Below are 72,089 nucleotides of genomic sequence, written 5' to 3' on the forward strand. Positions count from 1 at the left end.
ACATGGTACTATGGCCGAAACTCAAAGAATATGAAAAGTGTGTTATGGAATATTAGGAATATGGACAACAGCTCAGACTTTATCAGACAGAAACAAGATGAGAGCAATAGTAGTAGCAGTAACAATAGTATCTAACTTTTTATGTTTAAAAATTTGTGATGCTGATTACATGTGAGCAACAAGGGATCATTTATTCAATGGGGAGAAATAAGATTGCTCTTGCAAGTCAAGGCAAAGAGACTGAGTGAGGAAAGAGGTATTCTCTTTTATTTTGATGAGTCATCTAATTTAAGAATTACACCAATCAGGTGTTGCCTTTTCAGTTAAAGGGATGATTGCTTCAAAGTCTTTCAAAAGGGACAGTCATCTAATTATTATGACCTTGAATCTCTAGCATTATCCTACCATCATCAGTGCATAGGCACCCATTACCAGGTAGATAGATGGAGGAGTTGGGAAAAGGCTAGGGAATGGCAATCCCCTGAATAGTTTCCCTGTCACCAGAATCAGATAAGTCACGTGTTAGGTAGCAATTACAGCTAGGTAGTGGAGTGGTAAAGTGCCAGAGCTGAAATCAGAAAAACTGACACTCCTGACTTCAAATCTGGTCTTAAACACTTACTAGTAGCTGTGTGATCCTGGGTCACTTTACCCCATTTGCCTCAGTTCCCTCTTCTGTAAAAACTGTGAAAGGAAATGGCAATCAATTCACTACAATATATTTGTCAAAAAAAATGGGTCACAAAGAGTTGTATATAACTTTAACTACTCAACAACAACAGTACTCATAGTAGAAATGGAACTTATTTCAAAAAAACAAATATTAAAGAAACATGAAGACTGGTAGAGAGAGGGACTCTAGTTCCCTAAGGTATATACCAGTAATCAATTAGTAATCAATAATGTCATGCCATTCCTGAACAAAAGCAAATAAAAGACTTAAACTGACTGCAACAAAATCTGTCAGCAAGTTCTAAGGAAGTGAACTTAATTGCTTCTACGGATGAGCAGACACACCATTCTCCAGTGAATAATCCCAATCATTGTTACCAAAAGGTCATCACAGATCTGCACACAAATCAATCCCATGGTCAAGTGAGAAATTCTTGGAGAACCACACCCACACTCTGGTTGTACCACCTCATCCTGATTGCTGGGTCACCATGACAAATGAGTAGGTGGCTCTTTCCATCTTTTCAGGCACTCTCAGCTGTGTAGGTGTAACAAATCAGAATCATTAGTGAACTAATCCAACAAACATTATTTTAATCTTCTTGCAGCAACAGAAGTTCAGGGGCCAAGTTCACAGACCAAACATATGAAGTAAATTATAGAAGTTCCTGAGATGGCATCTAATAAGTTGCTAATTCTCCCAACAATCATCACTCTCTCTTCTTTCTTGGTCCCTTACTTTCCAAGTCAGAAGCCTTTCTTCAGGTCCCATCCTTTTTGGTCTCTCTGAACCATGTGATATGGTTGACTGTTTTGAGATGGTCTTTATCTCCTGGGTTTTTGGAGTCTTGCTTTAATCCTGGCTCTCTTTTTATCTGTCTAGTTGATCTTTGTCATCATCCATGTCCTGCTCACTAACTATGAATTTCCTTTAAAGCTCCCTTATGGAATTATCTTTTTTTCTCTAGCTATACCCTTTCTTGGTGATCTCATCAATTCCCAAAAGTTCAATTACCCCCATTTTTATCTCCCATTCCTGGAATGCTCTGTCCCAATCCTTCTTAATTATATTATCTTCCCTCCATTGATTATTTCCTCTTTGTCTTGCATATTACTTGTTAGTATAGTTTTGTTTGTGAGTTCCTTGACAGCAGAGATTATCTTTTGCCTCTTTTTTATTTCCCCTGTTCTTAGCACAGTGCCTGGAACATATTAGGTACATATTTATTGATTTATTGATTTACTGACAACCTACAGATGACTCCTAGATCTATTTCTTCATCTCTAATCCTCCTCCCAAACTTTAGCACTACCTATTGGACATCTCCAATTGAATATCTTATTAGCATCTTACATGCAATGTTGCCTCTCCCCAAACTCATCCTTTTTTTATTTCTATTGAGGATACCATCATCCTTCCAGTCACATGTGATAATCATCTTTCAGTCTTCCTCATTCTCCATTTCCAATCAGTTGCCAAGTCTTGTCGATTCTGCCTGAGGTCATGACACATGAAAATTAATTGAAAGAAATGGGTGTATCTAGTCAGAAGAAGAGAAAACTCAAGGGAGGACGTCATAGATGGCTTCAAGTATTGGAAGGCTATTTGTGGAGGAGGGATTAGACTTTTCCTGACTGCCAAACCCACCCAGCAATGAGTGGAAGTAGAAAAGAACAACTGTCTAGTGTAGTGATAGAACACTGGCTTTGAAGTCAGAAGGATCTTAGTTTAAATCCAGCCTTAGACATCTAATATTATTAGCTGTGTGATCTTGGGAAAGATACTTAATTCCGATTGTCTTAAGAAAAAAAAGAAGCAGCAAATTGAGGTTTAACGTCAGGAAAAACTTCTTGACTTCAGAAGAACTTCAGAGCTGTCCAAAGGTGAACAGTGCTTTAACACATTTCAGTTGCTTGCCTAAAGGAGTAGTGAGTCCATTTACTTGGAGGTCGTTAAGCAGAGACTTGTTCAGTTTGTTATCCTGGGACTTCACATAGGTAGATAATCACTAAAGTCCTTTCCAACTCTTGAGTTTTGTGATTCTAACCCCGCCCCCTCTTGTTAGAGTCGTCTCCCTTCAAAAATACTCAATATTGAGTTTTCATAGATTTTTGTATTGACTCATCTATAAAATGAGCTGGGGAAAGAACTGCAAACCATTGCAGTAGCTTTGCCAAGAAAACCCCAAGGAGGGTCATGGAGAGTCAGACATGACAAACCACTAAAAAACAACAGAATTTGTGTTTGTGTTATTTCTAAAGATATCTAAATGCAAGGGTGGTCCCATTTTTGTCTTTGTGTCGGCAGTACCTAGTAGTATAGGTAGTCGATTCTTGATTATTCACCATGATGAATCTGGATGTAAGCTCTAAATGTTTAGAATAGAGAGAGAAACAGTGTTGAATAGTGGCAAGACAGCTGGATCTGAAGCCAGGGAAGTCTTGGTCCACATCTTTCCATATCTTGGTTCACATTTGACCTTGGGCAAGTATGTTACTTAGCTTTTTTGCAATTTACTTATCTGTTTACTCATCTGCAAAATGGTAATTTTACCTACCTCACAGGACTGCTGTGGGAATCAAATAAGATAAAAAAGAACTTTGTAAGACAAATATTAGCTTTATTAAAGGCTTTGCTCCAATGTGTCTCACACTATCCTTATTTTTCCATAAATAAATTCACCTAAATCAATAGTTTAAAGTTGGGTTTTTTTCAATAATAGCTTTTTATTTTTGAAAATACATGCAAAAAGGATGATTGCAAAAAGGCCTGGAGAGACTTACTTGAACTGATGCTGAGTGAAATGAGCAGGACCAGGAGATCATTATATACTTCAACTACAATACTATATGATGATCAATTCTGATGGACCTGGCCATCTTCAGCAATGAGATGAACCAAATTAGTTCCAATAGAGCAGTAATGAACCAGCTACACCCAGCGAAAGAACTCTGGGAGATGACTATGAACCACTACATAGAATTCCAAATCCCTCTATTTTTTCCCATCTGTATTTTTGATTTCCTTCACAGGTTAATTGTACACTACTTCAAAGTCCAATTCTTTTTGTACAACAAAATAACTGTATGGACATACATACATATATTGTATTTAACTTATACTTTAACATATTTAACATGTATTGGTCTACCTGCCACCTGGGGGAGGGGATGGGGGAAGGAGGAGAAAAATTGGAACAAAAGGTTTTGCAATTGTCAATGCTGAAAAATTACCCATGCATATATCTTGTAAATTAAAAGCTATAATAATTTAAAATTTTTTAAAATACATGCAAAACTAGTTTTTAGTATTCACCCATGCAAAACCTTTTGTTCCAAATTTTTCTCCCTTCATCCCCAGTTCCCCTTCCCCTAGGCAGCAAGTAATCCAATATAAATTAAACATGTACAATTCTTCTAAACATAGTTGCACATTTATGATGCTGTACAAGAAAAATCAGATCAAAAGAGGGGAAGAATGAGAAAGAAAAAAATATGCAAGCAAACAACAGCAACAACAAAAAAGATAAAAATACTATATTGTGATCCACATTCAGTTCCCATAGTCCTCTTTCTGAATACCGATGACTCCCTTTATCACAAGTCTATTAGAATTGCCCTGAATCATCACCTCATTGTTGAAAAGACACAGGTCTATCAAAATGGATCATCACATAATCTTGTTGCTGCTTACAGTGTTCTCTCACTTCACTCAGCATCAGTTCATGTAAGTCTCTCCAAGCCTCTCTGAAATCATCCTGTTGATCGTTTCTTACAGAACAATAATATTCCATAACATTCATATATCATAACTTCTTCAGCCATTCTCCAACTGATGGGCATCCACTCAGTTTCCAGTTTTTTGTCCTACAGAAAGGGCTGCCACAAACATTTTTGTATGTGTGGGTTCTTTTCTCCTTTTCAATGGTTTAATTTCTGGACTATAAAAGACAGTCCATTTTGGTTCCCACTATGGGGATTTGTCCTAGTCTCAAACACAATATGCATAATTATCAGCAACTCTTCTTGTAAGAATAAATACTTTGTTCAGGTCCCATATCAGACTATCCTCCAATATGATATAGGATAGTCCAAGCAGGCAATCAGTCTCACCTCTTACAAGACCATAGTTATACCACCTGCACAAAGATAGCCAGGGATTCCTGTGCATTGGCTCCTAGGAAAAATTTCAATTTGTCCAAGAAGCTTTCAAATCAATGAATTCTCTGAGTACCATCCTACGCTGCTGTCATTCTACATTCGAGGAGAATAGATTCCTTATTAAATTAAAAAAATATTTCCAGGGCTAACAATTTCTTTTGGGTGGGCCAATTCTATCAGTCAGTAAATATTTATTAAGTACCTACTAGAGAGCAAACACTATGCTAAGTATTGAGGACACAATGAAAGAGAAAAATAATCTCTATTTATAAAATAATGGGAGTGGGGGGGAGACAACATGCAAATAGCTATGTACAAACAAGCATATTACAGGATAAATTGAAAAGAATCAAGAGAAGCAGAAGGCACTAAAACTAAAAGAGACTGGTAAAGGCTTCCTGTAGAAGATGAGATTTTAGCTGAGACTTGAAGGGAGTCAGGGAAGTCAAAAGGCAGGAATGAGGAAGGAAAACATTCCAGACATGGAGGAAAGTCAAAAATGCCCCAGAGTCAAGAGATGATGTGTATAATTTGTAGTACAGCAAGAAACCCAATGTCACTAGGTTGCAAAGTATGTGAGGAGGAGGAGGAGAAAGTATAAGAAAACTTGGAAGAGAAGGGCAGGAGGAGATCATAAAGAGTTTTGAACACCAAACAGAGGATTTTATATTTTATTCTGGAGATGATAGGGAGTCTCTGGAATTTACCAAATAGGGTGGTGACATAGACAACTAGGTGGCACAACATATAGAGTGCCCAGCCTGGAGTTAGTAAGATTTATCTTCCTGAGTTCAAATCTGGTCTCAGATGTTTACTGTGTGAATCTGAGCAAGTCACTTTATTCTGTTTGCCTCAGTTTACTCATCTAAAAATGAGCTGGAGAAGAAAATAGCAAACCACTCCAATATCTTTGCCAAGAAAACCTCAAATGGAGTCATGAAGAATCAGACACAGCTGAAAAACGACTGAACAATACCACCACAACATAAATCTTTGTTTTAGGAAAATCACTTTGACACTTAAGTGGAAGATGGAGAGAAGAATATTCTTCATGAAGTCCAAGCCAGCTGTTTTGTTTTGGGTGCATAGTTCAGAAGCCAGGGAAAGTCTACTTGATTTCAAGAGAGGTAGATTACCTTAAGCAAGAGTGAGCGTATTTATGATGAGATGAATTTTGCTAATAGTACCAATAGAGTGAAGGAACAAGACTTACCTGCGTTACCGCAACTGGACCCTTGAATATGTTTACAATCTTACTACTCTGTTTTTATTATAATATTCCTTATCTTGTTCCCCACAGTCACTATTCCAAACCTTTTTTCTCAAGTCCCTAAAGATATGACTTCAGTGAGATGGTTGTAGCCATCTCTCAGGAACAACTCTTTCATCCCTCAAAACTTCTCTGAATCATCATCTCACTTTTCTCTGTTGACAAATTCATTGTGCTGAACCCAATTAAGATGAAATTAAATTGAACTAAATGTAAAGTCTTATACTTGGATATGAAAATCACCTTGATGAATACAATATGGGGGAGGCATAAAATAGGGAGAAGTTGCTCCCAGAGGATCCAAGGATTTTCATGGTCTGCAAACTCAATGAGTACAAAATATTACGAGGCATTCAAAAAAAAATACATTCTTGAGCTGCATTGAGAAACTTAATTTTCAGGAATAGTGAAACTACCAATTTTGAGAAGCTAAGTGGCAAAGTGGAGAGAATGTCAGCTTTGGAATTAGGAAGACTTATCTTTCTGAGTTTAAATCTAGCTTCAGACTAGGCAAATCACTTTATCCTTTTTGCCTCAGTTTCCTCATCTGTAAAATGAGCTAGTGAAGAAAATGGCAAACCACTCCAGTATCTTTGCCAAGAAAACCCTAAATAGGATGTTGAAGAATCAGACACAATTAAAAAAAAAGACTAAAAGTTCCTTTATCATATCTCACTGGGTTTTATTCTGAGAATCATGGTTTAAGAAGCTTAGTATATTTCTTGACACATAATAGATACTTAATAAATGTTTATTGATTGATGGAAGGACATTAGTAATCTGCAATGTCTAAAGGATGACAACAAGGATAATGGAAGATTTTCATTCCATGTTATATGAGATGCAACTGAAGGAAAGAACTGGAGAAGAGAAGACTCAACGGGGACAAGGGTAACTGTCTTCAAGTATTGAAAAGGCTATCATTTAGAGGAATGAGACTTGTTCTGTTAGGCAGTAGAATGTAAATATAATGCATGGAAGTTGCAAAAGAACTAATTTGGGTCAAGAAAGAATTCCTAACAATTAAAGCTGTCTAAAAGCTGAACAGAATGCCTCAAGATGTGGTGGGATTCCCATATTTAGAGGTCTTCAACAGAAGCTAGATAATCATTTGACTGATACAGCTTAGGGGCCATTCCTTTCATTCATGGGTTGAATGACAACTAGGCATCTTTCTATCTCTCAAATTCTATGATTCTCCAATTAGATGTCTCATCTATCACCTTACACCGAGAAATTTGTCCTAATTTGGATTTATTATATCTCCTGCTCTTTTTTTCTGATTCTACTTTCTGTCTATGGAATCATGTGTCTCTTGTGTTTGAAACTTCTTTGAATTTTCTTTCTCTATTACTTCTCACTAGTTACCAAGTCCTTCTCAAATTCAGACTTGCCTATCTGGTCCAACTGCACATAACTTAGCATGAGCCTTCATTGCCACCCACTTGGGTAACTGCAATCGTCTAACATGCTACCTCCATTCTCTCCCTACTCCAGTGAATTTTCATGGCCATGTTATAATAGTCTTCCTTAGGTACAGACCTCATCCTTTCACTTCTCTGTTCTAAAGTTTATTGAGTAAATTTCACATTGCATTTTCAGGCATTCAAAGTTCTCCAGAATCTGGTACCATCCTACCTTTCAAAGATTTTTTCCAAATAACTTGCTACAATATCCACTAAGCTTTAGCCAAATCAGAGAAGGGAAAAGGATTTCCCTTCCCTTCTATAGAGCCTTTCATGTGCCAGGCTTTTTAGAAATATATGCTACTATATACTAAATGCTGCTTTACATTTATTATCCCATTTGATCCTCACAACAACCCTGAGAAGTAGATGGTATTATCTCCATTTTACATATGAGAAAACTGAGACAGAAGTTAAGTGACTTGCCCAGGGTCATCCAGCTAGTAAGCATCTGAGGTTGGATTTGAACTCTTCTTTCTGATTTCAGACCCAGTGCTCTCCATTTTTTCTACTAGCTGCTTCCAACTAGACTTCTAATTGTATGAATTCCCCTCCTTATGACTCAGTTTACATTGTCATTTTTCCTCTTCTTGATCACTTGCTGAATTCCTATCCAATCATTAAGGTCAAGTTCAAATGCCACTTTCCACATGTAGTCTTTCCTATCACTTCCCAGTATTAATAAAGATCTTCTCTCTTAGACCAATCAAAGGTTTTTTAACCTATCTGGTGTACTTATTATATATTATGGTATCTAAATTTATGTCTTAATTTATTAGGCAATAAATTACACTTTATATCATTTCCAGCCCTCTGCATACAACAATCACTTAATAAATGTTGTTGCTGTTGTATTTAATCTGAATACAGATTATTAATTGAAAATGTTTGAGATCAACCAATGTTTATAGAAGTCAAAGTTCATTTGGTCAACAGAACATGCATTTCTAAGACACTTTTGTTGAAGAGGAGCTTAAATTAATCTGAGTCTAGAAGCAAAGTTAGATGCTGATTGGTAGATATTCAGAGTAGGATCAAAAGAAAGGATTTACTGAGTTACTCAACATTCATTTAACTTCTCACTGGCTGATCCATTCTTGAACTGCCAGAAGTAGCACTGGACACACCTCATCACTTGATGGATGAACAGGTAACAGTAGATTGCATTACAACAGAGGGAACAGCCTTATTAACTTGGTGACTAAAAGTATGGTGGCAAGAAAGTGTATGTATGACCAGTGAGCCATCCAGTTTGGCTGGGGCATAAAGTGGATGAAAAGAAATAGTAGGAAAGGGCCAGACCATGAGATGAGGGAGCCTTTAACGTTGGCCTAAGAAATATGACTTAATTCTGCAGGAATCAGAAGTCGCAGAATATCTTTGATCAGAGGAAAAACATAATCAAGGGTCACCAAAACTCAGACTGGAAAAGCGCCTTAGTCTAACCTGTTAGCTGAATGGTAATGCCTTTGACAACAACGCTAATAAGTGGACATTTCCAATAATAAAGAAAGTTTATCTGTGAAATCTATGTATTCCAATTCGTATATTTCTAATTGTTTGAAAATTTTCCCTTGCATTAAATCATACTTTAGGAATATAGAATCTAGAGTTGGGAGAGAGCTTAAAAGTCATCTGATCCCCAGCTTCTTAAGCTGTGGGTCTGGACCCCAGATGGAATCTTATAATTGAAAGTGAGGATTGCAAAATTATTATTTGTTATCAGTAAATGTTTAGTTTGTATACTTATTTTAAATACCTGTATACTTAGGGTTACATAAAAACTTGTCTGGCAAAAAGGGGTAGCAAGTGGAAAAATGTTAAGAAACCATGATCTAAACCTATCTTATCATTTCATAGATGAGGAAACAAAAGCTAAGAGGTTAGTGACTTGCCCAAAATCATGGCAGAAACTAGGAGTCAAACCCAAATTATTTTATTCTAAATTCGGAATTCTTTCCAGAAGGAAACAATTGCTGCTGCTTAATCAATACCTGAACTGCGCTTCTTGTTACCTTTTCTCATTTGCTTGACAATTTCCACCAGAGCCAAGCAAGGTAACAACAATGCAATAGCAGTCAGGATTTCACCTTGCAGTAATCTACTCTAAGATGTCATCTCCAGGAATGCCTTGCTTCTAAAAATTAGAATTGCTTGAAGCTAAGAGCAAGACCTACCTGTCCTATGGATGTCACAATTGATTTCTGAACCTATTTCAATAGTGACACATTGAACATTAAATAGCAAATACAGGTGATTCATAATGAAATCATCAAGCACAGTTTGTTATTCTCATCACAATCCAGTTTACCCTAAATTGACAACAGGATTGCCAAACAATACCAGTTGAGTTGAAGTGGGATAATTACAAATACTGTAACCAAAAGGAATCTCACATTAAGAAGAATAGACTACATTAACTTCTAGGACAATTTGTATCTAGTTCTTTTCCAGGAAAAGATAATATTCAAAGTCAATCTTCAACCTTACGGAACCCTCACAAAATCCTACTGTGTCTAACAAATATTCTATATCTCTCAACCCATTCTCAACTAAACTCCTTGAAAAAGCAGTCTACAGTTGGTGGCCCTACTTCCTCATCCTTCCTTCTAAATTGTCTGCAATATGGTTTCTAGTCTCATCATCCATCTGAAACTGATCTCTCCAAAGGTACTAATGCTCTCTTTTTCCTCTTCCTTCTTGACCTAACTGCAGTATTTAATGCTTTGGATGGCCATCTTCCTCTTGTGGGTGCTCTCCCACCTCTGAGTTTAGTGATGCCATTTTTTACTTCTTCAAGAAAAAAGGACAACTACTATGACCCCAAGTATAACACTCAAGTTTCCTGAACTTCAATTTGTTCTTTAAGATAAGAAGATTGACTTAGCTGAACTTCAAAATTCAGTTCTAAGTCTATGAAATCTCATTTGATTTTATTTTATTTTCATGTTCTAAGTAGTAAGTAGACATTTGATTTGATGGCATTTGATGACATTTAATTTGAGGCACTTAGAAGTTTAAATATACATCAAGGTGAGGAGATAAGTGATTAGTTGGCTAAAAAATCAGTCTTCCTCATGACCTGTAAAAGAAAATTGATCCAACTTGGGACTCTCAACTATCTTGAGGACCTGATCTTGCCCTTTTTTCTTGTGATTTCTTAGAATGTCATTTCTCTTTCCTCTTACCTCCCACCATCAGCAAAAGCAGCAATGGCAACCTAGAGCAGAAGCATATGTTAACAGACAACATACAACCTGGAGAGAGAGCCCCAAAAACCTGCTCCTATTTTCTAACCCTGTTCCTAATCCTAATTCCTATTCTCTTGTGTTTAAAATTCTATAGTTCTCAAAATCTAGCCCTCTAGTAGAAGAGAAATTTCACAGATAATATTAGTTTAGAGAATTGCCTTGTGAGTAACTTCAAATTTAAGTGTATCTGAGTTCAGGTGTTTAGGTACTGGACCTTCTAGAGAGATAAGATTTCCTGATACATCCTGCCTCTTGAAGGAAAAAAAGACAGACTGTGTGGTTCTTGTCCAGCCTTTTACTTCTAGTGTAAAGTCAATGAATCATTTGGATAGTGTGGACCCATTGAGGAGGTTTACTTATCCATCAATTTCTAAGTATGTTTATCTTGTAAGGATAATATAAAGTACTAGTTTGGGGGAGACTGTGTAGAACTCTGGGGAAAAGGAACTTACCTGAGTAGACAGAAGATTGCCCTGGTAGTAGCCCCCAATTTTTTTTAAATTACTGAATCCAGTTTGATTAATTAGGAAAACACATGGTATCCATTTAGGATAAGAGAATACTAGACACTTAGGAATGATCCCCTTTAAGATGAAGTGTTGAAGACAGAATCTTAAATTTGTGGTTATTGACTCTCTCCATCTTCATTAAGGAGATGATCTTCATGTTCTACCAAATAAACTATATTATTCTGGACAGCCTGTACTCTAGGTATTCTGTGAACCCAATGATTGTATCCTTGGGGGCCACACAGAGAACAATGTGGTAATCATCACAGAAAAACTTGAAGGACTTCTGATTAGGCATTAGCTCTGTATTTTCATACTCTGACAAGAATTGCATCTGTATTGTTTGCCAATGTCAGCCATCTTTTCAAGGTTCACATAGATTACAGAGGAGTTTTTTATCTGCCTGCATTTAAGGCAAGAGAAAGACATGAGTTCACCCTCTCATGTCTTTTGACACCCTCAGCAAGAAATAGATTCAAATCCTGCTTTTAATCCTTTCTACTTGTATGACCATGAGCAAGTCACTTAACTCATTTTCTTTATTTTTAATATGAGGATGACAATACTTCCTTCCCAGAGTTGTAAGGATCAAATAATTCTTATAATGTTTTATATGTCTGCAAGAATACTCTGAAAAACTGTGCAAAAATGTTTGTAGCAGCCCTTTTTGTAGTGGCAAGGAACTGAATGTCCATCAGTTGGAGGATGGCTGACTAAGTTATGATATATGAATGTTATGGAATATTATTTTTCTATAAGAAATGATCTTCAGGATGATTTCAGAAAGGGACTTAAATGAACTGATGCTAAATTAAGATAATATTGTATGGTGGCAACAAAATCTTGTAATGATCAACTGATGGATTTGGCTCTTTTCAGCAATGAGGTCAATTCCATTAGACTTGTGATGGAGAGAGCCATCTGCATTCAGAGAAAGGACTATGAGGTTTGAATGTGGATCACAGCATAGTATTTGCATCTTTTTGTTGTAGTTTGCTTGGTTTTTTTCTTTCTCATGTTTTTTCCCTTTTTGATCTTATTTTTCTTGTGCAGAATGATAAATATAGAGATATATATAGAGGAAACTGCATATGTTTAACCTACATGGGATTGCTTGCTGTTTAGGGAAATAGAGAGAAGGAGGAAAAAGGAGAAAAATTTAGAAACACAAGGTTTTGCAAAGGTGAATGCTGAAAATTATCTTTGCATGTATTTTGAAAATTAAAAGCTACTATTAAAAAAACTAAAAATATGTCAACTATCATTATTACTATAATTATTATGTTTTCCTTGTCTTATAATTATGTGGTTGATTTTTTCAAACCCAAGTACAAGATGTTATATTCATCTTTATAAAGTTTTATATTTATTAGATTTAGTCCATTATTCTAACCTCTTCATAAATAAAGAGCTAGGTTGTTTGGGGTGTTCAGGAAGGATTAGCACCTTTGGTGTTAGGTTTACCAAGCCCTTTTCAGGACTGCTTATCCACCTTTGGTGTCCACCTCCACCCAATTCTCACCTGTGACTCTAAAATATATGCAGTAGTCACACCCTAGTAACTCTTCTCCACAGATAGGCTAAACCAGGTAAGGGTAACTCAGATCTGTTAGCAATTTAGAGAAATATCTACATTAAGTATGTGAAGACTTTTCCCCAGTGGAATAGGCTGATGCGAACAATTTGTTCCAACAACTACAAAGATAAAAAGTTAAAAAGTTAAAAAGAGGAGCCTATGGAAAGCTTAGAGTTTGGTTAAGCATCAAAGATACCAAAGTTAATCCCTTTATCGTGGACCATCACTAGTTATCTGGACATTTGTCCTGCCACTGGACTTCAATGACTCAGGAAGAAAGAATGAGGTTGATGACTTAGTACAATTCTGCTTCACTTCTAATTCACAAGTCAAGACATCATTCATGAAGTCATTGGTCCTCTTCAAAAATAAAAGACATATAGCAGAGATAGAACTAGAAGAAACCTTAAAATCCATCTAGTTCAACCCAATTGATGTTACAGATGAAGAAACTGAGGGCCCAAGAGGGCCTTGTCCATGGTTGAGTCTTTGTGGATCTTGATTCTAAAAGTGTGAACCATCCAAAGCATTAGTTATACAAAGCATTAACTCTCCTTCCTATCTTTACATCATTTTGCCAATTTGATAAAAAAAAAATCCCTCAATTTCTTCATTTAAATAAGTCATTATTTTAAATACTGAACAAAAGAAGAGTCAGTAACAGAGTCCCAGGCTACTCTAATGAAAACATACTTTAAGTTGACACTGATTTATCAATTGATATTTGGTTCAAGTTAGTTAACCAATTTTGAAGCACTAAATTGTTTTAATAGTTCATATCTCTCCATCTTGTTTGCAAGACTATTGTGAGAGATTTTTCCAATAATGTACTAAAATCCAAGTACTCTCTACCTATGGCAGTCTCCAAATCTACCAGCCTAAAAATCTTGGAGAGAGAAAGAGGGACAGACAGACAGAGAGACACAGAGACACACAGAGAGACAGACAGACACTGAGACACAGAGAGAAACGTCTACAGAGAGAGACAGAGACAGAAAGAGAAAGAGACACAAAGGCAAAGACAGAAAGAAAAAAAGAGAGGTGGGGGAAAGATTTGTTTTTAATGAACATATCTTTAGTCTTAGTGATAGCTATTTCTCTTTCTAAATGTTTTCAAACACTCTTCTAATAATCATTCTAATGTTTCTAATAATCAATGTCAGGCCCACCAACCTTCATCTTCATATCTTCCCAATTTTTAATTTCCATCAAAGATTTCATGCCCATACTTTAAATCTTCTTGGGATGATGAGACACATAATCATTTGGAGAGAATGTCTTATACAGAACAACTTAATATTTATACAATGATTTTTTTAAAGTTTAAAAGGTATTTTAATATATTATCTCATATGATTCTCAACACAGTCACGTTAAGTAGATAGTATGAATATTATTATCCCCAGTTTACAGAGAAGAAACAGAGGGCCAGAGAGATTAATTGTTTTGTTCCTAGCCACATAAATAGTAAGTGTCAGGAATGGGGATTTGAATTTAGAGTTTTATTAATTTCATGCCTACCAGATTCTCCCTTCTGCCTCACTAAGGAGCCAAATTGAGAGCCAAAAAAATAGAACTTCGAATCCCATCTCAATACCTTATCACTTTTGTAAGCGTTGGTAAATCATATAGACTTTTCTGTACTTCAGTTTCCTTATCTATAAAATGAAAGAGGTTCATAATTAAGATCACTTCCAATTCTGAAAGTTTATAATTCTAAGTAATTCCATTGAACTGCCTTTATTATTTTATTTGTTTATTTAATATTTTCCCCAGTAACATTCAAAACATTTTTTACATTTGTTTTTTTTTTAACATTTTTGAGTTCTAGGTTCTCCCTTATTCCCATCCTACAATTTAAAATATATATGTGAAGTTATGCAAAACATTTTTATTAAAGTCAACTTATGAAAGAAAACATAGATTTCCCCAAATGAAAACAAAACCCCTCAAGAAAAATTGAGAGAGAGAGAGAGAGAGAGAGTATGTGTGTGTTCCTTCTCTGGGTACACTTAGGATTTTTCATCATAAGTCCTTCATAATAGTTGTGAATGATTGTACTACTGAGAATAGCAAAGTCATTTACAGCCAGCTGTAAATATTGTTATTACTTTGTATAGAGTACATTTCACTTTGCTTGAGTTCATGGAGGGCTTTCCAGGTTTTATTTTTTTCCTGAGAGCATCCTGCTCATCATTTCCCATAGAACAATAGTATACTACATTTATTGAGCCATTCCCCAATTGATGGGCATCCCCCAATTTCCAATTTTTTTGCCCTAAGAACTGCTATAAATATTTTTTGTACATGCCATTTTCTTTCTTTTTTTTTTTTAATCTCTTTTGGTATTCATGCCTAGTAGTTGTGTTGTTAGGTCAAAGGATTTGCATGAATTTATACTTCTTTGGACACAGATCATATCTTTTAATCATTTATTGATTGGGGCATGGCTCATTTTTTAATAAATTTTACTCAGTTTTCCCTATGTTTGAAAAATGAGGCCTTATCAGAGAAACTTGCTTCAAAATTCTTTTTACAATTACTATTGCTAATTTTACTTCCCCCCATTTATTCTTCTTTCCTTTCACCCTATCCTTCATCAAAAGTGTTTTGGTACTAGCCACTCCCTCCCCCAATATAACTTCTGTTTTATCACTCTCTCCCTTCCTCCCATATCATATTCCCCTCCTATTTTCCTGCTGGGTAAGATAGATTTCTGTATCCTTATTGAGTATGTTTATTATTTCTTCTTTGAGGGAACTGCTTTTTAAAGCCACTATCATAAATGAAATTTAAATTATATCATCAGAAAAAGTGAAAGCCTTGCCTTGATTCTACTATTACCTGTGGAAGAAGCAGAATAAATATATTATTCTTATACAAATTTTCTTTAAGACATCTTCCTAATTATATAGACAATGGAGAAACAGAGTCCACCTCTAACTCTACTCATTCATCACAAAAACATTCAGGAATTGCTTCATGCATACTAATTTCATGGTAGGGCCTAGACATGTTATTATAGTAAAGGAAGGGCAATTTTTAATTACGTATAAAACACCTGCAGATTTGTCACTTTCATATATTCAAGTCATAATTATTCAACAAAAATTGCCTACTAAAAAGAAAAGCCTTCTTCAAATTTGGGGTTAGGTCTTGGAATTCTCAGAAAGAAAGACTATTTTGTTAAATAGATCCAATTTAATCAAGGCCAACAGTAAAATATTATAAACTGGCCTCAGAGACATAGGGTCGAGATTCAAATTTCCTTTCTGATGCTTGCTTATTACTTGAGTGACCTTAGTCAAGTTAACTTAATCTCTCTGCATCTTATTTTCCTCATCTGTAAAATGAAAGGGTTAAACCAAATAGCCGCTTAGGCCCCTTCAAACTCTAGGTCTATGATTCTATAATTCTATAATATCAAGTATTCTTAGGGAGAATCTCAATCACTTCCATTTTTTCTTTTCTTCCATTCTTTTTCCTTCATTCATTCTTTTCTATCTATCCTTCTCACTATCATTTAATATAGTTAGCTTTGCAAAGAAAAACAAAACTTTACTAGCATTTGTGATATATATATATGTAAACTAGTTTATTCTTACCCTTTAGCTCCCCTTTTCTCTGTCCCAGGGAAATTCAAAACAAAAGGAAAATAAATATCCTTTACTTGCATCATAAACTTTTACCTGCCTTGGGCAACAAGGCAAAGAATTGCTTACAAAATCGGTAGTGACTTGTCAAATAGGATTATTCAATATTGCCCTCTTAAATCTTGGTGAATAGTGAACACCTACAATTAGGAAGAGATTAGTTTTAGAGTAATTAATAATAATAAGGTTCTCTTTTTTATTATGGCTAACCAACAAATCCAACTGCTTTTTGAGACCACTCCTGCTCAAAAACCTTAAACCATGTCATCATAAAGAAGGACACTTGTTCTATTCAATAAAGCAGGAGGACAAATATCCAATTATGTTAATAATTGCACAAAAGTTGTTTAAATAAAGATTTAAAAGGTAGGATAATAGGGACACAGCCCTGTGTGACATAATTTATTTTTAGAGTTAGAATTGTGTCATCTAATTAGAATTTCAGTGGTGGTGTTTTACAGAAGCATGAATGGCTAAAGTTGTGTGGTATAGTAGACAAAACACTGGCCTAATTCACGATATCTAGATTTAAGTCTTGATTCAGCCATTAACTCACTTTGTAACTTTCCACAGGTTATCTAATCTCTCAATTTTCTCTCCCCCAAAAAAGTGGTAAAACTAAATAATCTCCAAAATCTCATCCAGATTTATAATTATGGAATATCAGTTAGAAGGGACTTTTAATTCCTCACCAATAGCATGAATTTCCTCCACTACATTCCTAGTAAGTTAATATCCAATCTCTGAAGATTTTCAGTATGGCTGATCAATTCTCTTCCTGAGTCAGTTCTATTTTTGGAATAGTTCTAATCATCAAGAAGCTTTCCATTCTATTGGGGGGGTGGGGGTGGGAAGTCTGCCTTCCTATTACTTTCATTCATTGGTCTAAATCAGGATTTTCATAACCTGAGGTCCATAATCACCCAAGGAGAGTATAGATAAATTTAAGAAGATGTGAACTTGAGTGGGAAAAATTTTTTTAATTATCTTTTTTTTTGTGATGCAATTGAGGTTAAGTGACTTGTCCAGGATCACATAATAAATTATCTTTTAAATTAAATTGATGATCTTTATTTCAATATAGTTGGTTACCTTTGTAATATTTTAGACTATATAGATTTCTTGACAGCAGGGACTGGTTTGGTTTTTTAATTATTATTTGATCCTTACAACAGCTTTGCAAGATAAATGCTACTATTATTCTCATTTTACAGATAAGGAAATTGAGACAGAAGTTAAGTGAGTTATCCAGGCTCACACAGTTATTAGACGTCTGAGACAAAATTTTAACTCTAACCATGGTGCAACCTTAGTACTCCTACAAAAGACAAAAAGGGAATTGCCTGTAAATGAAGGGATAGCTCAGAGGTTCTCCTTGTAAAGGAAACATAGAGTGAAGTGGATCCAATTATATCATCTCCCTACTCAATAAATTCCAGTGACTTCCTCCTACTGCCTTCCCTAACTTCACTTAGGTCCCAAGTACAATTGCATTCCCACAAGAAACCTTTCCCATTCCCTTTAATGCTAAAGTTTTCCTGCTCCTGATTATCTCCAATTTATCCAGTGTATATTACCATAGTTGTACATAGGGATTTGTCTTTTGCCTTCCTCTGTAACCCTAGCACTTTCTTTGTTTCAATTGCTACCTAGTCTTAATCACTGAATAGGCGTGACTTCAGGAAAACTGAGACCTGCTGAAGACCTTAGCTTAAGAAGGCCTTGGTCTCCCATTTCATCTGGAGCCACCTTCAGTTATCCTGATCTATACCTGGCTACTGGACAAAGAGGGCTCTGGAGGGGAAAGTGAGGCAGATGACCTTGCACAGCTCTTCTTCACTGAAATCCAAATAACTTTTGTATGTCATGGCATCTCCTCCCTGATGTCTATTTAAATTTTAAAAGTTTGAAATTTAAAGATAATATATATGTGTGTAATTCTTATATTTTTAAATTTTCTTTTTTAATTTTTACTTTTAATTAATAACTTCATTAATTAATTTTTAAAAAACTATTTATTACCCAAAACTATCAACTCATACACATACTTTCTTATCTTTATAAAAATATTTTGAAATCATGCATAAAATTAAGTAGAAACATTAGCAAAAATTCTGAAATTCTAGGTGCTTAGAATAGAAAACTGGATCTGGAGTTAGGAAGATCTATATTCAAATATGATTTCAGACTGCTGTGTTTGTCTGGACAAGTCATTTAAACTCTATCCATTTCAATTTTCTTAAGTGTAAAGTGGGGATAACAATAGTACCAGCCTCCTTATTATGAGGACCAAATGAGATAACATTTGTAAAGTACTTAGCACAGTATATAGTACACAGTAGGTGCTTAATAAACACTTATTTCCCCCCTTTTGGAAAATGAAGAGTAATATATTAAATAATGATTAAAGATTAAAGATGAAAAGAGAAAAATGACCAAGTAATATTTAAAATCAATGACAACAACACATATTAAAACCTATAGGCTACAGCCAGAACTATTATAAGTAGGATAACTTTATATCATTCAGTGATTATGTTAAGAAAATAAAAGGATAAAATAAATAAATTAAATTTGTACCTTGAGGGACTAGAAAAAGAAAAAAGAAATAATTGAAAGGAGAAAAAAGTGAAACAAGTAGAATAGAAAATTAAATTAAGTTATCTTTAATAAAAATAAGAAATAGAAATGGGTTTTCTATAGCTGATCACATCTTTATAGTCATATAAAAGATTGAAATTTGCAGAGAATACAAATTCCCTCAATATCTGTTATTATTTCAAAACACATTTAACTCAGTATAGCAAACCAGCCTCAGTACATCTTTTCTAATAAGAAAAGTTACTCAGATAAATTGATATCTCAAAAAATTCCTTCATAAATACAACCACAGAGGCAATTGTGTCCAATGAACCTCTGATTATTATTTATACTACTGAGCTTTGTATTATAAGCAAATTTGACAAGCATATTTTCTGTGTTTATTTAAGTCATTGATAAAAGTATTGAGGACAAAACCTTTGCCAAACCTTCTCCAGCTTTCCTCTACTCCCACAGAAATTTCTCTTTCAAATTGTCATCAACTCATTAATTAACATTTTTAGGTCCATTCCAAATATCCTAAATCTGTAATCTCTCAAGGTTTTACATTTGGCCCATACATAGTTTCTTTAAGCTGATGAGGGGCCAAATACTGCTAACAATCTTCAAATCTTTTCACAATTCTTAACAATGAATAATAGTTGAATAGTTGTGTTGAATTGAATTTTCTCTCTTGGCAACATTTATTTCAATAAATCCAGTCCTTTAACTTTCTGAAAAGAAAGAATGAAGGAAATACCATGGATTTATGCTGTAAGGCTTATAGGAAAGATATTTTGGTCTCTACCAGCAAGATTTTACTTAGGCATTGTCGAAACAAGAGGTCAATTGTGTGTTGATTTGAAGGATAAAGAGAAAAATAAAGATTTCATTTCATGAACTAAAAAGAAGAAATCCTATAATCATCTTTTAGCTCTTTTTAAAATTCTTTGTTATAAGGTTGGTACTTGGAGAAAGAAGTAAAGAATACATTGCTAAATATGGGTGATCTATCAAAAATATATCAATAAAACTTCTAAAATAATATTTAGGATGGTTGAACATGCTGCTAAACAGTGCTGACTTCATGCTTTGAAGAACACTATTTATCACCCACTGGATGAAAGGAAGAGATAATGAGGGTAGACCATGCATATTTGTAGAATTTTAACATCAATCAATTTAGATAGTTGGCAGTATCTTCACCTCTAGCAATTTCATTTTACAGAAGGTAGATTAGTGAAAAATTCCATCAAAGAAGAAAGAATCTACAGTGTTTCTCTTTGTTCCTTGAGAAGGCCACAGCCTTCCCTAGGAGAGGGGCAGGGAAGAATTGGAACTTTTCCCATGGAAATATTAGTTGGACACTGTGGAGTACAGAAAGATAAATAAGTCATCATCTCCACCTTTAAGAAACTCACAGTCTTATGTGGAAAATAACACATGTACATATCTAGCCATAATACAGAGTAATATATAAGGAATAAAAAAAAAAGTTCTTTGAAAGTTCAGAAAAGGGAAAGATGACTTCCTATTAGGGAAATTACAAAAGGCTTTTTGGAGAAAATGGCATCTGAGATGAACCTTAAAAAATGAGCAGAGTTAAAATAAGCAGATAGGGATAGAGGAAAACAAGACACTCCATACTTAAGGAATAGTATTAGCCAAAGCACAGAGGCAGGAAGGCATTGAATATACTGGATAACTAGGTGAGTAGAGTAAGTAAAGTTTAAGTACTTCAAAGATTTCTACTTATATTTAACCCAGTAAGAATATTATCAGATCTCAAATATTTGTACTGATAAGTGAGAAAAAGGTACACATACTACAAATCAAAGCCAAAAGTATATAGAGTTTGGAATGATAACAATACAATTCTGATTCAATTAATGCAAAAGAGTATGATAAAATGTAAATGGAATGAAATTTATCTTTTAGTTTTTGAGCATATCTAACAAATGAATACTACGAAAAAGATTAGGATATTAAACTATTAAAGATAAAAACTTTTCCTAAGACCTACTGATATGCCTATTTATACATTAAAAAAAAATACAGGAAATCTAAGTAATCATTATCAAAAGTTTATTAAAATAAGTCTTCTAAGAAGCTCTTTAGCAGTCCATTTTAGCTTAGTTCTAGTTACTATCTATCTTCAAAAGTAACAAGGCTGAAATTATTTTAAAATTATCTATTCAATTTTTACTAACAAGTGATTTTCCCAATCAAAACAAGTTGTTGCCTTTTTAATAATAGTAGTTGTTATGTATAATATATTAAAACTTGTAAAATATCAATAGTTAATTTTAATGTTCTCCAACATTCCCAAGGCATATATATGTATATATGCACATATATATTGTTGTTTGACTTTTCTTTTGGGATTTTCTTGGTAAAAATAATGAAGCGATTTGCCATTTTCTTCTCCAGCTCTTTTACAAATCAGGAAACTGAGGCAAATAGGGTAAAGTGACTTATCCAGGGTCACATAGGTAGTATCTGAGGCTAGATTTGAACTTAGGAAAAGGACTCTTTCTCACTCAAGGTCAAATGTTCTATCTATTGGGTCACATAGCTGGCCCACATATGTATATATAGATATAGATATAGATATAGATATAGATATAGATATAGATATAGATATAGATATAGATATAGATATATAGATATATAGATAAAATCTCATTTCCTTTTCTTAACAACTGTAAAATAAGTGCTATTATCACTCTCATTTTCCAAAGGAGAAAACTGTGACTCAGAGCACACATCTAATAAATGGCTGAAATGAAATCAAAATGAGTCTTCCTGATTCCAAATCCAGCCACCTGTCACCTACATTTTATTGTCTCAGAACTAAACCACATTGCTAGAAAATGAGTTTTAGACATTCTCAATATCTCAAACCAAATAAGAAATTCACACTGGAAAGGCAACTCAACAAGGGACTAAAAATTGCCCAACTTTCCATTTTGTCTCCAATTCAATTCCTCCTATCTCAATTCCACTTGAAGTTTGTAACTGAAGGTAAATGAGTTTTATCCCAGGGAGCATCTGGTATTTAAACTCCTCAAGTAGGATTTAATGGAATAGTAAGAGCCTCCAGGAAAAAAAAAATCAAGCAATTTAAAACTTCAGGTAGGTAGATTTGCAATTTCATGCCAAACAAATTCAAAAGGACAAACAAGAAAAGAAATATTCTCTGAAGAATTAATAAAATAAGTAAATGACAAAACAAGAAAAGAAACCTACTGGACTTTTTTGAGCCACAAGACCCAGAAACACAGAATGTTCCCAAAACCCTTTCCCCACACACCCAATCCAGTCCCTCCTCAGCTGAACTACTCAAATGAACCACAGGCTTAAAAAAAAAAAAAAAAAAAAGTCTCCCTGGAATGTCTACAGGCTTAAACAGACGAACCTAGAAGTATCTGATACCATAAGGCCAAAGTAAACAGTACAGCAAGCCAGCTTCAAAATACCAAAAGGCTGATTGACGCAGGCAAAAAGCAAGAAACAAAGAGACTGATGGATTAAAAAAAACAACAACAACAATAAAAGCATAGGAGTTTAGATTAGAAACTGTGCCATCAGAACCCAGAAAAGTAGGCATTGTGGAAGCACTGTCAACAACATCCTGCAAAGGCCAGAAAGGGGGAAGGGTGAGGCAAAATTTACATGGACAATCGATAAAGAGTTGAAGAGTGAGGAAGATCTGCTGGAAAACAGTCCATCCATTTAGAAAAGAAAAAAGGAAAACAAATACAAAAACCATCAGTGAACCAGCTAATTGTTATACAGCAAGTATCTCCTTTTTAAGGATCCTAGAATAGGACAAATAACAGATACAATGAAATATAAACCCCAGAGATCTTAGAATAAATTGAGGAGATAAAATCAACATGCAAGAAATAATTCTGTGCTAAAGTGCATGGTGGTGACTCTAATTGCCACAGAACCTAGGAAGGGGGAGAGATTCAGTGTGAACTTGAAAAGCTAGATCAAGTACCTCTTTTAGGTGACTTTCTAGACTGAGTGAACAAAGTCAGGGGTTATCATGTCACATATTTGATCCATGGAAAGACTTGGCTGAAGATGTTTGTTAGCAAGATGTGCTCTCCACCTATGGTGATCTTTGGCTCCCAAAACCACAAGCATGCTGGGGTATATCACTGTACAACATCTACTTCTTTCAGGGATTAGTGGTCTTCTATGAAGCATCAAAGTACTCAGTTGGGTGGTGGATAGATACAGTGTTCAGTGTCTCAGCTCAATCTGGAGTCTGCCACCATAGAGCAGTATTCTCAAATTATGATCCAGAAATCCTGAAGATCTCTAAAACTTTTTCAGAGGGTCTACAAATTCAAGATTATTTTTATTTCTAATTAAGGTAAATATTATAAATATAACTCACATAAATAAAAACTCTTTGGACAGATCCTCAATAATTTTTAATAGTAAAAAATACTGAAAACAAAAGTTTGAGAACCTTTGAGGCATAGAAGATTCTTCTGTGGCTTTCATCTATCTTGGGAACCTCCTGTCCAAAGCAACTAAGACTAGATTGAGTTCATCTATCCATCAATCAACAAAAATTTCTTTAGAACCCACCATAAGCCAAATACTTTGCCAGTGATACAAAGACAAAAATGAAGTCCTATTCTTCAGTGAATTTATATTCTTTCCAGAGAGACAGTATGTAATATATAAGTATATAAAAAATAAGTAAATAACTACAAAGTAGCTGGGTGGAGGAGCGGGAGGAAGTGTGGGAAAGATACTAACAGTTGGGAGTCAAGAAAGGCAATAGGTAGAAAATGGCATTAAACATGAGCTTAGTAATAAGCAAGTGATTTGAAGAGGCAGAGGTGATTGAGCTGATCATTTCCCAGCCCAGTTACAGGACTTTAGCATCTTCCCCTACCTCCATTAGGGAACCCTCCCTATTTCATTTTCAAGTTTTTTTTTTAAACATGTTATCTTCCTCCATTAGATTTGTGAGTTCTTTGAAAGCAGGAGCTATTTTTTTTTTTTTTGCTATTCTGTATATTTCCAGTGCACATTACCTGGTACATTGGCACTTAAGTGCCACTTAAGTCATTTAAACTGACTCTGTAAACCCAGCGGTTGGTAACAGTCTTTGTTGTAAGAAATAGCAGTAAAGTCAGTTTGACTATGTTTTAGGGAGTGTAGAGGGAAGTAATATAGATCACTGATTCTCAAACTTTTATTCTCAGTATCTTTATACTATTAAAATTATTGAGAATCTGTCCAAAGAGTTTTATTTATGTGGGTTATGCTTATAGACAATCACCATACTAGAAATAAAAAACTAATTTTGAATTTGAAGACCCTCAGAGGCCCCCAGGATCATTTGGACCACACTTTTAGAAACACTGGTATAGATAAGACTGAAAAGTTAGATTGTAAAGGGCTTTGAAGACTAGGCAGAGAAGTTTGTATCTGACCCAAGAGGACACAGGTTGCCAAAGTATTTATCGAGTAAATAGGATCATTGTAGGTTTTTATACAGTTTTTTGGTATCATGGATCAGGAATAATTATAATTCTGAACCAATCAGTCTTTACCATTACAGAGTAAAGCAAATCAGTTCAGGGCATCCTAATCACGGGAAAGTATTATGGAATTCTCTAATGGGGTCTCTCAAACACCACTAAGTTTTTGCAGTATCACAAATAAGTGTTAATAAAATAAAATTGCAGGCTGTCCTAATGCCAGCTCCATGATGCAAGCATTTAGACCTCAGAAGTTAGCATATATCACAAATCAAGGTTTGATTTAATGTTTTGTTGATTCTCTAGAAAAATGTTATTAATGAAGTCTGTCCTGCATGCATTATTCCCCTTCTCCCAGAAAGCCAATTGTTAAATACTCCATCAGTTAACAAAATCACACTCCAGTCAGAGTACACTAAGTACAATCTGCTTTGGGGGTAGAGATTTTATCTGGAACAGGTACAAGCTAGTGTCTGGTATATATCAGATCCCAGAATTGATATATCCAAATTAAAGAAAGAAACCAATTCCAGGAAGTTACAGGCAGGTGGCCATTTGTATACTGAGTCAGGGTATGCTGCATCATGAAAACAGAAATACTGTTCAAAGAATACTACACAGATACAATTTATAGGATCAGAGATAAAAGATGAGAGAGATTTTTAGCACCTTTTAGTGTAACCTCCTCATTTTTATGTTGAAGACTCAGAAACATTAAATAACCAATATCACACCAACACAAAATGGTAGATTTGAAACCAAGTCCTCTGCATTCCTTCCCATCCTCAACTAGAACCTATTATTTCTCTCCCTCAGCTTTGTCCATAGATTAAGTAGGGAAGAGAGAAAAAAGTAGAGTAAAAAGAGGTGAAATAGGTGGAAGATTCTTCTTTCTGCTAGTCCTCTCAACAAATTCCTAATGCTAGAAGAAACCTGATTAAGTCCACCACAAAACAAAACAAAACAAAAAAAATCTTGATCACAAATTTTATTCCAAAATCCTTCACCACCCAAACACAGCCATTTGAACAGTGTTTTCATACACTACAGCATGAAGTTTTTGAAAAGGGAAAATAGTCCTTCTTAAAACAATAAAATCAAATTTGAGAGGAAAGAGGAAAAATTGTTAAATTGAACCAGTCAAATGTCTGGAATTATAGTATAAATGAACAGATTGTCTTTTATGATACCTAAGGGATCTTCTAGTTCTATCATTTAATTCTACTTGATAAGATTTTCCTTTTTTCTTTTCTTTTTTTTTTCTTTTCACTGAGGCAATTGGGGTTAAGTGACTTGCCCAGGGCCACACAGCTAGGAAGTGTTAAGTGTCTGAGACCAGATTTGAATTCAGGTCCTCCTGACTTCAGGGCTGATGCTCTATCCATTACACCAACTAGCTGCCCCAGCTTTTCCTTTTTAAAAAAATACTAAAATGTAGAGAACTGGAGGATGTTGTTTTCTTCAAAAAATACAGAGGTTCCTAATAGCCAGTTGCTCAGGACTGCTAACTATGGGAAGATTTAGAGAGAAATAAGAGAAGAGGGAAGACATCTTAGGTGAGGGCAGAGTAGGAGAATAAGAATTTAAGGAAACAGTAGTAAAAGGATCAGGGAAAAAGGAAGTAGGAAAAAAACATTATTTTATAGATCTCAGGAATAGTCATACTTTGAAACTTGTTTAATTGTTTTCCATGTCCAACTCTTTGTGACCCCAGTCGGGGTTTTTCTAGTGAAGTTACAGGAGTGATTTGCCATTCCCTTCTCCAACTTATTTGACAAGTGAGAAAAATTAAGGCAAACAGGGTTAAGTGACTTGCCCAGAGTCATACAGCTAATAAATGCCTGAGTCAGGATTTGAATTCAAGTCTTCTTGACACCAGGCCCAGCAATCTATCCCATGAACCACCTAGCTGCCTAGCTGAAGTTTTAACTATTAACATTATTCCCTCAGTCTTCTATAGTCAATCCTAAGATTATGAGTTCTATTTATGCAAAAGCACTTAAAAATCAGTGGTCAAATTCCAATAGACTTGGGATGAAGAGTCATCTGTATCCAGAAAAAGGACAGTGGGGACTGAATGTGGATCACAACATAGCATTTTCACCTTTTTTGTTGGTTGCTTGTTTTTTATTTTTTGTTTTTTCTTTTTGACCTGATGTGTGTGTGTGTGTGTGTGTGTGTGTGCGTGCAGCATGATAATTGTGGAAATAGATATAGAATTATTGAATTACTTGCTTTCTAGGGGAAAGGGTGAGGGGAAGAGAGGGAGAAAAGTTTGGAACACAAGGTTTTGCAAGAGTAGATATTGAAAATTATTTTTGCATATAGTGTGTATGATGACCGCGTATTTTAAAATCAGCTGGAGTCAGGAATTCAGGTTAAGGGAAAATCCTCGATCTTTATTCTTTGCGGAGGTGAAGGAGGATGGCGACAGGAAGTGAGAGCAGCCGCAACATGAACCCAGTCAGCAGTCCCTCTCTCTCTCTCTACCTCTCTCTCTCCACCCACCAAAATCGCCTCTATATCATTTCTTATACAATACATCAAAACTTGCACAGAGAATGGACGGGGCCATTCTTTCTCCAAACATATATTAATAGAGTATCATCCAATTGCTATTTAGCCTCACGTGCTTGGGACCTCAGTGCATCACCTCGAGCTTCAGCCCATTACAATTGTGAAAATAAAAAGCTGCTATTTAAAAAAAAGAAATCAGTGGTCAGCCAGACAATGAACAAATATCTAATGGTCCAGTCAACAGGGAACCAGGCCTAGAATCAGGATGATTTGATTTCAGATACTTATTAGCTGTTTGACCCAGGACAGGTCACTTAATCACTGACTGAATTAATTTCCTTAACTGGAAAATGAAAATAATATTTAATAGTACCTACTTCATTGGATGGTTATAAGGATCAAAAGATATAAGTGTGAGAAGTGCTTAGCACAGTGTCTGGCACACAATAGTCACTATATGAATGGTTATTCCATTCCTTATTTCCTTCCCTTCTGTGGGTCAGGAACTATGCTAAACTTTCAAGACAGAAAGAAAAGCTAAAGGCAATCTCTGGAGGTCACAATTTTTTGGGGAGACAACATGAAAACAGCTGTGTAAGTAAAAAAACTACAGACAATATAATACAAATAAATACAGATTAAATAAATAAGTCAACAGAAGGAAGGTACTAGAATTAAGAGACACTGGTAAATACTGACTGTAAAAGGTGAGATTTGAAGGAAGTCAGGAGACAGAAATGAAGGAGAACATTCTAGGTATGGGGTACAGCTAAAGGAAATACCCAGAGTTGGCAGATGGAGTGTATTATTCAAGGAATATCAAAGAGGTCACTGCATTGAAGGGTACATGGATTGGTAAAATGTAGAAAACTGGAAAGATGGGAATGAGGAAGGTTAGTTTATAAAAGGCTTTGAATGCCAAAAAAGGAGATTTAATATTTGATATTGGTGATGACAGGGAAACAAATTACTAAATAAGGGAATGATGTGGTCAGATCTGCACTTTAGGAAATTCACTTTGACAAGTGAATGGAGAATGGACTAGAGTAAGAAGAAATTTATAGCAGTCAGACCAGCCAGTAAGTTACTGCAATAGTGCAGACATGAGGAGATGAGGAACTGCACCACGATAGTGGCAATATTAGAAGAGAAAAGGAAGTGTGTGTGTGTGTGTGTGTGTGTGTGTGTGTGTGTGTATGTATATATATATATATATATATATGTATATATATATATATACTCACACATACATACACACATGAATATACATAGATATAGATATAGATAAAAATGTTACAAAAGTAAAATTGACAAGAGATTGAAATTTGGAAGATAAGAGATCTTGAATTGAATCTCAACTCCAGATTGTGATCATGGCTGCCTCTACATTAATTGGGGAGCTTTCTTTTCTAAATAATAGCTTTTTACTTTTCCAGATACATACAAAAATAGTTTTCAACATTCACCGTTGCAATACCTTGTGTTTCAAGTTTTTCTCCCTCTCTTTCCATCTTCCTCCTCCCCTAGAGAGCAAGTAATCCAATACAAATTAAACATGTGCATTTCTTCTAAACATATTTAATTGGAGTATTTTAAATGGGACAGGGTTTGAAGGAGGTAGATAATGAGTTCAGTTTGGGACATAATGAGTTTGAGATGTCAATCCAATTCAAGGTAGCTGGAAAAGCAAGATATTTAATAGGTAGTTGGAGATGTGAGACTGAAGGTCAGCAGAGGTTATGACTGGATAAATTGATTTGAGCATGGAAATGAAAATTGAATCCATGAGAGCTGATGAGATAATCAAACAAAAGAGTAAGAGAGAGAAGAAAAGAGAGCACAGGACAGAGCACCTTTGGGACACCCAGGGTTATTGGATGTGATCTGGCAAAAGGAGACTGAGCAGTGGTCAAGGTAAGAGATTAGTGTCCAACAAACCTGCAGAGTTTTGAGAAAGAAGAAAGCAAATTGAGTGTTAGAGAGTATAGATATGTTTAATCTGTATTGGATTTCTTGCTGTTTTGGGGAAGGAGGAAGAGGAGAGAGAGGGAGAAAAATTTGGAACACAAGGTTTTGCAAAAGTGAATGTTAAAAACTAACATTGCATGTAATTGGAAAATAAAATAGTATTAAAAAAATTTTTTTAAAGCGTGTAGAACAGCAAGAACAAGAATATACAATGATTAATTCTGATGGACCTGGCTCTTTTCAACGACGAGATGATTCAGGCCAATTCAATGATCTTGTGATGAAGAGAGCCATCTACACCCAGAGAGAGAACTGTGGGAACTGAATGTGGATCATAACATAGCATTCTCACTCTTTTTGTTGTTATTCACTTGCATTTTGCTTTCTTATTCATTTATTTTCCTTTTTAATCTGATCTTTCTTGCACAGCAAGAGAATTATATAAATATGTATGAGTAGTATGTTTTCTAGAGCTCCCAAATTGGGGTACCAAAATATACTGTTCGGACTAGCTCTCTGGGGGATCTTGGGACCAGCCTGAGTCCTTGTCTTAGTGAAGGAATGAAGGAGGCAGTAGACTCATGAGGATGGTCAAAGATGGAGTCTTTATTTCAAGTCCTCTCAGCTCTTAAATAACTTAGTATGATTACATCACTATAGCACACTGAGCATGTGCCAACTAGAGAACCATTACATCATCACATCATACTGAGCATGTGCTAACTATAAGCACCCAGCTATTGATCTGTAAATGCCTCTTTACTTCCTCAAATAGAACACAGGTGCTCATGCCCTCCCTGACTTCTCAGGAAGGATGAGAGCACCAAAGGAGGTGGGGAGCCAAATCAGACATTGTCAGCAGATTCCCTCTGAGCTGAAGGGTCTTATACCTTACCCAGAGTTTCCCCACTATCTGCATTCCTCTACATGTATGCATATATTGGATTTAAAATATATTTTTATCACGTTTAACATATATGGGGAAGAATGAGGAAATTAGAACACAAGGTTTTGCAAGAGTCAATGTTGAAAATTGTCCATGTATATGTTTTGAAAATAAAAAGTTTTAATAAATAAATAAATAAAAATAAAAAGAGCGTAGAGAGTTCAAGAAGGATAAGAATTGAGAAAAGGCATTAGACTTGACAACTAAAAGATTGTTGGTAACTTTGGATAGCTTCAAATTGGCTGAGAAAGCTCAGAAGGCTTAGATAAAAATCCCACCTCTGTTCCTTCCTGGGTGATCATAAGAAAGCCACTTTATTTCTCTAGGTCTATTTCTTTATCTGTAAGACAAGGAGGTTAAATTAAATGATATCTAAACTCCCAGCCCTAAAATCTCATGATTCATAGAATTGGAGCTAGGAGGGACATCAGAGGCCATCTAGTCCAATCTCTTCATTTATAGACCAGAAAACTGACATTTTGGGAAGTTGTGAATGGTCCCAGGTCTTCTGACTCCCAGAGCCATTTAATTCTACTATACCCCCCTTCATTTTAGTCCTTTCAGTCTTCTCTCACTCTTCATGACTCCATTTGGGCTTTTCTTGGCAAAGAATATTGGAGTGGTTTGTCTTCTTTAGCTCCCTGAACTGAGTCACTTAACTTTGTTTAAGTGACTTGCCCAGGGTTACACAGCTAGTAAGTGTTGATTTGAACTCAGGAAGAAGTCTTCCAGGGTCAGTGCTCTAACCACTTCATCACCTAGCTAACCAGCTCTACTACTCTGCTTCTAATTATTTGTGACCTGTCATTTGTCACCAGGGTCCTGATTTATTGAAGTAAATTCTAATTCCCAAAGTACAGAGTTTTCAAGGACTCTGGGTATAAAGAAAATAGTCAAAAAAAAAAAAAAAAGTAAAAATATCAGCTTTTCTTTCTCTTATATCCTAATGCTAGATAAAAGCAGGAAGTGTGATAAGAATTAATAACAAAAAATAGCATTAAAAAGATCCTTTAAAATCACCTGTGTTTTAGAAAAAAATAGGCAAAAGATGTTTGCTAAGTTACATGGAAACCAATGGAAAGAAGCCTGACCTGAGAAGACATAAAAATGATTTTTATTCTAGTTTTAGTGCAACTGTTGATCAGTTCTGAATTCTGGTATGTTCAGATGGTCTTTGTTCAGTGCCTTAAATCCATTTCCCTAACACCCATCAATCAAAGGCAGCATAATTATGTTCATTCTAGATATGATATCAAAAACTAGATTTAAATTCTACTGTTAGCAAGCTATGTAAAAAAAATAATAATAAATAAAAATTCAGTGGCATAATTGTTCAGTCAAGACTTCCAGCATTTTGTCTAATGAGTAAAGGAAAAGTAAACACTGTCTCCTGGGTGAGGGGATTGCTTTAAGAAAGTAATGAAAAGAGTAAAGTAAAAAGTGCATACCAGAGAACAAAAGAATAATCTATAAGAAAGCAAAGATGGACAGTCATGAATATATAATCTCTTCTATTATTATATATGCTTTCTTGAAATGGAAATTGTATTTTTATTTATTTTGCTAAATATTTCTCTATTACATTTTGATCGGATGTGAGCCTAACTCAGAAATGTTGACATTAGCAATGCAGCACCATGGGCTCTGGTTTGACAATTCTGATATATGGTGTTTGAAGGAGGATAGAGATCAAATCATGTCAGAAATGAATGTCAGAATCAATAACTGAGTGGAGACTTCTCATAAGATTGTGGCTTTGATCTATGTCTTAATTGTTGTTTGAGACTTTGCAGTAACAAGTTATAGCTAAAAGCTACAGGTGTTTGGAAAATTTCTCTCCTGTCCTCCCTTCCCAACTCTTAAGTATTTAATGGATAAAGAGTGTGTTATTTACTAGTATTCTTTTGTTTCTGGAATAGATTTTCAAGTTTAGGATATAATTCTTTAACTTCCCAGACAATGAGAGAAAAGGCGGGAGGGGCTTCTACATTAGTGTCTATATAAACCTGTGTTTGCAGTTTGTGCCTTGCACTCCTTTATTAAGGATACCTTTTTGTTAGGAATTGTCCTTTCTAGAGGAATCATAATAAATCCTTTTTTGCTTTTTTTCCCCCTAACCTTGAGAGTCTCTGATTTTAATTTAGTTTGGGATCATAGCTGTCCCACACAGAAAGACTCTATAAATGAACTTTACTTTTAGGTTAATAGAGAAACTTTGTACCAAAAGTTTTTTCTGTAGAGAAGGGGTGATCAGACTGGGACATTAGCAACATTATTTTGGTAGCTATGAGAAAAAAAAAGTATTAGACAGGGCAGAGACTTCCTAAAGATCATTAAGGAAGGCTATTATCAAAGTATAGGGCAAGAAGAGATAAGGGTGTGAGTGAAGACAAGGGAAGAAGAGAGATAATATTGTTTTGTCCTTCTTTTTGAAGAGGACCACATCATGGGTGTGGTTGAATTGGATTTAAGTGAGACAGAATCGCAGTTATTCTCATTTGCCCATTCTGAGTAAGATTGGCAGGTGACGCTTCTCAAAAAGCCTCTGATTAGAGTAGGTCTGACTAGGCCTAAGTCATATGATCCCTATTCCTATTCTGCAGAAAGATCAGGCATTGGGCCCCAATTCATAGGAAGTCACATGATCTCAAGGTCTAGAGGTCTCTAAAGGTCAGATCCTAGGTTGGCTACAGGAGGTGACATGACCCACAGGAAGCAGACAACATTGGTGACCATCGGTCAATGATGTTACTTCCTTTTAGTCTGTCCAATAAAAAGGCTTGGGTCATTTGTTATTTAACCAGTTTTCCTGCTTCCAGCTTGTCAGGTTGGGCACATGTTGGGAGCTGAGATGCCTCCTGGGTGTGCTTGGGCCTCTCCCTGCAGGGACTAAATAAAGGCTTTCTCTTTGTACCTGAAGATATCTCTGATTAGTTAATTTGGGGAAGGAGGTCTAGCACCATCCCACACAATTCCAATAACCTGCATGGAGCAGGTACCCCTCTAATTCACTGATGGGTTTCAAGCCTGTTGGTTATCCGCTTGCCAAGATAGTTTTGCCAGGCTGTGTCCACGCTGCAGCTTCTTGGAGTCACAAGAGAGAGTTGGGTGACAGGTGGACACTACAGGCGGATGAACAGCCCTGAAAAGGACTCAACAAGCCCTCGCATAAGAGATGCTAGTCCTCCTTGAACTCTCCATACAACCCAATAAATTTCAAAGGTAGAGTGGACAACACTTGGCAATGACTCCAAGGTTTTCAGCCAAAATGACTAAAAAGTCATGAAGTCAACAAAAACAAAGACAAAAAGCCTTAAAATAGGGACAGAGAATGGCTTGGAGGAAGGGGAAATACAATTAGATAAATTTAAAATGCATTAAATTTGAGGTGTAGGTAGGTAGTACATTCAGAAGAAAGCATCTAGCTGGTATCTAGAACTATGGGACTGGAACTCTTTAAAGATTAACAGAAATTAATGGTATCACTATTCTTCCAGTCACTTTGAGTTCTAAATTTTCAAATCATCTTTCCTTCATGAATAGTCAATCAATAAGCATTTATTAAACATCTATTATGTGCTGGCCACTATGATAAGTGTTAGAGGTACAAAGAAAAGTATTAGAAAAATAATAACTTTCCTTAAAGAATTCACAATCAAATGAGAGAGGAGAATGGAATTCAGCATGGAGAGTGATAAATGAGGTCCTGCATCTGGAGAGGGAAGAATCTGGATGAGACTCTCCAAAGTTTATCCTTCACACTCTCCAATCAAATAAAATCTTTAAGGAAGGCCCCCCAAGGGCTGAGAGGACTGAGGAAGTCTGAGTTTCAAAGCTGATTTTGAAGAGGTGTAAAAAACTAGCAATTTCTAGAAACCCTGAATCTATTCTGTGAATCTGATCCTGGGTATGACAGAAACAATACTGATCAATAACAATAATTAAGTACAGATTCTGTTAATCAGTAAACTGTTCATCTCAATGATGGGAACTACCCACCCCTACCATTCCTCAATAGTACTTCTAAACTATAATAGCATATAAACTTAATCTACAAAATTATCTCCTTGATTCTGACTTTGCTAGATTCCCCTAGAATTAGTCCACAGAGTAATTTCTTCTTGCTTCTGCCTCTTTGCTAAAAACTCTTTTGGAATGTTAGTCCACTGTCAAGCAGCATAATTATGTAGAAATACATGATTTCAGTCAGAAATATCCTTCTGAACAGATAATAATGATATAGGATAGATAATGTCCATTTAAAATCTATATGCATATAATGGTCAATATTGTCTCCTATAATAAATTAATATTTACAATGACCCTATAAGAGGAAACAGTTACTTGCTTCCCAGTTAAATCAGATTAGAATAAGTAACTTGGAAACTGAGTGTGTGAATTCTTTTGCCAAACTCATCACACTGACAAGGGGGATCTTAATTTTGTTGGGTGTCTTTCTCCTCAACAAAGTCATCTTGTAGGATGATGAGTTTCTGAAAATAATAAAATTCAGAAGACCATCTATGCTAAATGATGCTAAAAAGGTGCTAAATGATGAGGTGAAAGTCCAGGGACCTTTTTTTAAGTAGCAGAGGATTTAGGAGGAAAACCAATAACCAAGCTCCATCTTCTCCAATCAAAAGAAAGAAGAGGCCCTAAGGGCAAAGGGTAATGAAGAAGTGAGGTAATGAGTTTCACAGTTGATTCATCTCTCTCCATCTCCTATGCCAATCTATCAAGCTTATTATATAATTCTTCCCTGAAATGCTTCTCATATCTCTAGTTTTATTTCCTATTACGATAAGCATGCTAATCTAATTTCTACACAGTCCATACTTGAATAGCTCTTTAGGGCTGTTAAGTCTCTCCTTTATTCAGTACCAAGCTAATTTTCTTTTTAGAATTTAATTGTGAACTACTTGAAGGATGGGACTATCTTTTGCCTCTCTTTGAATCACCAGTGCTTTAACACAATGCCTGGCACATAGTAGATGCTTTAAAAAATGTTCTTTAATTGATAGACTTTACTTGATATAATGAATCTGAAATTAGGAAGACCTGGATTCAAATCCCACCATTGACTCTTAAAAGCACAGAATAGATAGAAATCTGGAGAGGACTGAAGCTCAAGAAGGTTAAAATCACTTACCTAAATTCTTACTAGTAGTAAGCATTACAGGTAGGATTCGAACCCAGGTCCTCTGGCTGACTCCAAAGCTAGTATTGTTTCCCTCCCTGGCTAACAGTATTTCATTCATCTTTCTGAGTCTCAGTAAATTCTCGAATGTATATGTACTCAATTATAGACATTGGACCAGTTTCTAAATGTCTTTGAGCCTCAGGAAACTTTTGAATTAATCCATTAAATTATGGAGGAATACAATCTGTATTTACATGAAATCACACAGTGCTTGATGTATTCATCTGGAATTCATCACTCTTTGTCTTCTACCTATACAAATGCTCCCATTTTCAAGATCCTTGACATTTTTCTTAGCTATCCTCTCACTGATCTCCCTCTTTTCTGAAAACTCATCACACTCATCCACAACACCCCACAGTTTAATACCTAATCATATCCTACCTTATGTTATGCAGTAATTATCTATAACTCTCTAATCTCAATTATAAATTCCCCAAAAGCAGGAGCTATGTCTTGCACACCTAATCACTAAATCCAATGACCTTTATTTTTGATAATCACTACAGTTTTTTATATGGTTGACCCTTCCCTATTTCTACATATTGTCTCATTTCTTTCACTTCCAGAGATATTCTGAGTTTATTTAATTAATATTTTAAGAAAAAAACAGATATGCAATCATGCATCATCATGATTTCAGCCAGAAATATCCTTCTGAATTGATAATAATGATATAGGATAGATACTGTCAATTTAAAATCTATATACATATAATGGTCAATATTGTCTCCTATAATATTTACAATGACCCAAAAGAGGAAATAGTTACTTGCTTCCCAGTTAAATCAGACTATAATAAGTATGCCCTGCTAAAACAGTATAAAAAAGAGATTTGTCATTCTTCCCTTATATCCATTAAACTCTCTAGGTCTCCTAGATCTCTGTTTCTCTTTTTTGGTCTTCTTTGTTAGCTGCTCATCCTCTAAATTCCTAAATGTGAGTGGTCAGATCTCTCTGTCTCTCTATGTGTGTCTGTTTCTCTGTCTGTCTCTGTATCTCCCTTCCTCCCTCTCTCTCTCTTTCTCTCTCTCTCTCTCTCTCTCTCTCTCTCTCTCTCTCTCTCTCTCTCTCTTCTCTCTCTCTCTCTCTCTTCTCTCTCTCTCTCTCTCTCTTCTCTCTCTCTCCTCTCTCTCTCTCCCTCCCTCCCTCCCTCCCTCCTCCCTCCCTCCCTCCCTCCCTCCCTCCCTCCCTCTCTCTCTCTCTCTCTCTCTCCCTCCCTCCCTCCCTCCCTCCCTCCTCCCTCCCTCCCTCCCTCCTCTCTCTCTCTCTCTCTCTCTCTCTCTCTCTCTCTCTCTCTCTCTCTTTTTCTCTTTCATTCTCATGGCTTCAAACTTTATGATGACAAATAACCAATCTATGTCTCTTGGACCTAAGCTTTCTTCATACCTCTAGCTGCTGATAGAATATCTGCATCTAAATGTCTCTGTGGCACCTCTAAAACAAGTCCAGAACTGTATCTCTATCTTTCCCCATAGACTCACTCCTGAATTCATTATTTCTGTCTACTCATATTTGAAATTTAGGAATTGTCATTGATTCCTTCATCTTTCTTATCCTGGATATTCAGTCGGATTCCAGATCCTACTAATTTTACCTCTCTTGGAATCTAGATCACTACATCCTTGTAAAGATGTTCATTATCATTAACTGGTACTATATGTATTTACTTCCTTAGAGGTCTTCTTAATTATACTCTCTCCCCCTCCAATCCATTCAACTTTCTGTCACAAAAATGACTTTTCTTATATATAGATTCACTTGCTGCTGCTAAAAATGATGTCAATTATATTTATATATTGCTTTATGATTTTCAAAGCACATTATTTCATTTGACAATAGATCTGATCATTCCACTTGTCTGCTCAAAAATCTTCAATGGCACCTAATTTCCCATCAAATAAAATTCAGAACTCCTTTGCCTGCACTATATCCCAACAAGAATGATAGTAGCTATCCTTTGTATAGTGGTTTCTATGTTCTAGATGCTTTACAAATATTATTTTTGCTTCTAAACACATGTATCTTATTTGTGCCTTTGCTATCCTTGCATGCTTTCTTGTCTTCACCTCTTGAATTTTAAAAGATGACCCCATTCTCTAAAGCCCAGTTCAAAGATCATTTCCTCCAGGAAGCTTTTCCTGATTCCTTCCAGATAATAATGGCCTTCAATCTCAGTCCTCATATAGCACATTTGTTTTATATATTTCAAAGGCACTCTCTATGTACACTTTGTATTCTAGCTAATCTGTGTTGGTGTTTTATTCTACTGTTAGACTGCAATCTCAATAAAGGCAAGAATTTTGTCAAAGCCCTTCCCCCCCCCCCCCAATCCCTTAGCACTGTTCAATACTTAGTAGGTGCTTAATGAATATTTGCAGTTGTTCTTTACCTCCAGAGTATTAAACACCTAGTAGATATTCTTCCTTCATTGTATTACAGGAATTTCTGCGTCCCTTTTCCAGTATTCATGATTTCATTTATTCAGTAAATATTTGCTGAGTCCTTTACAATCTGACTATAGTCAGCTATTCCAGGTTTACCATATATTACTTCATTTCATGCACTCTATAGTCCGACCAGACTGACTTTCTTGCTCTTACTCACAAATGACACTTCATTTCCTGTCTCTGTACCCTTGCATAAGTTATCTTCCATGACTAGAATGAAGTCTCTCCTCATATCTCTAAATTAGAATCTCTAGCTACCTTTCAATCCCAGCTCAAGTACTACCTCCCACAAGAGGCGCTTCTTGATCCAAAAACTATTGTTCCCTTTCCTGTCCCCCAAATTACTTTGTATGTACACGTATTTTATAAATTCTTATATGGAGCTATATGGTTCTTCCCTCTCTTCTCTCCTTCCCTGCCCAAAAAAGACCGTAGGCTCTTCAACGTCAGGAGGTGTTTTATTCTTGACTTTGTATCCTTAGTTCTTGCTATCCAGTGCTATCTGATTCTCCATGGCTCCATTTGGAGTTTTCTTTGCAAAGATATTTGAGTTGCCATGTCCTTCTCCAGCTCATTTTACAGATGAGGAAACCAGGGTTAAGTGATTTGCTCAGGTTCACACAATTAGTTAAAGTCTGAAATTGGATTTGAATTTAGAAAGATGAGTATTCCTAATTCTAGCACTCTATTCACTTCACCTGCTAATTCTTGTATCTTTAGTATATAGACAAAATGCCTGGCACAAAAGGAATACTTAGTCAATACTACTTGATTGACTGATTAGTTAACTAAATAAGTATTGTGAAAGGTCTTCCATTTTTATGAGTCTGATTACTCCTAATGTAAGTCAGTCAATAAACATTTATTAAGCATCTATGTGTGCCATGCACTGTGCTAAGGATTGAGGATACAAAAAATGAGCAAAAATAAACAAACAAATAAATAAATAATAATAAAAAACTCTGTCTTGTGCTTAAGAAGCCTACATTCTAATGAGGGAGACAACAAATAAACAAGCTATGAACAGAAAAAATAAATAATTTTAAAAGGAAAGGTAATAAAATTGAGAAACTGGGGAAAGTTTTCTGTAGAAAATGGGGTTTTAGTTGGGACTTAAGGGAAGCTAGTAAAACCAAGAAAGTCCAGCAGGCATTCAACACAGCCAGATTATAGGCTACCTTCTTAATCTGTGTAACCATACATTTTTCCCCAAAAGTCTACCAAGGTACTTAAGATCTCTTCATTCTCTTGTTTTACTTCTGGTTGCCATATTGCCAGTGTGTCTGTCCTTCTGCTGAATCTCTTTCTCAACAAGATCAGACCACCCCTTTTCCAATTATATGTAGTCCTTAATGATGTCTACTCATGATGCATATCATCACTACTAATGTGCAGTAGACCACTTCTGGCTGTCATAAATCTTTCCACTCTGCTTTGGGTTACATGTAATTTTTGCTGATTAAGTTAACTTAAAAGCAATAGAAATAGGAACTTAGTATGTCATGGTATACTCCTGAGTGAAGAAAATATACCAATTTCTCTTCCAACTTTAATCTTAGAGTGTTACTTAAAGTTGTGAGAAATTAAGGAGATGAAGTGTATTGCCCAGAGTCACAAAGAAGCAGACAAATTTTTAAGAGGCAATACATGATTGGAATATACAAAGAATACACCTTACTTGAAGAAAGAAGGGATCACTTTGCTGGAATAATCAGAGAAGGCTTCCTGATGGATGAGACTTGCACTGGACCTTGAAGGATGGATTTAGATAGAAAGAAGAGAAAAGAGGATTATGGTTCTAGTTCTCAATAGAATATTTCAGGACATAATTTACAATCCTACTTGAACCTCTGTAACTTTGATGAGATGTCTAAAAACTTGAATACTTGTCTAAAAACTCAGTATACTTGGCAGCATAAGAGAATTTAATTCAACATCAGGACAATGCTTCATGGGTAACAAATACTGTTTCATCTTTGTTGTTTTTAAATAAGCAAATCACACATCTCTTGTCTGAATTAGATCAGGTTAGAACCTGTAGGATCAGGTCCCTAAAAGGTCTTCAATAGTTCCCTTGGTTAACTTCCTCCCTAGCATCGGTACAACACCCCTCTATTCTGAACTATTGTTTGAAAGGAAATATCACAATTTACGCGTCAACTGTTTCTCCTAGAAGGAGCCAGACAAGTACTGAGGTATCTAATTTAAATGATCATTAAACAAATGCAAATGTGTAAGTGCCACTAGGTATCATTAATAAATAGGAACAACAACAATGATATTTGTGTCCCTAGGCAGCTCTCTAGGAAGGTGGAGAGTAAATTGTACAAGGTCTTGTACAAGGTAAACGGTATGACCTAGTAGACGGATTGCTGGATTTGGAATTGGGGAGACCTCAATTTGAATTCTCACTCAGATACTCATTAGCAAATTATTTAATCTCTCTTGGTCTCAGTTTCCTCATCAGCAAAATGGATGTAATAATAGCACCTACTTCAGAGAGTTGTGAAGCTAAAATAAGACACTTTAACGAGAGCTTTGCAAACCCTAAAGCGTTACATACACGTTATTATTGTTATTGTTATTATGCTAGTTATATAAACAATGAGATGAGGAGAGGGCTTGGATGAGAGTCAGAGGGGTCCTCTCTTATGAATCACACACAGAAACACACACAAGGGCACACACATATTTAAAAAAAGAAAAAGAAAAATGGTACTGCACTGTTTAGAAAGCTTTTAACTTGAAGGAGGCAAAAGCGTATTTTGCTCTGCTGGCCAATGGCAGGACTACCCATCTTCTCCTTATCTCGCTCCCCTAAAGATCTGAGCTGACCCCTTGCCTGAGGAGAGTAAAAGGAGAGGAGAGGAATGGGACTCGAAATTCAGCAAGCGATGCCCTACCGGGCCACTGTACTGGCCCCTAACAGCTGACCCCGACAGAGCCAGCGGGCGGAGACGTGGATGGAGTGCGCTGGGTGCCGCCCTTCCCGTGCGGTGGGCGCCCGGGGCACTACCCTGCATTCGCTGCTCAGCCGGCGTCGCGCCCGCTGCGCTCCTCCGAGCTGGAGGGCAACGGGACTGGAGTCCGCCCGAGCCGCGTCAGGGAAGAGGCGGGGTGGGGGGTGCGGTTAAAAGGAGCTGCAGGTGGAAAGCTAGAGTCCTGATCTAAACTCCACAGGAAACCCCTGAACTTCCCATACCCAGGGAAAGGCCTACGCTGAAGCTGGGGACACAGCCGCCACAGAGGAAGGTGCCAAGTATTTGCCACTCACCCGGGCGGAGGCAGCGACCTGGGCATCCGACCCCGGGAGCAAGCGCGCGCCCCACGCCTCTTTACATGCTGCCCAGCTGACCCTTCTACCCTCGCTCCCCTTCCCTCAATATTCCCTCCCCGACCGTCCCCTCCATCATTCACGGATCGTCCACACGCCACTAATACAGGTAAGCCTTGCGCCGCCTTCCTCTGCATGTGCTGGTAGCAAAGAGAGAGGTTTGGGGGCTGGGGTTCGGGGTCGGGTAGTGTCAGGAACTGGGAACTTGCACACTCCGGTGGTCCGTCCCTCTCCTTCCGGTTTTTCATTTCTATCCCTACCCTAAAATGAGAAGACCCCAGACTTGCAATAATTAATTCCTCCCTGGGGAGTTACATGCTGGTGGATAGTCCATTCGTGGCTGCTGAAAGTGGAGGAGTAGAGATCCTTCGCACCCTTGGAAACTTGGCAGTCCTGTGGGGCTCTCGTATGGGAGTTATGAGGGAAGGGGTTCGCTAAGTACACAGTTGAAGATGCGCGTTGGATCGGAACTTCCTTGTCATCTGCATCCTCCACCGGGTACATCAGAGCCAATGGCTGTACCAGTAGAATTGAGAGAAAAAACCCAGGGTATTTTCTTACTAAAGTGACCCCCAATGCTTAGACAAGAGGACGTTCGTGGTTTGACTTTTAACCCAGACTTCTTCCTAATTGGCTTGCACAACAGGTTTTATAAACGTATTGTGTATAAGCAAGCAAAGGCATGGTGTCTGGCTTTTCCCCACCCCCAACCCTTTCTTGCTTATCCTGATTGCCCTTCTCTTATATCTGCGTGATCTGAATATTCGTGGGGGAAAGGTAAGAAATCTTTAGAAGATCTTTCAATCAATAGTAACTCCCATATACTTCTAATCACCTTGCCTTCACGGCATGCACCTTCAAAAATTTGTCAACCCCTGAAACCTAGAGTTGTGGACAACAATAATTAAGGATAATTGGTGACACACCTGATTATAAAGAAGGAAATTGAGGAAGGACACTTCCCTGTCCAGCAAAGGAGACCCATCCCAAAGTATCACCATGTGTCATCTAACCTCCCTTCCTGGAAGAGCATAGATGGAGTTGAGGTGAGTGCACGATTGACAAGATATCAACTTGGGAGGTCCAATCTGACCAGAAGAGCCGCCAATCTCACGTAGCCAATGAAGCTTTGGCTCCAAAATTTCTATTGTCCCAGCCTTGTCAGTGTTTACAGATAGAATTCAATTGTCAATTCACTAACAACTGATTTGATCGTGGATTCCAGGTCCACTGCTTTATTTTCCTTAGCTGAATTCATTTTCTAGTAAAAAGTATGTTTCATTGCCCTGATTTTCATCGAATGTAGCCTATGTTCTAGAAGAAAATGTTCTGCCCACATTCCACTTCCCTTAGAATTACTGATCTTTGGGATATGGCTCAAAACTGTTCTTGTAGAGACCTTTGTCTGTTGTTTGGATCAGGCACAATATTTGGGAGTTGTTTCAATTGTGCCAAGAGAAAGACCAAGGAAGCACTCAGAGCTGGAAGGAAAAGGTTAGCCAGTTCCATATTTTAATTGGCAAGTTCAACATTTCTAAACTCTAGTTTACCTTGGTAAGATCTAAAATCACTTTCTCCCTTCTCAATTTACAGCTGAAACATGTTGTGTGTGTGTGTGTGTCTGTGTGTGTGTGTGTGTGTGTGTTTTAAACAACTGCTTTGTTAAAGAAATTAAACTGCATTGCTAGTTTGAAGAGAAGTTTGTTGCATTTGTTTTGAGTATCTTATCTGTTTAAGTAAGGCTAAATTTAGGGGTAGAGGATGATAAGAAAGTGACATATGGGGGCAGACTAAACATTTTCTAGATCCAATGAGATGATATTTGCAAAGTGTTTAGTACAGTGCCTGGTACATAGTAGGCATTTAATAAATGCTTTTTCCTGTTCTATCATTACCCTTTCCAATAAATTCAAAGAGAACAGGGACTATTTTGTTTTTCTTAATAATCCCAGGGCCTACATCAGTTCCTCACACATAGTAGATATTTTATAAATGCTTTGTGAATGGAATTAATTTAGAAGGGAAAAAAAATCTCCATCCTTCTAGTCTCATCTTTATATGTAGAGCATTATGAATTCTGTACAAAATTCTTAGCTCAATTATAATTTCTGAAGTATCATTAAGGTTTTCATTTTCATTGGTTGAATTTGCATATTTCATGAATTTATATTGATTCTTCTAAAGTAATAAAAAAAATCAAATATTGGAATCAGGGCACGAAATGAGTTTTTGTCAAGTTTTCTAGTTCATGAGCTCTAAGTCTTTTAAAAGACTCCCATTACCTCCTCTGGAAGACAGAATTAGATATGCAGAAAGACTTCTCATTTTTTATTTCCAGAGCCATTTCAATGTGATTATACTAAAATATTTGGAAAGGAAACAGATTTGCTTGAATGAATAGAGACTTTGCTAATAAGCCTTAGGGTCAAGATTTAACTTTATGTAAGTCAACAGGAAGAAATTAGAAGATAGTAAAAATTTTATCAGATAGTCTAAAGAACATCTCAAATATCAACCAGTTTTAGGCATATCTCCATGAGAATTCTGAATTTTAGTAAACATAGAAGATCATAAAACTATATTGACATGTATGATTGATATTAGTTACAACAAATAAGGATGCATTAAAGTTTTATTTGTATAAATAAAAAAGATCTTTATAAACTAAAATCCACGAAGCTCAGTTTTTTAGGAGATCAAGAAGAGGACAGAGGTTTTTCTGAATTTCTAGTAAAGGTGATCATCTGAAAAGGGAGAAATTTTGATTTTTAAATTTTGTTTGAAAAAATTTTGCTTGTTTTCAATTAAGTTTCAGCACCCCAAAACTTAATAACTTGGAAGAGGTTCTGGTTTTTGTTTGTTTGTTTTGAATATCAGACTAACCTTACCCATTTCTAAAGCTCTGTATATAAATAAGGGATTGGTTCCAAAAACAGCATAGAAATTAATTCAAAATCTGAGGGCAATTTAATAAGAATTACCATTTCTTTCTTTCTTTCTTTTTTAACAGGTGGCAATAACCCTGAAATTCTGAAATCAGAATAAAGAATTGCATGATGATGCAACTTGGGACTTCTGGGCAATCCACTGGTAGAGAAGATTAAGGGTCCCACTTCTTAAGGATAAAGATCTTGTTCTAATTATCTTCTCCAAAATCACTGTAAGTCCCTTGAACTAAAACTTGTACAAAAAAAAGTTGGGGTAAGGGAAGTTATTTTGTTTTTCCTCCATTTAGCAATGCAGGCATCTACTTTAAGTAAACTGAGAATTAAAAGACCTGTGATTCCCTAACTATTAATTATTCACCAAGTGACCTTGAAGATCTTGAAGAGATCATTTCAAGTCTTTAACTCAGTTTATCTATTTTTAAGGAGAGTCATTAATCAGAACAATAAAGTTTTAACACAAACAGTTCTGCTGAGAATTGAGATAGCTCACAAAGTTTTTTGTGGGGTGTTTTTCTTTTTGGTGTCTTTCACTGTGAAGCTAAAATGTTATTGAGTCTACAAGTCAGTATCATATTATTGTAGAAAGAAGAACTGGAATTAAGATCTCCTTCAGTATCTAATACGGTACTTGGCACATAGTAGCCACTTAATAAATATACCAGTCATCAGTGAACAAACATAAAAATTATACTATTTTGGTAGAATTATGGTATCCAGCTACTTCAAAGCAAGTTAATTTGGAGCAGGGAAAGACAAAGACTATCTCCTCATTCACAAAAATGCCTAAACTTTGACATCATCACTAGAGCCACAGATTTTCTTATTTAGTTGTGTTTAGTACTGTGATTATAGCTTTTGTAATATGGGTGTGATGCTGAATTACTCAAGTTAATTATGCATTTCATATGTTAAAAAAAAATTCTATCAACCTCTTACAAATTCAGATGGCACCATATTTTCTAAAACTGAATTATACCGAAGCTAAGCATTATGCTTTTTTTTCCTAAAGGAGGAAATTTTATATTTTATTCCTAAAATAATCTTCAATTAAATTATACTTTTGTTTAGATAAAGTTAATATTTTAGTTTTTCCTGAAATAACCATAGGGCCCATTGCTTTCTTGAGGAAGAAAAGGAAAGAGGCATTTTGTTTATTGAAATTAGAAAGTACTTAAAAAAATAAAATTCACTTTTGGGAATATATTTTTAAAAAAGCATAGAGAAACCTATAAAGCATGTTTTTATTTTCTATATTCCAAATCTCCTACAATTGCAATATTTACAAAAAAAATCATCTAAATGCATTATCTTTATTTGAGAAAGAATAGAGTAGGCATAGATTTGGAACTTCTTTCATCTATTCTTTCCTCCTGGGGACTTATAATTTGATTACATTATTGGATTGGCACAATGACTTCCAAACATTTTAAAATTACAATATATTAATGCAATTGAAGTAAATTGAAATTTATTTTAAAATCAACCAAAAATTTGAAAATTTCACAGATATCTGGAGACATAGTAGATTATTCCAGGACCATCATTGGGAACCACTACATTCTTTTTAAGGAAGAAAGACAGACATAGACAGACAGACAGACACACACACACACACACACACACACACACACACACACACACAACCTCGATTAGATTTATCTATATAATTTCATCTTTTTTCTTCCCGCTCACTTCCCGCCACAGATCTGAGACTTTATTAGTGTAGATTGGTGGTACAAACTCAAACAGAAATGGCTTATATGTAAGGATCCCTACAGGCTACATATTGACTTAGAAAACCATATATTAACATTTTCTATGTTCTATTGTATCTACATTTTCCCAGTTTACTATTTTCCAGTTTACTGGAAATAATAGTTAACTATTTCCCAGTTTACATTTTCATATAATTCTACTTGCACTCAGGAATGTTGCTGGACCACAATGCACAATGTTTGACACTTCTGGTATAGGAAATTCCTTCTACCAAATAGTTTCATAATCACTTCTAACTTAGTTTAAAGGAGTTGCCCGGGTCACCAAGAGGTTTAGGGACTTTCTTATGGTCATATTGAAAATATGTATCAGAAATACAACTTGAACCCTTTGTTTATCATGCTATTCTGCTAGATTTAAAGTTCTAAAGGATTTTATTGTTGTTTGTCCTCTCTTCTTAAAGATGACCATGATATCAGGGAGGAGATGCCATGACATGCAAGTGAATTGAATTTAAGTGAGGAGGCTGTGCAAGTTCACCTGCCTCACTTTCCCCTCAGAGCCATTTGGGTCTGGTGGCCAGATATAGATCAAGATAATGCTGCATGTATTGGGAGACTTTGACCTTTTTAAGCTATGTTTTTTTAAACAGGTCTCAGTTTGAATAAGACAATGTCCAATTGTCTTAGGAAAAGTTAGATGACATAAAGAAAATATAAAATAAAGCTATATTAATTGATAAAACCACCCTTCTTTTTTAAGAGTTAGGTAAACTTATACATAGAATAAATAAGAAAGAAGTTAAGGAGAGGAAGAGAATATTAAAAAAACTAGATATGATAGATCTCTGGAAAATAGAGATCGAAAAAATAGAAATAGAAAGGAATATAACTTTTTCTCAGCTGTACATGGGACCTTCACAAAAAATGTGCATATTACTGTGACCTCTCATTGATTAACCAACAAAAACTCCCAGGCTAAACCCACTTGGTCCTTGTTTTAGTTCTGATCGCCTCAGAGTGAATGTAAATAGCAAATGCTGTTGTTTTAAGGCAATTATCCTGAAGGTCTCCCGGAATGATTTGTTTTGACTAGATAAAAAAGGCAATTCTAGCCTCAAGGGACCTTAAACTCTTCATGTTCAGTATGTTAGAAAACCAACCAAAGATTTTACAGACTTTTGTTATTAAAAATTTTTTTAAACACTTATTATTAGTCACATATTTGGGCCATTACTTATGGCCCAAAGAATTCATGGAGCAGCTGGTGCTTGGGCCTTGATTTCCTGATCCATGAAATAAGGGAGTTGGAATAGTAATCTGTCAAATTCCTATGAATATGTGTAGGACTTTGTAAGATTCTAGTTTCTAGTGAAAATATAGTAAATTATATAATCTCTTTGTCTTCATTTGAAAGTTTCTCCATAGTCTCTCCGTTACATTTCTGGGATAGCTGTACTCTTAACTAGATCACAGAGAATGACAGATCACTGAGAGATCACCAGATCACTGGTGTTGCAAGGGATAGAGCACTGAGCTTGAAGTAAAAAAGAAATGTATTCAAATATACCCTCAGATACTTATCAATTGTATGATCCTATGCAAGTCATTTAATCTTTGTTTACCTCAGTTTCCTTGCTTGTAAATGAGGGAAAGGGTCACAACTATCTCACCAGTTATTGTGAAAATTAAATGAAATATTCATAAAGTAGGCATTATATTTGTTGTTCAGTTCTATCTGATTCTTTATGACCCAATTTGAGATTTTCTTAGTAAAGATCCTAAAGTAGTTTGCCATTTACTTCTTCAGTTCATTTTACAGTTGAGGAAATGGAGGCCAAAAGGTTTAAATGACTTGCCCAAGGTTACATAAATAGTAGCTGAAGACACATTTGAACTCAGGTCCTTCTAACTTCAGGAAGCTCTATCCATTGCACTATCTAGCTCCCTTAGACATGATGATGATGGTGGTCGTGGTGGTGGTGATGATGATGATGATGATTACAGAGACTAAGTAGGAAGTGTTTATTGACTAACACAGAGAATATATTAATAGAATTAAATTGTCAAGTTACCTAGTAATGATAGTAATTAGATAGAAGGCAATAAATAATTGAAAAGTAAAAATCTTCACTATTTCACAAAATCAATTCAGATTTGTTGAATATCCTTTGTTCTGAAATTGTAATTCATATGTGTTCATCCCAGAATCTCACTAGGTCATCGTTATCAAAGTATACCTCTGATTATAAGTGGAAATTTGGATCAGATCATTTGTTGGCTGGATTAATCATCCTCAGTGACCACAGCATACCAGAGAGACCTTTACCTTTTTAAGCTATGTTTTTAGCAGGTCTCAGTTTGAGTGAGACAATCCCCAAGCAGTGATTAAGACCTAAAAGAAAAATTAGGTGTCATACAAAGGAAATATATAGTAAAATTATAATAATGGGTAACCCCAGCTTATTTAGTTTTTAAATTGACAATTCATAATAATGCCTCCTATGTGTATTCTAAATTATGCAAACGTCTTTAAAAATGTAATATATACACATTAAGTCACTTTTATATACAAAGCTTTCTACTAAGGTCAGATTCCTATGACTCATTTTGCCAAAGAATGGATTCTAGGTTCTTATAGGCTCTGACAAGTACAAACTACTTGGAGGTCTTCCAAAGCTGAAAATACTTAAAGAAAGTCCTGATAACTACCATATACTTATCCTTTAAGAACCAGCTTTGGAGAGGGGCATCACTAGGCATTTTGCTGCCAGGTCATAACCGAAGACCTTTTGTCACAGCAAATGATGAAACAGTCTCCTAAGGAAACATGGCAGGAAGGAAATATCCATAGTTTTTGAAATATTAAATTAACTTTATGCAAAGTAAAGTGCAAGGCTCTAAGAGAAATACAAAGACATGTAAAATGTGATTCCTACCCTCAAAAAGCTCACCATGTTGTACTTTTGTCTCTTAAAGATATGTGTTAATTATGATGTTACCTTTAAACTGCAATAAAGCATTTTTGTCATCTGGAGCTTTCTTATCTAGTTTACTGCTCTCTCTTCTCTCCTTTGCTTCATGGCCATAGGAACTCAGATTTGTTATAAAATGAAACAAAGTAACTCAGAAGTTGTTTCAGTTTCTCCCTGAAGCAGAACCCTTCAAATCATCCCTAATAAGACATCATCCAGCCTGTCCTAGAAGACTTCCAGAGAAAGGGAAATTCATGACCTCTCCAAGCAGCACATTCTGCTTTTCAGCTCAGACTTTCCTTCTACTTTCTTACTTTCCTTCTCTTCTTCTTGCTTTTTTTAATTTCCTTCTCTTTATATCACATATGCTGGGGGCCCATAAAGGAAAATGGAGCACTATTCCTACTGAAGTTTCCCTTTGATTCCCTTACTTCTTTTTTAAGTGGAGAGAGGTTCAAAGGAAGCTGATCTGAGCTTTGACTGGGGAGCCATCTTTCCCTGTCCTCTCCAGATGCTAATGTAGTTCCCTTCAATTTTTCCTTCACATCTTAAAATTCATTAAACTCAATGTATGAGTTTCATGTAGACACCATGATGTGCTTCTCTCTTAAAAGAAAGGCTTCAAATGTTTGGGAGTTGGTTTTTTTGTTTGTTTGTTTTTTGGTGAGTAGGGAGTAGTAGGAAGAGGTATCTCCTTACTGTGATTTCACTAGTATCAGGAACTCCCTAATGAGGAAACTCTATGCACCAGTGCAGACCAACTTTCTAGTAAATTTGAGTCTTTGAGAGCTGCCTAGAGCAATGCAATGTTAAGTGACTTACCCAGGATCATACAGATAGGATGTCAGATGGAAGCACTTGAACCCAGATTTGCCTTTATCCAACCTCTATCTGCTAAGGCTACAGTGCCTCTTAATGGACATATAATATAATGAAATGGAATGTAAAGAAAAATTTAAATTCATAGAGCATCATCAGAAGAATTTTATTCAAATGATGGGTTTGGTTCAGGTAGAAATTCAGACTTATTAAAAGTGTTGCACATTTTCCAAAGGGCAATGAAGCTGAGCTCAGCTAATTGTCCGTGCAATGTCTGCCTAAGATATGTGCTAATGGATAAGCTCTGTAGGTTGTCCATCCAACTGCATACCATAATGTGGACAGCATGTATTTTTAATATACTTTTTTATGTGAATAAGGAGGCCCAATCTTTTGAATGATAAGGGAGCAGAAGACATTCTTGAATTATTTTCTATAGAAAACTGTCACTTTACAACTACAAAACTGTACAACACAAAAGTACAAAGAATATAAGTTCCCTCTTGTACTTATTATTTGTTGACTATTTAAAAATTTTTTCGATTCAGTAAAGCAAAAGGCTGCCTTAAGGGTGTTCCTCCAACATGATGTCTCCCAAGAATATATTAAAATTATACAGAATTCCTTAAAGATGCAATAACAGAGAGTCCTTTGTCCAACTCTCTACTTGTTAGTGTTAAGGCTTAAAACAAGAAAATGTATATTTGCCAAAAAGTGTTTGCCACCATTGTGAATGATTTTCAGCATAATGTCCAAATAGAAGATGTTCTCTATATTTTCCTATTTAGAGGTGATATTTTTCTGCTTGCATCAATTTCTGAAACATTATAGGGCTTCCTAAATGGCACACATAAGTACTCCAAAGAGGATACTTACATTGATTTAAATACATTAAGCCAACTTTGTTTCTAATTGAATTAGAAAATAAGCCTTCATCTTACAAACATCAGAAACCTGTCTGGGTGGTTAAATTCAACAAGTAGTTATTAAATGCCTACTACTTGCTTCATACCAGGGAGATCTGTATCTCCATGGTACAAAGATACAAAGACTAAAATGAAAATAGTCTCTGCTATAAAGGAACTTATATTGAGGAGGAGAATATGGGTAAGGATATAGAAAATACCTTGTATAGCTTGGCTGAAAACATGCCTAAAATGCACTGAACAAGACAGGGCCACAAAAAAGAACCCTATAATCCAAAGCTTTATTACACAGCACTCTCCACATTGACAGTGATCAATACATTTTGCAAAGGTTGCTCTATAAGATGCAGATTTTTTTTTCTGGGGATCATTTTTAAATTTACCCTTTTGGAATTTCCAGAATCTTTTTCTCTCCTTTCAGAAAATTGAATCAACTTTTGAATATCTCTAATCCTGTCTGTCATTTTTTTCACAATTTTTCAATTCAGTCTGCAAGTTTGTTTTTTTTTTCTTCAGTATTTTATGATATTATTTATTTAGGCTTTGTAATTTGGCCTCATTTAATGGAATTTATAGAATCTCTTGCTTTTTCCTAGGACTTGAATTCCCATTTTCTGTCTACCCTTTACAATTTGAAGATCATTTGTTTTAATGAAGAATACAAATGCAAAATTAAAATTGAATAGGTTTTTTCTTTTATGTGACATAATATTACTTGCCTTAAATCATGAACCTTTACCTTCTTTATTCTGCATCTGGTCCCAAGCATAACTCTAGAAAACTTTGTTGTCCTTAGCCTATTCCACAAACCTCATTTCATTCTGGGCTTTAACTTTCATGACACTTCTTAAAAGTTCTATGCTAGAAGGCAGCTAAAAGAATACAGTGAATAGAACACTGACCCTGAAGTCAGTAGGACCTGAGTTCAAATCCAGCCTCAGACACTTAACACTTAATAGCTGTGTGACTCTGGACAAGATATTTAATTCCAATTGACTCACTGCCCCCCCCCCAAAAAAAAGTTATAGTTAGTTCTTTTTTTATTAACCATTGTTAAGGACTCATCTTCCCTATTTAATGTCTTATTTGATATCAGTAATTGTTTGTTTGTGGGTATCTGTTCTCTCTTTTATGTGTTCTGAGATTAGCTTGAGTTGATGATAAACCTCTTATAGACAAGTCTGTCTTTTGCCTCTTTTTGTATTCTCAACACTTAAAAAAATATCTGGTACAGACTAGGGACTTAATTTTTATTGATAGTGTATTGATTGACATGTTTGTTTCTTGCTATACATTCTTAATCAGCTTCACTTATAATTCATATAATATAATTTTTAAAATCCTGGATTTTACTCAAAAGACCTGGATTTGAATCCTGACTCTGCTGCTTATTAATATATTTATGACCTTGGACCAAATATTTAACCACTCTGGACTTCAGTTACCACATATCTAAAATGAAGTAACTAGACTCAGAGCTTCTTTACCATTTTTTCAGTCAGGTAATCCTTTGTTGTGAGTCCTGTCTCAGAATAATATTTTGAATGCACTAAAGAAAATACATAGCATTATAAAAAGATTATGTCTATCTATATATAAATTATATATAATTATCAAAGTTATAAGAAAAAAACACAAAACAAGTTTGAAGACTGCCAAAGAACTCTTGCACTAGATGATTTCTAAAGTCTCTTTCAGATCTCAAATCCTCTAACTAATTATTTTGTATCCTTTGGAGTACTTAGAAGACTAGTTCATTGTAGAATAAGTGACCCATCAAGTCTGATTGACAATACTTTCCTAAAAGATATCCTATCTCCTTACCTGGATGAACAGACATCCTGGCTCCTCCCTTATTTGGACCTTGGTCTCCCCATGTATGCTGTTAGTCTATTACCTAAGCCCCAAGTATTGGTATATAAAAACTCTCCCAAATTTCCTCTCTCTTAGACTCTCTTAGGGACTAGGCTGTCACTTATGATGTAAATAAACTTTATTGTCACTATAAGAGAATCTCTTTGAATTCTTTCAAAACTAGCAATAAACCATGACTCTCACATAAGCACGGTGGAGGGAAGAGTCTTCCCATAATTTGTGTCTATACATTTTTGGCAAAGGGCAAGATTAGGGGTGGGAGAGAATGGAATGTGTGGCATAGAAATTCCTATTTTTCCTAACTTTTGTAAGCCTTCTCCTAGTATAGTAAGTGTTTTAATATCCCCACGCTATAGTTTAAGTGCATGAGAATTATAAACAAATGGTCTGTAATTCTGTGAAGGAAGAGTATGTTTCTAATACCTGTCCCCAAATTCCTAGTATCTATGAGCATGATCTTTTTTTGGGGGGGTTGGGGGGAGGGAAGACAAGGCAAGGGATTGGTGTTAGGGTCCAAGGTCACACAGCTAGTAAATGTGAAGTGTCTGAGCCTGGGTTTGAACTCAGGTTCTCCTGTCTTGATGGCTAGTGTTCTAGCCACTGTGCCATCTAGCTGTCTCTAGAGCATGATCTTTTGTAAAAATAGAAGGGAGGCGTGCCCAAGAAAAGCAACTGAAATGGCAGCCAGCATTGTTTTGCAAAGTCCTGTAATATCTCAGGGCTATGGATAGAGATGTATGCACATTTTAGCCACCCAAGAGAATCTCAGAGGTGGATAGTGACAGGGGAACCAAGAATGTCTGAAGAAATAATAATAGTGTTGCCATCACTGAGATGAGACTATCCAAGAAAACAATTTATGTCCCCGAGAGTCAAAAAGAGGCATACAAAGAAACAAAATGGCTACATATGTGAATAGTAAAAGCAACAATCAAATTGTAACATTAGATTTGGAAGGGAAGTATCATATCCATTACTGTCACTACAGCTTCCCAGAATACACTCTTTTCCTTTGTCACCATTCCTATATATTTAAAAAAAATTGATAGCTATAGTTCAATGCAATTGGTTTCCTTTACATTGCTATGCATATTATGCTATGCATTAAAAGACTGCATGTGGTTTTTCCTTGTAAGCTCTTAGAATGCAGCTTTTCTCTCTATTTTTGTATCTCTAAACCTTAACACAATGCTTGGCACATAGTAAGAGCTTAACAAATCGCTTTTCATTAATTTAAAAGAGGCCAAAATGTACCATAATCATTGCATGCATGTACAAGATGTTCAAGTTGTTAAAAGGAAACTTTTGAAAGTCATAAAATAGATTTTTAATTTTTTAAATAGATGAAGAGATGCTACAAACATGGAATGTATCATGCACTTTCAGATGAGGCTACTATAAGTTTTATTCATTTGTTTTCATGGAATGGGGATAATCTGTAAATTTTTATAATGTAATACCATACCACATCAATAAAACATTTTTTACAAAGAAAATAATGCCCATTGAAGGTGATGGAGAATAAGAAAGAATTAGTGCAACAGATTTCTCAGCATAAGGAAGAACATATTTATAAGGTTAATAAAATGGCAACACAAGCTCTAACATAACTAGCTCCCTTTTCTTCAATTCCTGGTGTCATTCATTGCATCTATCAGGAGTAGCTGCACGAAAAGAAACTGTCCAGAATAACATTTTAAATTAAAACAAAAATTTTAAACAAAAACAAAACATTTTATTTTTGTAGAAGCATATAGTCCTCCTCTCCAGAAGTGCTTTTGATATTTCTAAAATTGGGCTTCCAAATACTATGGCAAATATTTGAAGTGGAAGATTGATCACAAGTTTTGGGTAAACATAAATGGTATGTGTAATATATAATCACTGGCATCCAATTTCTATTTTATTCTTCTAATCTACTGAACACAAAGATTCTATGTAATTCAACTCTGAAGAATGACTTTTTATAAACTATTTTAATGACTAAAAATCATTATATTTTAATCCTTTTGGAAAATCAAACTGATTACATAATACATATTTACACAGTGAATAAAAAAGTGATGGAAATTAATTTGTTCACTAATCTTTCTGGATTAATGCCAAAAAGTCATACAATCTGGTTTTACTTGCATCATACAGTTTTGCTTTTACTTCAGTAAAGATAGCTGAATAGGAACAGTAGTTATCAGTTTTGTTATTAGATAATAAATTTCCTAAAGGATATTCTGTGAACCTCCTGTAATTAAGAGCTTACTGGGAAGGAGGGAGGGAATAAGTATTTTTATAGCATCTACTAGAAGCCAGGTACTATGCTAAGTAGTTTTTTTTTTTTTATCAAATATTTCATTTGCTCTTCACAATAACACTACAAGATACCCATTTTACAGTTGGAGAAACTCAGGCAGAGGTTAGGTAACTTGTCAAGATCACACAACTAGTAAGTGTCTAAGACTAAATTTGAATTCAGTTCTCCTTGATTTCAGACCTAGCAATCTAACCACTGTGCCCCCTAAGGGGCAGCCACAGTATGCTTAAGGAGAAAATAAAGTTATGAAGTCTTTAAATGCTTTTCCAAAAATACTTGTCCAAATTTTGAGTAACATTTGCTTTTTTTTTTTCTCATTAGGAATAAGTCACCAAGAAGATGGATTGGAGTACATTGCATACCTTCATTGGGGGTGTAAATAAACACTCCACCAGCATAGGGAAGGTCTGGATTACTGTCCTCTTCATTTTTAGAGTCATGATTCTTGTTGTAGCTGCTCAAGAAGTGTGGGGAGATGAGCAAGAAGATTTTGTCTGTAATACTCTGCAACCAGGATGCAAAAATGTTTGCTATGACCACTTCTTCCCTGTTTCTCACATCAGACTTTGGGCCCTGCAGCTGATTTTTGTCTCTACTCCAGCACTACTGGTAGCCATGCATGTTACATATAATAGACATGAGAAAGAAAGACAATTTAGGAAAGGAGAGAAAGGGATTGAATACAAGGACTTAGAAGAAATTAAAAAACAGAAGGTTCGAATAGAGGGGTCTTTGTGGTGGACTTACACTAGCAGTATTTTCTTTAGGATTATCTTCGAAGCCTCCTTTATGTATGTGTTTTACTTTCTTTACAATGGCTATAACCTACCCTGGGTGGTGAAATGCAGTATTGATCCTTGTCCCAATATTGTGGACTGCTTTATTTCAAGACCCACTGAAAAATCTGTTTTTACCATTTTCATGATTGCAGCATCTGTGATTTGCATGCTGTTAAATGTGGCTGAATTATGTTACTTACTGATGAAACTGTGTTTCAGAAGGTCCAGAAGAGCACAGGTTCAAAGAAATCACCCCAATCACACCATAAAAGAAAGCAAACAAAATGAAATGAATGAGTTAATTTCAGACAGTGGCCAAAATGCAATCACAGGTTTTCCAAGTTAAAGGATTTTAAATTAAAATAAAATTACTAATGACAAACCTGTAACCTTCACCTACAGCAGTTGGGTACCAATACCAAATATTTACTCTCCCTAGGTTGATTTTTTTAATGGCTACCAATGACATTCATAACAAATAGAGATTTAAAGGAAATTTTTTAGGAGAATTAATCATCTACATTATCAGAAATGTAGTGAAAAATTCTGTAAAAATGGTAAGACTAGATTGACAGTTGTGTACTAAAATATTTTTAAGTCTATTTTGAGTAGACATCTGTCTTACCCTCTCAGGGGGTGTGTTTCCTAAAAAGTTATTAATATTCAACTGCTAGGAGGGAGGATATATTTTGTCTAGAGAATAATACTGTTATTACAAATGTTTGTTTTTTATAGCATTACTTGCCTTAGTTCTGAATTCTTATTCATGTAAAAAGTATTTTTATAATGTTAGGTATTCCATGTTACTTAAGTGTGATGTAGTACACAGCTAAGTCATGAAAATAGCTGCAGTATTCTTATGGGGGGGGGAGTGAAACTGTAATTTTAATAATGACACTGCAGTTATTTAAACTTTTAAATTATAGAAAAATCTGTTTTGTAAATATAGTATGTTACAAGGTTCAATGACAACCATATGACCAATAGTGATACTATCAAATGATGAGGGAAGAGAGGAGAATTCTGGCTCTTGTATGTGTTCTTCAATACACTTGAAGTGCTTTGCTTGTCGTACAATGTGTTTTCACTGCAAAAATGTATCTTTTGGAAGATATACAGAACTATATGAATCTGGGTGCCTTTAAAAAAAAAAAAAAAAGAAAAAACTAGCCTGGAAACTGGATTTCAGCTTGTGAAGAGTTGAAACATGAATGTGATCACCTGAATAAAAGAAAAACTCTATTGCTTAAAACACTGTGGTGCTCTATGGGATCTGTTATCTGAATGCCTAGGAGTCCCATTACTGTGAATATCTGTAGGACTCATAAAGAGTTCTGCCCTGGAACCTGTCAAGTTACTATGGGTGGAATTTCCAATGGGTGGGAGACTTCTGGAGGTTATTGCTGTCCCATTTGGCGTCAGAAGAAGTGATTAAGACAGCTGTTCTTTCACCTCTTCAACCCTAGAAAAATGCACAACTGGGCATTAGTTAATTATCTGAGAATCATGAGACATAGAACTCTCAAAAGGAGCTTAGAGACTATCTTGTCCAAAGTTCTCATTTTACCAATGAGGAGCCTAGGGCTCCTCTGGGATTGCTCTGCATTGATAGTGAGAAGAATGATTAAGTTTCATCAGCTCTTAGATTAACTTTTCCTAAAGGCACATTATTATAGAAGGTTAGAACAAGGGATCTCATGTTCGTCAGTCCTCATACCCAATGTTTTTAGGTAGGCAGAATATTACAGATGAAAAGGAAGGCTAGATTTGGAGGAATAAAGCTCCAAGTTCAGACCTAAGCTCTGCCATCTCCTATAGTGGGCAAGTCATTTTACCTCTCCAGACCTCGGTTTTTTCAACTGTAAAATTAAGAGAGTAGGGTTGGATTAAATTGCTTTTAAAAGACCTTTCAGCTCTTAATTTATAATTCTATGACCTATAGAAATATGCTATGACCTATAAAATATTACCAATGGTCTTGACTTCGTAATTGGAACATCCTTTTTATCAGGCAGGCAAATGGATGCTAGCATATAATTGTATATAGAGGGTAGTAAAAAAAATAATATTTAGGTTTTGAGTCTGGGTACCTGAGAAAGTTGTAGTGCCAGTAATAGAATTAAGGAAATCAGGATGAAGAGCTGGTTGAATATGATAAATTCATTGTAGACATTGAATTTGAGGGTCAAATGAGGCATTCAAAGTGGACCTGTCCTTTGAACAAATGGAAATGTGGAAATGGAGTTGAGAAAAGACGGATATCTGAAGACATAAACGGGCACCATTGATTAAAATATGAAAATTGAACCTGTTAGCATGAATAAAATCACCAGGACAAGAACCATCCCAATAGAGATGTTTAACTGAATTAGATTGGAACTCAGTAGAGATATTGGTGCTAGAGACAAAACTAAGTGGAACAGTAAGTAGAGTACTGGAGTTGAAGTCAGAAACCCTGCTACAGGGCAGAAAATGTTAAGAAAGCCTGATGAAAGAACCTTGGAGAACATTATGTTCTCCAAGGTTCTTTCATCAGGCTTTAGAAGTAGTGCAATAGAAACATGAGGAGACAGCGTAGGAAAAAAGAGAGATTAGAGGGACAGGAAGAAATTCAAAATGCTGGGGTGTCATAGAAACCATAAGAAAAGAGTTTTAAGTAAGAGAAACAAGTATTCAAAAAGCACTAGGGTGATTTCAAAAGATAAAACTGATAAAAAAAAAATTGTCATGTGCAATTGATAGTTTAAGTAGATGGTCACTGATAACATTTGTGATAGCAGTTCCTAGAGAATGGTGGGAATATAAAAAAGCTTATAAGGATTAGAGAAATAGGGGAAGGAAAGGAGGACATAATGGAAATGGAGGAATAGAGTGTAGAATATTATTGTAAAAGTTGGTACAGGGAAAGGGATAAAAAGACAGAAAGGCCTATACATATGCCTTTCTCATCCTATAAAACAAAAGGTTGCCAAGTTTCTATCTTCTTATATGAACATTTTATCTCTCTGGTATCCTTTATTGTTGAAATTTTGGAAAGAATGGTTTATATTTTCTGCCTCTACATTCTCATTACTCAACAATTTAACTCCCACAAATCTAGATTCTATCCCCACCACAAAATTGAATACATCTCTGTTCCCAATTGCCAACCTCAGTTGTTGGCAATTTATTCCTCAACATCCTCAGCCTTTCTATAGCATTTGACATATTCAGCATTTAGGCATTCTTCCTTTGTGATACTCCATCATTTTTTGACTTATGTGATATTCCTTTATAATTTAACTATCTCCAAAATGATTTTCCTAGATCCTGACATTTCCAATTCTTCTTGCCCTCTTAGTATAGTTATTCCTACAAGGCTATTTTCCTGGTTCTATTTCTTGTCTTTCTAGTCTTTCAACTTCTTGTAACTTTAATTGTTATCTTTATGTAGATGCTACAAGATTAGCATTCATATTGAGCTTTAAGTTTTACAAAGCACTTTACATAAGGTATCTCATTTGACCTATACAACAGCCTTATGAGGTAGGCAGTTTTTTGCCCCATTTTACAGTTGAAACTGAAGCAGAGATTCAGTGTTTTCCCCAACATCATACAGTTGGTGTGAGAGCTCTATCTACCATTACCTAATTTTATCTCTAGTACTACTGTCTAGAGTTCACTTTCTGACACCCTCTATCACCTTCATTTCTTGTAAGTTATGTCCTTAGATATGATTTCACCATCATGTCCTGTCTCCACCCCTTTCAGTAGACGCTCATTACCTGGAAAGTCATCATCATAGAGATTGCATCATCTTTGGTATTCCTACCTCATCAATATCTTCAGTTGCCTCTGCTCCTCTAATCAGAAGGCTGAATGAATGAGTAAATAAAAATCCTCCCAAAGCTTCCATTTAAATCTAGCACAGTCTGGCATATAGTAAATCCACAATAAATATTTATTGTATTGTATCAATATATTAACACTTTTCAATGCAATATGCACCAAATTATTCTCATCAACTATTCCCCTCAAAATCTGCCCCTCCTCCCAATTTCTTATTTCTATTGATGGCCCTACCATTTTGTAAGTCAGAATCAAAATCTTCAAATCCTTTTTGCATCTGTTGTCCAAGTACTGTTGGATGCATAACAAGTCTATTTTCCCCAGTTATAGATCTCTAGAAATATGTAATCAAATTCCAAATGGCATATTTTCAACATGTTAAAAACATAATAATAATAATCTCCTCAAAGCCCAACTCATCATTCATGTTGTAATTTAGAGGAAGCAGAAAAAAAACATTCTAGCTGAGGTGATATATAGCAATGATTCTTCGCTTCAAATCATGCTCGTAGCTTGGAAGACCTGAAACACCAGCTGCTGACTGAGTTAGCAGCCTGGCTAATGTGCTATAACTCCTGTGAATGTAAGAAATAGATTTGCATGGCACTGGGTTACAAATTGGATCTATTCAGAAATATAATAACGATTAGCTTTAACAAGAGGACAAACTGACAAGATATATATAAGAACAAATCAGAAATCTATCATCTGCTTTAGATGCTTCTATGAAGATGGTTCTGACCCCTAAAAGTGAGCAAGCTACTGGTATTCATGAAATGAACTAAGTATATGCTTTTATTCTTCAATAGCACACAATAACAAAATTAGAAAATAATTCATATTGCTTCTTGTCAATGATATCTTTAATTCCAAATTAAACAGCAATGGATTACCAATGCAGGGCAATTATAAGAAGTAACTTTGTTCTTTTATCCAGTATTGTGAGTAGAGTCTACATTTGGCTTAATTTAGAAATTTTTAGGATTGGTAGGCTGGGTTTTGGGGGGAGGGATTGGTTATATAAAATACAACAGGCATCATAAAAGTCCAATTACAACTACTTTAATAAATAAAGTTTAAAGCATAAATCCAAGAATAAAAAGGATATAAAATATAATCATAACAACCCTTTTACACTCAAGAACTGAAGGAAGCACCCTGCAGTCAGTTTCAGCTCAGGAAAATATTTCTTATTCCCTTCTAAATCCCAAGACCTTTTTTTTCTTTTTTTCTTTTTAAATTTTATTTTATTTAATAATAACTTTGTATTGACAGAATCCATGCCAGGGTAATTTTTTACAACATTATCCCTTGCACTCGCTTATGTTTCGATTTTTCCCCTTCTTCCCTCCACCCCCTCCCCAGATGGCAAGCAGTCCTATATATGTTAAATATGTTGCAGTATATCCTAGATACAATACATATTTGCAGAACTGAACAGTTCTCTTGTTGCACAGGGAGAATTGGATTCAGAAGGTAAAAATAACTCGGGAAGAAAATCAAAAATGCAAATAGTTCACATTCGTTTCCCAGTGTTCCTTCTTTGGGTATAGCTGTTTCTGTCCATCATTTATCCATTGAAACTCAGTTAGGTCTCTTTGTCAGAGAAATCAACTTCCATTAGAATACATTCTCATACAATATCGTTGTCGGGACTTCCGGTTAAGATGGCGGAGAGGAGGCTCACAGTTGCATAAGCTCCGCGCTTTCTCTCACTATTCACTTCATTACAAGCCTCTGAATCAATGCTTGACTGAAAAAAACCCACAAATAGTTACCAAGAGAAGCCATCCTTGAGATCCGCCAAGAAAGGTCTGTCTTTACTGGAGGGCTGGGGCGGTTTTAGATCGGGCGCAGGCTGAGGGCAGCGGCAGTGAGAGCACGGGAGCAGAGCTGAGAGGGGGTGGGGAGTGATCGTAGCCGTCTCTGTGGGGAGAGCTTCGCTACAGGTTTGGAACCTGCAGCAAGTCAACAGCCCAGCAGAGAAGCTAAAAACACCGGGGCTGAAGAACACAACCGCAAACAGCTGGAGTCTCTCAGGACCTGGCCGCCCCGCCCTTCCCCCCCCTCAGTGACTCAGCACGCTCTGGGATCTCAGAGCGCACGCGCATACAGTCCTGCTAGTGCCTCACTGCTGCCCCCTGCAGTCTGTAGAGGAAGCTCGATAACACACCCAGCCCCCCCCCAAAGAAAGACTCCAGTTTTTTCTGTTTTTCTTTGGTAGTTTGTCTCTGATTAATAGACAGAATGAGCAAGAAGCTGAAGAGGACTTTAACCCTTGACAGCTTCTACACAGATAGAGAGCAGACTCTAAATCCTGAGGAGACTAAAAACAGGCAGTCCCCAGGTGATTCCCCAAAGGAGGAGATCGTCTGTTCCTCAGCACAGATGAACCTCATAGAAGTGATTTAAAAGGCTCTCACAAGGGAGCTAGAAGAAAAATGGGGAAAGCAGAGTGAGGCTTGGCAAAAGGAGAAGGAAGCTTGGGAAAAGGAGAGGGAGGCTTGGCAAAAGAGCCTGGAAAAGTCAGTTAAAGAGAGAGTGGATAAAGAAGTAAAATCCTTGAAAAATAGGATTAGTGAACTGGAAACAGAAAACAGCTCTCTAAAAAACAAAATTGGCGAAATGGAAAAAAATTCCACAGAACAAAAGAACTCAATTGGACAATTAGAGAAAGATTTTAAAAAAGTGAGTGAAGAGAATACTTCACTGAAAATCAGAATTGAACAAGTGGAATTGAATGACTCGAGGAGACAAGAAGAATCAGTCAAGCAAATCCAAAAAAATCAAACAATGGAGAAAAATGTGAAATACCTTCTGGGGAAGACAACAGACCTGGAAAACAGATCCAGGAGAGACAATCTGAGAATCATTGGACTCCCAGAAAAACATGATGAAAAAAAGAGCCTGGACACTGTCTTCCAGGAAATTATCAAAGAGAACTGCCCAGAAGTCATAGGAACAGAGGAAAAAATAAACATTGAAAGGATTCATCGATCACCCACTGAAAGGGATCCTAAAATCAAAACACCAAGGAATATAGTGGCCAAATGCCAGAACCCTCAGATGAAAGAAAAAATATTGCAAGCGGCTAGAAAAACCCAATTCAAGTATCAAGGAGCCACAATAAGGATCACCCAGGATCTGGCAGCATCCACATTAAAAGATCGAAGGGCCTGGAATATGATATTCCGAAAGGCTAAGGAACTTGGTATGCAACCAAAAATAACTTACCCAGCGAGAATGAGCATCTTTTTCCAGGGAAGAAGATGGACATTCAACGAAGTAAGCGAATTTCATCTATTTCTGATGAAAAAACCAGAACTTAACAAAAAGTTTGATCTACAAATATAGAACTCAAGAGAAATCTAAAAAGGTAAAGATTAATCTTGGGAACTATATTTTGACTATATAGATGTATAAAGAATACATGTATACCTTGTTCTAGAAATTGATGTGGAAAGGACATTGTACCAGAAAAAGGGTAAAGTGGGGGTAGTACATCTCATGAAGAGGCATAGGAAACCTATTATATCTGAGAGAAAGAATGGAGGGGGATGAATATAGTGGGTATCTTACTGCCTTCAGAATTGGCTTTAAGTGAAAAATCTTAAGACATATTCAATCTATGGTGAAACTTCTCCCATCTCATTGAAAAGTGAGAAGGGAAAAGTGGAAAGGGAAGGAATAAGCTAAGCGGAAGGGAATACGGGAACTGGGAGGGAAAGGGGTAAGATAGGGGGAGGAACTCTAAGGCGGGGGGAGGGACACTAAAAAGGGAGGGCTGTGAGAAGCAAGGGGTGCTCACAAGCTTAATACTTGGAAGGGGGGAAAGGGGAAAGAAGGGAGGAAAGCATAAACCGGGGTTAACAAGATGGCAAGTAATACAGAATTGGTCATTCTAACCATAAACGTGAACGGGGTAAACTCCCCCATAAAGAGGAAGCGGTTAGCAGAATGGATTAAAAGCCAGAATCCTACAATATGTTGTTTACAGGAAACACACCTGAAGCGGGGAGATACATGCAGGTTAAAGGTAAAAGGTTGGAGCAAAATCTACTATGCTTCAGGTGAAGTCAAAAAAGCAGGGGTAGCCATCCTGATCTCAGATCAAGCTAAAGCAAAAATTGACCTAATTAAAAGAGATAAGGAAGGACACTATATCTTGCTAAAGGGTAGCATGGATAATGAAGCACTATCTATATTAAACATATATGCACCAAGTGGGGTAGCATCTAAATTCTTAAAAGAGAAACTAAGAGAGCTGCAAGAAGAAATAGACAGTAAAACTATAATAGTGGGAGATCTTAACCTTGCACTCTCAGAATTAGATAAATCAAACCAGAAAATAAATAAGAAAGAAGTCAAAGAGGTAAACAGAATACTAGAAAAGCTAGATATGATAGATCTCTGGAGAAAATGTAATGGAGACAGAAAGGAATACACTTTCTTTTCAGCAGTTCATGGAACCTATACAAAAATTGACCATATATTAGGACATAAAAACCTCAAACTCAAATGTAGTAAGGCAGAAATAGTAAATGCATCCTTTTCAGACCACGATGCAATGAAAATTACATTCAACAAAAAAGCAGGGGGAAGTAGACCAAAAAATAATTGGAAACTAAATAATCTCATACTAAAGAATGATTGGGTAAAACAGCAAATCATAGACATAATTAATAACTTCACCCAAGAAAACGATAATAATGAGACATCATACCAAAATGTATGGGATGCAGCCAAAGCGGTAATAAGGGGAAATTTCATATCTCTAGAGGCCTATTTGTATAAAATAGAGAAAGAGAAGGTCAATGAATTGGGTTTGCAATTAAAAATGCTAGAAAAGGAACAAATTAAAAACCCCCAGTCAAACACTAAACTTGAAATTCTAAAAGTAAAAGGTGAGATCAATAAAATTGAAAGTAAAAAAACTATTGAATTGATTAATAAAACTAAGAGTTGGTTCTATGAAAAAACCAACAAAATAGACAAACCCTTAGTAAATCTGATTAAAAAAAGGAAAGAGGAAAATCAAATTGTTAGTCTTAAAAATGAAAAGGGAGAACTCACCACTAACGAAGAGGAAATTAGAGCAATAATTAGGAGTTACTTTGCCCAACTTTATGCCAATAAATTCGACAACTTAAATGAAATAGAAAAATACCTCCAAAAATACAGCTTGCCCAAACTAACAGAGGAAGAAGTAAATATCCTAAACAGTCCCATCTCAGAAAAAGAAATAGAACAAACTATCAATCAACTCCCTAAGAAAAAATCCCCAGGACCAGATGGATTTACATGTGAATTCTACCAAACATTTAAAGAACAATTAACTCCAATGTTATATAAACTATTTGAAAAAATAGGGATTGAAGGAGTCCTACCAAACTCCTTTTATGACACAGATATGGTACTGATACCTAAACCAGGTAGGCTGAAAACAGAGAAAGAAAATTATAGACCAATCTCCCTAATGAATATTGATGCTAAAATCTTAAATAAAATATTAGCAAAAAGATTACAGAAAATTGTCACCAGGATAATACACTATGACCAAGTAGGATTTATACCAGGAATGCAGGGCTGGTTCAATATTAGGAAAACTATTAGCATAATTGACTATATCAATAACCAAACAAACAAAAACCACATGATCATCTCAATAGATGCAGAAAAAGCATTTGATAAAATCCAACATCCATTCCTAATAAAAACACTTGAGAGCATAGGAATAAATGGACTTTTCCTTAAAATAGTCAGGAGCATATATTTAAAACCATCAGTAAGCATCATATGCAATGGGGAAAAACTGGAACCTTTCCCAGTAAGATCTGGAGTGAAGCAAGGTTGCCCACTATCACCATTATTATTTAATATCGTATTAGAAACACTAGCCTCGGCAATAAGAGTCGAGAAAGATATAAAAGGAATTAGAGTAGGCAATGAGGAAACCAAACTATCACTCTTTGCAGATGATATGATGGTATACCTAGAGAACCCCAGAGATTCTACCAAAAAGCTATTGGAAATAATTCATAATTTTAGCAAAGTAGCTGGCTACAAAATAAATCCCCATAAATCCTCAGCATTTTTATACATCACCAACAAAACCCAACAGCAAGAGATACAAAGAGAAATTCCATTCAGAATAACTGTTGATACCATAAAATATTTGGGAATCTATCTACCAAAGGAAAGTCAGGAATTATATGAGCAAAATTATAAAAAAGTCTCCACACAAATAAAGTCAGACTTAAATAATTGGAAAAATATTAAGTGCTCTTGGATCGGCCGAGCGAACATAATAAAGATGACAATACTCCCTAAACTAATCTATTTATTTAGTGCTATACCAATCAGACTTCCAAGAAAATATTTTATTGATCTAGAAAAAATAACAACAAAATTCATATGGAACAATAAAAAGTCGAGAATCTCAAGGGAATTAATGAAAAAAAAATCAAATGAAGGTGGCCTAGCTGTACCTGATCTAAAATTATATTATAAAGCAGCAGTCACCAAAACCATTTGGTATTGGCTAAGAAATAGATTAGTGGATCAGTGGAAAAGGCTAGGCTCACAAGACAGAATAGTCAATTATAGCAATCTAGTGTTTGACAAACCCAAAGCCCCTAACTTCTGGGAAAAGAATTCATTATTTGATAAAAACTGCTGGGATAATTGGAAATTAGTATGGCAGAAATTAGGCATGGACCCACACTTAACACCATATACCAAGATAAGATCAAAATGGGTCTATGACCTAGGCATAAAGAACGAGATTATAAATAAATTAGAGGAACATAGAATAGTTTATCTCTCAGACTTGTGGAGGAGAAAGAAATTTGTGACCAAAGATGAACTAGAGACCATTACTGATCACAGAATAGAAAATTTCGATTACATCAAATTAAAAAGCCTTTGTACAAATAAAACTAATGCAAACAAGATTAGAAGGGAAGCAACAAACTGGGAAAACATTTTCACAGTTAAAGGTTCTGATAAAGGCCTCATTTCCAAAATATATAGAGAACTGACTCAAATTTATAAGAAATCAAGCCATTCTCCAATTGATAAATGGTCAAAGGATATGAACAGACAATTTTCAGAGGATGAGATTGAAACTATTACCACTCATATGAAAGAGTGTTCCAAATCATTATTGATCAGAGAAATGCAAATTAAGACAACTCTGAGATACCACTACACACCTGTCAGATTGGCTAAGATGACAGGAAAAAATAATGATGAATGTTGGAGGGGATGCGGGAAAACTGGGACACTAATGCATTGTTGGTGGAGTTGTGAACGAATCCAACCATTCTGGAGAGCAATCTGGAATTATGCCCAAAAAAATTATCAAAATGTGCATATCCTTTGATCCAGCAGTGTTTCTATTGGGCTTATATCCCAAAGAAATACTAAAGAAGGGAAAGGGACCTGTATGTGCCAAAATGTTTGTAGCAGCCCTGTTTGTAGTGGCTAGAAACTGGAAAATGAATGGATGCCCATCAATTGGAGAATGGCTGGGTAAATTGTGGTATATGAATGTTATGGAATATTATTGTTCTGTAAGAAATGACCAGCAGGATGAATACAGAGAGGCTTGGAGAGACCTACATGAACTGATGCTAAGTGAAATGAGCAGAACCAGGAGATCATTATACACTTCGACAACGATATTGTATGAGGACATATTTTGATGGAAGTGGATTTCTTTGACAAAGAGACCTGAGTTTCAATTGATAAATGACGGACAAAAGCAGCTACACCCAAAGAAAGAACACTGGGAAACGAATGTGAACTATCTGCATTTTTGTTTCTCTTCCCGGATTATTTATACCTTCTGAATCCAATTCTCCCTACGCAACAAGAGAACTGTTCGGTTCTGCAAACATATATTGTATCTAGGATATACTGCAACATATCCAACATATAAAGGACTGCTTGCCATCTAGGGGAGGGGGTGGAGGGAGGGAGGGGAAAAAAAATCGGAACAGAAATGAGTGTCAATATAATGTAATTATTAAATAAAAAATTAAAAAAAAAATATCGTTGTCGAAGTGTATAATGATCTCCTGGTTCTGCTCATCTCACTTATCATCAGTTCATGTAAGTCTCTCCAAGCCTCTCTGTATTCATCTTGCTGGTCATTTCTTACAGAACAATAATATTCCATAACATTCATATACCACAATTTACCCAGCCATTCTCCAATTGATGGGCATCCATTCATTTTCCAGTTTCTAGCCACTACAAACAAGGCTGCCACAAACATTTTGGCACATACAGGTCCCTTTCCCTTTTTCAGTATCTCTTTGGGGCATAAGCCCAATAGAAACACTGCTGGATCAAAGGGTATGCACATTTTGATAACTTTTTGGGCATAATTCCAGATTGCTCTCCAGAGTGGTTGGGTTCATTCACAATTCTACCAACAATGCATCAGTGTCCCAGTTTTCCCGCATCCCCTACAACATTCATCATTATTTTTTCCTGTCATCTTAGCCTAATCTGACAGGTGTGTAGTGATATCTCAGAGTTGTCTTAATTTGCATTTCTCTGATTGATAGTGATTTGGAACACTCTTTCATATGAGTGGTAATAGTTTCAATTTCATCCTCTGAAAATTGTCTTTTCATATCCTTTGACCATTTATCAATTGGAGAATGGCTTAGTTTCTTATAAATTAGGGTCAGTTCTCTATATATTTTGGAAATGAGGCCTTTATCAGAACCTTTAACTGTAAAGATGTTTTCCCAGTTTGTTGCTTCCCTACTAATCTTGTTTGCGTTCGTTCTGTTTGTGCAAAGGCTTTTTAATTTGATATAATCAAAATTTTCTATTTTGTGATCAGTAATGGTCTCTAGTTCATCTTTGGTCGCAAATTTCTTTCTCCTCCACAAGTCTGAGAGATAAACTATCCTATGTTCCTCGAATTTATTTATAATCTCGTTCTTTATGCCTAGGTCATGGACCCATTTTGATCTTATCTTGGTATATGGTGTTAAGTGTGGGTCCTTGCCTAATTTCTGCCATACTAATTTCCAGTTATCCCAGCAGTTTTTATCAAATTATGAATTCTTATCCCAAAAGTTAGAATCTTTGGGTTTGTCAAACACTAGATTGCTGTAGTTGACTATTCTGTCTTGTGAACCTAACCTTTTCCACTGATCAACTAATCTATTTCTTAGCCAATACCAAATGGTTTTGGTGACTGCTGCTTTATAATATAATTTTAGATCAGGTACAGCTAGACCACCTTCATTTGATTTTTTTTTCATTAATTCCCTTGAGATTCTCGACTTTTTATTGTTCCATATGAATTTTGTTGTTATTTTTTCTAGATCATTAAAATATTTTCTTGGAAGTCTGATTGGTATTAGTTTAGGGAGTATTGTCATCTTTATTATATTCGCTCGGCCTATCCAAGAGCACTTAATATTTTTCCAATTATTTAAGTCTGACTTTATTTGTGTGGAAACTTTTTTGTAATTTTGCTCAAATAATTCCTGACTTTCCTTTGGTAGGTAGATTCCCAAATATTTTATGCTATCAACATTTATTTTGAATGGAATTTCTCTTTGTATCTCTTGCTCTTGGATTTTGTTGGTGGTGTATAAAAATGCTGAGGATTTATGGGGATTTATTTTGTATCCTGCTACTTTGCTAAAATTATGAATTATTTCTAATAGCTTTTTAGTAGAATCTCTGGGGTTCTCTAGGTATACCATCATATCATCTGCAAAGAGTGATAGTTTGGTTTCCTCATTGCCTATTCTAATTCCTTTAATCTTTTTCTCGACTCTTATTGCAGATGCTAGTGTTTCTAATACAATATTGAATAATAATGGTGATAGTGGACAACCTTGCTTCACTCCTGATCTTACTGGGAACAGTTCCAGTTTTTCCCCATTGCATATGATGCTTACTTATATGCTCCTGACTATTTTAAGGAAAAGTCCTTTTATTCCTATGCTCTCAAGTGTTTTTATTAGGAATGGCTGTTGGATTTTATCAAATGCTTTTTCTGCATCTATTGAGATGATCATATGGTTTTTGTTTGGTTGGTTATTGATATAGTCAATTATGTTAATAGTTTTCCTAATATTGAACCAGCCCTGCATTCCTGGTATAAATCCTACTTGGTCATAGTGTATTATCCTGGGGATGATTTTCTGTAATCTTTTTGCTAATATTTTATTTAAGATTTTAGCATCAATATTCATTAGGGAGATTGGTCTATAATTTTCTTTCTCTGTTTTCAGCCTACCTGGTTTAGGTATCAGTACCATGTCTGTGTCATAAAAGGAGTTTGGTAGGAAATCCCAAGACTTTTTATCATTTTTATAATTTAAACCAGGAAGTTTATCAAGCCCAAGTGGGACTGGAATTGGGAGCTAGGTGCTCTAGGCACAAAAGCCAAAAAAGCCCCAGGAGCCTGCCCAAGGTCCCATCACACCTGCGATTGAGAATTCACCCTAAAAAATGAAAATTAGAAGATATTGAAAATCTCCTGTGAAACTTTTAAACTGATATAATCAAGTAGATGACATAAAAAAGTATCCATATCTCCTCATTTCTCACCTAGCTGCACTCCTTTGGACTTATCATGCACTGTATTTATATTTTCCAGGACTTAGAACAATAAGTGGCACATAGTAAACCTTTAATAAATGTTTGTTCAGTGTCAAAATGGTTTTGAAAAAGAGATAGTATACTTAGAAGAGAATTTTTAAGAGGTCTTTTTAAGATTAAGGCACAAATCCAGACGAGAGTCCAATTATTCCAAATTCACCATCATGAAAGAATACATTCTCTTAATTATTTGATGTGCACAATTGAACATTAATTAATAATAATAATAATACAGAGGGGGAGTTCTTAATCTTTTTTGTACCATAGAGCCCTTCAGTATGGATCACATCTGATGAAGTCACAATGTTTTAATTGCATAAAATAAAATACATACGATGACAAAGGAAATTGCAAATTGAAACATAGTTATGAATATATATACTTTTTTAATATTTATATTCCTCAAATTAAGAAACTCTGCTGGAGAGGTTTGGGAATCAATGAAATGAAAGTAGAGAGGTAATGTCCCAAGAAGGAGAATGTTGGTAATTTCTGGTAATCTTTGTGGACAAAAGAATTCTAACACAACAAATGTCCAACTTGGATTTAAATGAAAAACAGAAAGAAAAGTTAAATCAAAAGGTACTTTGTGAGAGATATCCACATGAGCTTATCCACCAAATAAACTGATAATGAAATACTGAAATAAATAGCTGAGTCAAGCAGCTTTGTTTATAGAAACAGAGGGGTTACTTTATGATAGAAATTTTAGGATCATGTCATTACCACCAGAAATTACAACAAACATTAATCTTAGGTGCCCTAAAGTTATTGATTTATGTAGCTTATTCTTCCAACTGTCTAAGTTGCAATATATGATTGCAGGTCAGGAACAGTTAATATATACTGGATAACAGTATAATACTCTGTTATAATTATTAGCTTATTTAAGGCACAGATAGCAATGTAATAGCCCCATGAGTCCAAATGACTTTAACCTGTTTATTTTAGATGAAAAGTTACAAGTTCAATTACAATCACTCTGAGCTACAAATTAGAAAAATCTCTTAATATTTAGGCAGAGATTGGGTTTGCTAATTTTCTATTTATAGCTATCATTTACTAATTTTGTGACCCTAGGCAAATCTCTCAATTCTCAGTACCTCCATTTCCTCATTTATAAAGTATGACTAATAAGATCATCCACCTCACAGAGTTGTTGAGAAGAACAAATTAATTAACACTTAGTGATAGCTAGTTATCACTACTTAATCCCTGTCATCTTTGTGGTTGAGGCAAAATTCACTTTACTAGAATTATTTGAGTAGTGAAACAATAAATTATATTATCATGGATGTGGATAAAGTGGTATGTGAAAGGGAAGCTGAAGAAAAAGACTAGAAGGGTGATTTTTCTAATGCTATAACCTCACTGGTGTGTTTATCCTCTTTGATATAAATAAACTAGTCAGACAGATTTAATCAACTTTTAGAATAAGTCTCCATAATAATGAGAACAGTTAGTACAAACTTCTTTACAAAAATCTATGACATATCCCACAAATGTATACAAAGTCCAAGTGAAAATAGAGTCAAACTTCTAAGTAGGTGATGTAGCCAAATAATAATAATAATAATAATAATAATAATAATAACGCACATTCTGGGAGTACTTGTGGAAGCTGCTGTAGTTCTCAAGATATCTGTCTTAGTTTTGATACAGATTTTTCTCTAGATTCTTTGTAGAGAACCTGAAATAAGTTTATACTATATAACACAGAAAGATTCAAATGGATACCTGCCCAAATTAAGAGAGAATAGAAGTAGCTACTGTGTAGTAGGGGTAGAATTCTTTATCAAAAAAGGAATGTAAGTAATTATAAAAGATAAAAAAGAACATTTTGATTTCACAAAATTAGGACTTTTGTATAAACAAATCTATACAGCTAAATCAAGAATAAAAAGATGAGGGACATAGCATAAAACTGCTAATAAATTTTAATATCAAAGATATACAGGGGATTGACACAAACTTATAAGACCAAGATCCATTTCCCAAAAGATAAATTATCTAAATATACAAATATTTTTTAATTAATTAATTTTTATTTTATTTTATAATAACTTTTTATTGACAGAACCCATGCCAGGGTAATTTTTTACAATATTATCCCTTGCACTCGCTTCTGTTCCGATTTTTCCCCTCCCTCCCTCCACCTCCTCCCCTAGATGGCAAGCAGTCCTATATATGTTAAATATGTTGCAGTCAA

General features: G+C 35.5%; 1 protein-coding gene across 2 annotated transcripts; it reads left to right on the forward strand.

Moving 5' to 3' along the window:
• The first annotated feature begins 40,760 nt into the window (after positions 1–40,760).
• GJB6 (gap junction protein beta 6) lies at positions 40,761–56,663 on the forward strand. Of its 2 annotated transcripts, none has more exons than XM_051986601.1 (3): positions 40,761–41,175; positions 44,077–44,226; positions 54,954–56,663. In XM_051986601.1, exon 3 carries the CDS (start codon positions 54,972–54,974, stop codon positions 55,755–55,757), a length of 786 nt encoding a protein of 261 aa, XP_051842561.1. In that variant the 5' UTR covers positions 40,761–41,175; positions 44,077–44,226; positions 54,954–54,971; the 3' UTR covers positions 55,758–56,663. The 2 variants fall into 2 exon arrangements, with proteins under 2 accessions (XP_051842561.1, XP_051842562.1); XM_051986602.1 differs by lacking the exon at positions 40,761–41,175 and adding an exon at positions 42,602–42,620.
• The last annotated feature ends 15,426 nt before the right edge of the window (positions 56,664–72,089 follow it).

This window comes from Antechinus flavipes, chromosome 3, assembly GCF_016432865.1.
Source record: "Antechinus flavipes isolate AdamAnt ecotype Samford, QLD, Australia chromosome 3, AdamAnt_v2, whole genome shotgun sequence".
Lineage (NCBI taxonomy): Eukaryota > Metazoa > Chordata > Mammalia > Dasyuromorphia > Dasyuridae > Antechinus > Antechinus flavipes.

Coding starts and splice junctions, on each gene's coding strand:
- GJB6 (XM_051986601.1), top strand. CDS start 54,972: ATGGATTGGAGTACATTGCATACCTTCATTGGGGGTGTAAATAAACAC.